The sequence below is a fragment of the Neofelis nebulosa genome, chromosome X (genome assembly GCF_028018385.1).
Source record: "Neofelis nebulosa isolate mNeoNeb1 chromosome X, mNeoNeb1.pri, whole genome shotgun sequence".
In the NCBI taxonomy this organism is placed as follows: Eukaryota; Metazoa; Chordata; class Mammalia; order Carnivora; family Felidae; genus Neofelis; species Neofelis nebulosa.
In genome coordinates this window covers 95,431,411-95,503,499 of record NC_080800.1, presented here as the reverse complement: position 1 = coordinate 95,503,499, position 72,089 = coordinate 95,431,411, and the positions used below count along the sequence as shown (strand labels likewise).

At 41.2% G+C, this 72,089-nt stretch overlaps 1 protein-coding gene across 1 annotated transcript; it reads right to left on the bottom strand.

The window, feature by feature from the left end:
* Positions 1-18,004: 18,004 nt before the first annotated feature.
* Positions 18,005-43,223, bottom strand: SLC6A14 (solute carrier family 6 member 14). The gene is made up of 14 exons (XM_058713012.1): positions 42,985-43,223; positions 41,853-42,018; positions 38,063-38,194; positions 36,364-36,525; positions 35,202-35,337; positions 33,604-33,736; positions 31,330-31,470; positions 27,615-27,843; positions 26,095-26,220; positions 24,783-24,901; positions 24,255-24,354; positions 23,884-23,993; positions 21,504-21,671; positions 18,005-20,310 (listed from the first exon to the last, which is right to left on the bottom strand). The coding sequence occupies exons 1-14, from the start codon at positions 43,030-43,032 to the stop codon at positions 20,164-20,166; spliced, it is 1,917 nt and encodes a 638-aa protein (XP_058568995.1). The 5' UTR covers positions 43,033-43,223; the 3' UTR covers positions 18,005-20,163.
* Between the last annotated feature and the right edge of the window lie 28,866 nt (positions 43,224-72,089).

The window sequence follows — 72,089 nt, the reverse complement described above, 5'->3', positions numbered from 1 at the left end:
TTAATATTTTAAGGCTTTTGATACATATTTTGCCATATTGCCTTTCAGAACATTTGGGTTAATTTGCATCCATGTCAGTAAAATGAGTAGCTACACTCATCACTGAGGATTGGTATCTTAAAAATATTGGTCAAACATATATACCTCATTTTAATTTTTGTTTCTTTGATTGCTAATTAGGTTGGGCATTACTATTATTACAAAATTTTGGTCAATTGTTTCTCTTCTTTTTTACGTCCTTATCAATTTTCTATCAAAATATTCATCTTTGTTCAGAGTTTCCCAGTTCTCTTTCCATGTCGACATCTTCCCATTCAAACATCACGTTGTTTTCAAAGTGTTTCTTTGATACATTTTTATGTAAGCAAATATCCTTTCTTTATTTTTGTTGTTCAAAACTTTCTTGGCTGTCTCATGTTTTAAAACTTCCAGACGAGTGTTAAAATCCTTTTCTCAAGTTTCAAAAATCCTATTGGGATTTTGATCTGAATTACAATAAACTTACATCTGAATTTTGGAAAACTTGGCCTGTTTATACTGTTTAGTCTTCCTATCCAGGAACATGTTATTCTTCCACGTTTACGTAAATCTTGTATCTTTCCCAGTGCAGTTTTGTAATTCTCTCCAGCCAATTTTTAATTGTTTGTTTCTGGTTATTTTGCATATGATGTTGCCATTTGAAGTGGTTTTCTGTCTCTACCATATTTTCTAACTAGTTATTAGCAATATGTGAGAAAGCTCTTCAGTCTGTTCATTTCCTTTGTATTCAAGCATTTGACTAAACTCTCTCATGAGTTTTAAGAGTTTTAATGCAGAATCTTCTAGATTTTCTCCGCAGATATTTCTAACTGCATTCACTGGAATATCTATGCCATTGCTAAACAATTGTAATGATGAAGCATACTTGTCTTGTTCTTAGTTTTTAGTATAAAGCCTCTAGTATGTCACTGTTACAGATGATGATGGTTATTGTTTTCATCTGAATATCATAATACTAAAACCTATTCTTACATGCATAGGCTTTTAAAAAAGTAATGCTTAGTTGTGTTACTCCAGAAATGGGCGTTGAAATTTAGCAAATGCCCCTTTGGGCCATATATTGAGATAGTTTAGTAACTTAGTTTTCTTTTGCCCGATGGATATGACATAGTAAGAGATTTCCTGATGTTGTCACCCTGACCTTCAGGAATAAATTGTACTTGATGATAGTATTTTCTTTTTAATACTGCCCATATTTTGTTGGCCTAGTGCTTTATGTTAGTTTTTTTTTTTTTTTAAGTAAATCGGTCTTTAATTTCTATGTGCTATATATCTGGTAAGATTTTGTATCAGGGTTAGATTAGCTTCAAAAAATGTGTTCAGGAGACTTCTCTCTTTTACCAGGATGTGATTTTTTTTTTTTTACAAAACGACTGGCTATTCCATAAAGATATGAAAAGAAAACATAAATAATGAGTCTGGGATTTGGAATATAGCTTCCCAATAGAATATAAGCTGCAAGAAGGATTTTTGTCTGTTTTGTTCATGACTGGATTTCTACTGTCTAGAATGGTCCCTGGCATAGAGTAGATATTCAGTAAATGTTTGTTGAATAAATGTAACAAACAGTATCCTCTTACCTATTATAGTATTGTTTGGAAAGTTTCTTTTTTTCTGATTTATTCTGTATTTTGCTCAATAAAGCTCTTCTAGAGTATCACTTAACACACACACACACACACACACACACACACCTCAAAAAACTGGTCTATTTTAGACAACTGAAGCATAGGTGTGACTAGAAAGATAGTGTGTTGTACTTAAATCCCCCACTGATATTAAGAACAATTATCAAAAATGTACACACTTTTCTAACACTACAAGTTATAACAAGGCTGTAAATTATATTTTAAGAAAACTTTCAAGTGGGCATTTCAAAGTTTCGGCGATAGACATAATGAATCGTTAGTCTCAATTCGAGATAGACGTGTAGCTCATTCTCTTAGTAAAAAAGCTAAAAGCAATTTCTCTTCCAAGTCCCTTAATACTTTCCAGAACATATTACAGATCTAAAGGTCACTCACAATAAGCTCTAAATGTCACTTAAAGTAAAACGATGTCACTGAAAATTAAATACCAAATTTCAGCATCGTCGCTCAGATTATGTAATCTTTTTATTTTGCCTATATTAGAACAACAGGGGTGGTCTAATACTTTTAACTCAAATATGATTAATTTTCACAACCATGACCTAGCAAAATATATTCTGGTAATTTTTATGTAGTGACTTCTGGATTACGGTGTCATAGATCAATGATCTGTGGGATATTTCGCAAATACCACATTCCACTTATTTATTTGACCCTGGATATTATGGTGCATTTCCAAATGAAAAGAAGCTGTGATTGAAAAGTATAGAGCAACCAAAAAATGAAATGAATCTACAATGCCCTCTGTTGATGAAATGTGTGATTAGAAAATGCATGATCAGAAAGGAAAAATTCAGCGTATGTTTCTTAGTTCATTTTTGTATCAGTTTAAATTAGTTTCTCTAAAGTATGTCTTAATTTCATCAAATGAATGTTCTGCTTTTATAGCAGTGAGCACGGAATTATATATATTAGTAAGGAAAAAAATCAGGGGCACCTGGGTGCTTCAGCTGGTTCAGCGTCCAACTCTTGATTTGGGCTCAGGTCACAGTCTCACAGGTCATGAGTTCGAGCCCCGAGTCAGGCCCTCTGCTGATGGTGCAGAGCCTGCTTGGGATTCTCTCTGCCTCTCTCTCTCTCTCTCGCAATAAAATAAATAACTTCAAAAAATCAAAATCAAAATAGTTAATGCAGTAGGTTCCAGTCACGTGGCCTTGAATAGGTCTGATCCAGACTGGCCTTGTTCCAGGCGAACAATGATAGAGAGGGAAGAGCCATTTCTAGACAATTAAGGCAAAGTGGATGGGTGGTATTCTGAAAAAGTCAGATTGCTATTCTCCCCTTCATTTTACCTGGTCTTCAAATGTCAGTCAAGTCCTCACATATGATGGAGTTCATTTGTGGCTCATGGGTACAAGGATGGGTTGGTACCTTGAAACAAAATCTAAATCCCCTCTTCTAGAAGGTTCTTCAGAGGGGCGCCTGGGTGGCGCAGTCGGTTAAGCGTCCGACTTCAGCCAGGTCACGATCTCGCGGTCCGTGAGTTCGAGCCCCGCGTCAGGCTCTGGGCTGACGGCTCGGAGCCTGGAGCCTGTTTCCGATTCTGTGTCTCCCTCTCTCTCTGCCCCTCCCCCGTTCATGCTCTGTCTCTCTCTGTCCCAAAATAAATAAAAAAAAAAACGTTGAAAAAAAAAATTTAAAAAGAAGGTTCTTCAGAGACTGAGAGGCATCCTTTGATAGCTCTTCTCCCTCTCTTTAGTAACATAATCATAAATTTTGGTTGAGTATATTGGTAGCCAACATAAAGACTATATTTTTTAGCCACCTTTGCAGCTAGATTTGGCCATGTATCCACATTCTGGCCAGTAAAATGAAAGTGGCAGTAACACGTGTAACTTCTGGGAAAATGTCTTTTTTTTTTTAGACGTTTATTTTTGAGAGAAGGAGAGAGACAGAGAGAGAGAGACAGAGAAAGAGAGAGAGTGAGAGCGCACGCATGAGCGGGGGAGGGGCAGAAAGGGGGGGGGGGCAGAGGATCCGAAGCAGGTTCCACGCTGACAGTAGCTTTAGCATGGCCAACCCAATGCGGGGCTCGAACTCACGAACCACAAAATCATGACCTGAGCCGAAGTTGGACTCTCAACGAACTGAGTCACCCAGGTGCCCCTGGGAAAATGTCTTTAAAAGAGAGGACGCATGTCTTGCCACACCTTTTCCACCAGCCTGGTAAATCAGAGCAGTTCGGCAGCCATCTTGGATCATAATGTAGAAAATATATGTTGAAGATGACAAATCAACAGAATATAAAAAACTTGGGTTCCCAAGACATTTATGAATCCCCAACTCATGCTGGACTGCCTGCCTCTTTTTTAAAATTTCTTTTTAATGTTTTCATTTCTTTTTGAGACAGAGAGAGACAGAGCATGAACGGGGAAGGGTCAGAGAGAGGGAGACACAGAATCCGAAACAGGCTCCAGGCTCTGAGCTGTCAGCACAGAGCCCGACGCGGGGCTCAAACTCACGGACAGTGAGATCATGACCCGAGCTGAAGGTGGACGCGTAACCGACTGAGCCACCCAGGCGCCCCTGGACTGCCTGCCTCTTAATCAACTGTTTTATTTTTGCTAAGTTATTATTTTGGATCTCAGCTACACCTGAATCTAAACCTAAATGAAGGGGCGCCCGGGGGGCTCAGTGGGTTAAGCCTCTGACTTCAGCTCAGATCATGATCTTGTGGTTGGTGAGTTCGAGCTCCTCATTGGACTCTGCTGACAACTTGGGGCCTGAAGCCTGTTTCAGATTCTGTGTCTCCCTCTCTCTGACCCTCCCCCGTTCATGCTCTGTCTCTCTCTGTCTCAAAAATAAATAAACGTTAAAAAAATTTTTTTTAGAGAGATGTAGGACATTGTTGGGGTGCCCAGGTGGCTCAGTCAGTTAAGCCTCCAACTCTTCACCGGCTCAGGTCATGATCTCACGGTCTGTGAGTTCAAGCCCCACGTGGGGCTCTGTGCTGACAGTGTGGGGCCTGCTTGGGATTCTCTCTCTCCCTCTCTCTGCTCCGTCCCTGCTCTCTTTGTCTCTGTCTCTCTTTCTCAAAAAAATAAAATGTATGACATTGTTACAGAGGTGGTTAAATATGGTAGCATACCCAAGAGAAACTCCTGAGCGATGACAGAATGTCCATAGTACAACTAAAAAGGGGCAAACACTTAAATTATATAAACAATGTCTTAGTATCATTTGATATTCCCTCTGTCATTTTCACAGCTAGAGAGATAATGAATTATCTGTCATTAGACCTGACATTATATATATTGTATAGATTTAACGTATATAGTAAACAGCTGCCAATATATCGCCATTTGTTAATCTTTTCGATGCAGGAACAGAAAATTCATACCATAGACTATCTAACTCGTGATTCTTCTCTATTTGGGGATAAGCAAATGAGAAGACCCCAAATCAGGAGACCTGGTTCCCAGCGAACCAATTCTGAGACCTTAAGCAAAGCAATTAAATGATACCAGCTTCCCCTGTCAATGATCGAACGAAAAATCGCATACATTCAAACACCGGCCGTGGAAACACTCACCAAGTTGCCCACAGATATTTCACAATAACGTCCGAGTGGCCGAGGAATCTGGTATTTTCAAGTTTAATGTTGTATGATGTATATGTCAAGACTTGGGGATAATTGTAATAAAATTTACACGTAATGTCCTCAGTATCCTTTTTTTCCCCCTCATTCTCTCCTACTCCTTTACCCTCACACAACTCTATTAAACCTATTTTCTCATTTTACCCCCTTCCACCTGCAGAACCCCATCAAGTAACTAACGTAATCCAGGTATTAAAAAATTGATGTCGAGTACATCTTAGCATAAAGTCAAGTCTCAGGAGGGAGAAGACTTTTAAGTCTTCTCTCTAAACTGCGGAGTGAACAAAAGTTTTCACAACCTCCTTCCCTACGGGTTTCAGCTCATTGGTCGGGGGATTAATCTTCTCCTATGTAAAAATGAAGTGGCAAAGGACCAGCCCATGGACTTTAAAACCACAATAAGTCAGTCAGAGAAAAATATCATATGATTTCACTCATATGTGGAATTTGAGAAACACAACAGATGAACACAGGGGAAGGGAAGGAAAAATAAGGTAAAAACAGAGAGGGAGGCAAACCAGAAGAGACTCTTAAAGACAGAAGACAAACTGAGGGTTGCTGGAGGGGAGGCGGGTGGGGAGATGAGCTAAATGAGTGATGGGCATCAAGGAGGACACTTTTCGGGATGAGCACTGAATTGCTGGGTTCTCCTCCTAAAGCCAAGACTACACTGTATGTTAGCTAACTTGAATATAAATAACATTAAAAATAAATAAATAAATAACCGCCTTCTGTAAGCATATGAGATAAGCCTCATTCTGATGGGAAATCAAGATCGAAACACACTTTTTTCCATCATATCCCAACAATAAGATAGTCCTCTGTAATTCCTATCTGAACCACGTAGCTTTACAAAATAGAACTTATAAGACTGCACCAGGTTAGCTTGTTAATAGTAATTAACTAAGAAGCAGAGTATTGTTGTTCATTTCCTATCTTTCCCTTATTTGGGACAATTTGAGCTGCCCCTCTCTCTCTCTCTCTCTCTCACACACACACACACAAAACCTCTCATCTCTCAACCATCCTTCTAAACCACACTTACTTGACTTGTTCCCTCCTAAAGGGTTTAAATTTTCCCATTACACCAAGAGGCAGTTATCCCATTATTGAAACCTTATATGTATAATGCATCTCTATCAATGCTAACAACCTGCCTGTGTCTAATGCCTACCATCACCCTTCATAATATCAAACGTATCCTTTCTGAGATATTTTCACAAGTACTAACAGGACTAAAATATCAGTAACCTTTCGTATTTCTTTTTTTTTTCTTTTTTTTTCTTTTTTTTTTTTAAACGTTTATTTATTTTTGAGACAGAGAGAGACAGAGCATGAACAGGGGAGGGGCAGAGAGAGAGGGAGACACAGAATCGGAAACAGGTTCCAGGCTCTGAGCCGTCAGCCCAGAGCCTGACGCGGGGCTCGAACTCACGGACCGTGAGATCATGACCTGAGCTGAAGTCGGACGCTTAACCGACTGAGCCACCCAGGCGCCCCAACCTTTCGTATTTCTTAAAATCCAGAAAATCAATAATATTTCACATTTCACCAAGTTTCTGGTAGTCACAGTACTTAAACAATAGCCAAAAGGATGAGATCTTCATTATAAAGGAATAGCTACTTGGAAACGCATATGTTCTACACAGTGTCAAACTGAACTCATGTTGTTAGGGACCCAGAGAAGGAATAGTCGTTAGCAAACAGAAAGACCTGGAAGGCACCTTTCTGTACTGTTTATAATACCCTTCTTGCATCTATAAATAGGAAAAGGCACAAACAGGCAAATACAAATTTTTATTTTCATCCACAATTGTTCTCAAAGATAACAGAATAGTCAGAAACATCATTTCATAGCACAAACCAAGATTTTTGGGGGGGGGAATTGGGGTGGATTTTCATTTATGCTAGCATAAAAAGTAAAATGCTTACAAGGAGAGAGAAGTCATCATATAGATATATGACCATTAAGTTAAATAAATTTGCAACAGAGACCGTTGCATAAGCACATTCCTGCCAATGGCCAAGATGTACAAATCTTGAAACGTTTGTAGCTAATATTTTGGAAACACAGTAATAATCAACAATAATTATTAGGAACTTAACTTTTTTCCCCAAATAAGGAACTTTTAAAAAGATGATATAGGGGCGCCTGGGTGGCTTGGTTGGTTAAGCGTCCGACTTCAGCTCAGGTCATGATCTCACGGTCCGTGAGTTCGAGCCCCACGTCAGGCTCTGTCCTGACAGCTCAGAGCCTGGAGCCTGTTTCAGATTCTGTGTCTCCCTCTCTCTCTGCCCCTCCCCTGTTCATGCTCTGTCTCTCTCTGTCTCAGAAATAAAAAATAAACGTTAAAAAAATTTTTTAAAAAAGATGATTTAGTTATTTAGTTATTATTATGATTTAGTTATTTTCTGTATATTTTAATGTAATAATTTCCAATAAAGGACTCATAAACCACCTTTATTTCTAATCCCAGCATAGCATTATACGAATGTGTTTATACCTATATAAATGTATAGTTACATGATCATGTGACACTTCTGATCTTATTTTTAAAATCTAATTAACTTTACAAGCATATTAAATAAAACACTGTGCAAGGAATGTTGAATTTATCATCTTAATAAAACTGTAATAATTTTTCTAATAAATAAATAAATTATATACATGATCTCATATGTGTTCATTCCTCTCTAACCACACTACCTAGTCTAAACTCAACCATTTATCTTTACTAGAATCAACCATTAAAACTTCTTTCTGGGGAGCCTGGGTGGCTCAGTCAGTCATGCGTCCAACTCTTGATCTGGACTCACGGCCATGAGATCAAGCCCCATGTCGGGCTCTGCTGGGTGCGGAGACTGCTTGAGATTCTCTCTCTCCCTTTGCCCCTCCCCATGTTCTCTCTCTCTTTATCTCTCTCTCTCTCTCTCTCTCTTTCTCAAAAACAAAAACAAAAACTTCTTTCCTTACAGAGAAAACTAGAAGGCAGGAAGTCAAGAACTGTCTAGCTCTTTTTATCACCATCATACATTTCATATTACTTATAAAATTTTAAAGTAACAATAAACATACATATTAATACTATCCAAAGACTTTCTTTATCCTATTAATTTATAGCTGTTATAGAAATAAGGAACAAGAGCAAATGAAAAATTCTGTTTACTGACCAATGCTTTATGCACTTTTCTTGCTTAGAAATTGTTCAGATAGCCAAAGAATATTTACTAATTAGCTCGATTTAATATGAATTTAAGGGCATAAAGTTCACTAAAGCCATGGAATTTATAATTTAAGCCAACACATTAAGTCTTTATAATTTGTGGCATCATAAAAATTCACAAGAATATGCTTTTTAAAATATACGCATCATTAGAAATTCATTTAGTTCACAAAATTTTATCTATTAGTAATTTAAAAGTATTTGTGGAGACAATAATAACAATTTATTTGATCTATAAAACAAAGCAGCAAATTTAAATATTTTAAACCTGCATAAATTACATTCTTGAACTATCTAGAATATCACATCTTTATTATTTTTACATAATGGTGAAATCAGGGAGAAGACAAAAAAAATGGTCATTAAACTGAAAGGAACTGACTGCGATTTGTCCAAAGTGTCATCTACTTATTTAGAATATAACATGAACTATTTTCTGATACAATTCATAAAACTCTTTACTCTTGAAGTCATCCCCAAAACTGAGTGTCTCATTTTTCAGCTTGTTTTGTTACCTACCAACCTATGCCAATGTCTGAAGTCACAGTTAATTTTTTTCATCTGGCTTACAGTTTTAGCGAGAAGAAAGGAAAACTCCAGAAGCCAACATACTCAATGGAACAAAAGACATACGCTTAAATTTACATTTTGTTTGGAGGTTCTTGATTGTTTATCTCACATATTTCTGTAGTGCTCACATAATGACAGAACAAATTTTTGATCAATTAAACATCAATATTTCCCAAAAGGGAAAAAGAGAAGAGGAAGAAAAAAAGAGAGAAGTGAGTGAACGCCCGCTCCAGATATGTATAAAATTACCACAGCAAAAATCTAACAGGGTTGGGAAATGGTAAAGAGTCAGGAAACCTCAATTTGACACATACATACAAAAAAATGACCATAGCTGATTGAAACAGTAAGTCAGATGAGTGACAATTCTAAGTTCATACCTTAGAAAAATAGTTATTTGCTGAAGTATGGAAACAAAGGAGGTGGTTCTTAAGTTACTAATGATGAATGGAAAAGGAAAGAAAAGAAAATTTGGCATGTCATGAATAGGAGGTAACAAAATTGGAAGTTAATAATACATGGCCACATGTATTCATTCATTCCATTATTTGAGTTTGTTTTTGTCAGTGTCTCACAGGTGGAGAGGCTCTATACTTTTAATTATTTCTACCGGTGGTCATATTTTAAAAATCAATTGTTGGGGCACCCGGGTGGCTCAGTCAGTTGGGCGTCTGACTTCGGCTCCGGTCATGATCTCACAGTCCGTGAGTTCGAGCCCCGCGTCGGGCTCTGTGCCGACAGCTCAGAGCCTGGAGCCTGCTTCGGATTCTGTGTCTCCTTCTCTCTCTGCCCCTCCCCTGCTCATGCTCTGTCTCTCTCTGTCTCAAAAAAAAAAAAAAAAAAAGAAAAACATTAAAAAAAAATTTAAAAAAAATCAATTGTTAGTGCGTGATATCAACAAGACAGCGGACTAGAAAATTCCAGACTTCTACCCTCTTTTCCACATGGAACTATCAAACAATGATAGCTTGACTAAAATAGCTTTATAGAAGCTCTATAAACCAGTGAAAGATCTATACCAACCAAGTAATTGTCCAATCAAGAAAAAAGCACAATAAAAACAGGGGGAAATTCTGCAGCCTTTTGCAGCCTTTTGGCTCACTCTTGCTTCACCCCTCCCTGATGGGGGCATGGTTGAAAAATAGCAGACCGATTCCTGTTACAACAGGAACAGTAGAAAATTTTGGATCTCAGTCTGGAAGTCATACAAGACAATGGAGAGTATCTATCTCGGCACGTGAACACCACAGGGGGACCGCAGACCCGACCGTGCCTGGGAGTAAGAGATTGTAAGTAGAGGAATACAGTGGAACTTCTAAGGCCTCAACGAGAAGCTAGAAGGAGACAGCTTGGAAAACTGAGACACTTAAAAGCAGCTGGGAAGGGGCGCCTGGGTAACATCCAACTCTTGGTTTTCGGCTCGGGTCATGATCTCACGATGATTCATGAGTTCGAGCCGTGTTAGGTTCTGCCCCTCCCCCCTCTTAAAATAAATAAATAAACTTTATAAATAAATAAACAAACTAAATGAATAAATAATAAAAGCAGTTGGGAAATAAAAACCAAAAATTAAAAAAGCACACACACAGACCCACAAAAGAACACATGCCCAGAAAAGACCCTGAGCTGATCCTAAGACTCGGGGAGGAGGAGGGCGGGGGGGCCTCTAAATGGTGAAGGTCCTCTATGTCGGTCTTTAAAGATGAGAAGCAGTGGGCATTTTTCTCAAACGCCGGATTTTCCACAAGGTATCAAAAAGCATACAAAGAAACAAGAAAACATGGCCAATTCACAGAAACAAAGTAAATCCACAGAAATCATTCCTGAAGGAGCATCTACACAAAGACTTTTAAAAACCTATCTTAACTATGTTCAAAGAGCTAAAGAGAAACATGGACAGAACCTACAGGAATGCGGGGAAAAGATATAAACAAAATGAGAATATCAACAAAGATAGAAATAATAAAGTATCAGGTTCTGAGACTGTAAAAGACAATAACTGAATTGAAAAACTTACTGGGGGGGGGGGGCGCCTGGGTGGCTCAGTCGGTTAAGCGTCCGACTTCAGCTCAGGTCACGATCTCGCGGTCCGTGAGTTCGAGCCCCGCGTCGGGCTCTGGGCCGATGGCTCGGAGCCTGGAGCCTGTTTCCGGTTCTGTGTCTCCCTCTCCCTCTGCCCCTCCCCCGTTCATGCTCTGTCTCTCTTTGTCTCAAAAATAAATAAGCTTAAAAAAAAAAAAAAACTTACTGGGGGGGGTTCAAAAAAAGACTCAATCTTTATATTTTCTGAAAGAAATCTTTATATTTTCTGAAAGAAATGAACTGTCAACTGAGATTTCCACATCCAGCAAAGATGTCTGTCAATAATAAGGGACAAAAACAAAAACAAAAACAAAAACAAAACAAAAAAAACAAAAAAAAACGGGGCACTTGGGTGGCTCAGTCGGTTAAGCATCCAACTTTGGCTCAGGTCCTGATCTCACGGTTCATGAGTTTGAGCCCCGACATCAGGCTTTCTGCTTTTAGCACAGAGCCCACTTCAGATTCTGTGCTCCCCGTCTCTCTGCCCCTCCCCCGGCCATGCTCTATCTCCCTCAAAAAACAAAATAAATGTGTTTTTTTTTTAATAAAGAATAAGGGAGAAGTGAAAACATATCCAAACAAAATCTGAAAGAGTTCATCACCAATAGTAACGTTAAAAAGAAATACTAAAAGGAATCCTTAGGTTGAAATAAAAGGACACTGGACGGTAACTCAAAGCCACGTGAAAACATAAAGATTTCTGGTAAAAGCAAATGCAGGGGCAAATGTAAACACACACACACACACACACACACACACACACACACCAAAACGGTATTATAGCAATTTTGGTTTGGAATTCTGCTTTGCTGTTTTCTACAGGATTTACACAGGCACAGTCGTGAAAAGTAATTATACACCTATGTAAGTGGGTATCCAACATCTAAAGATGTAATTTGTGGGGCGCCTGGGTGGCGCCGTCGGTGGAGCGTCCGACTTCGGCTCAGGTCACGATCTCGCGGTCCGCGAGTTCGAGCCCCGCGTCGGGCTCCGGGCCGACGGCTCGGAGCCCGGAGCCCGCTTCCGCTTCTGTGTCTCCCTCTCTCTCTGCCCCTCCCCCGCTCATGCTCTGTCTCTCTCTGTCCCAAAAATAAATAAAAAAATGTTGAAAAAAAAATTTTTTAAAAATAAAAAAAAATAAAAAAAAAGATGTAATTTGTGACATCGATAACATAGAGGGGAAGCAGGAAGCAAAGTCATGAAAGAGTGAAGCTTATGTATGCGACAGAATGAGAGTGGGTTGGGGGCAGAGAGAGAGGGAGACAGAATCGGAAGCAGGCTCCAGGCTCCGAGCCGTCAGCGCAGAGCCCGACGTGGGGCTCGAACTCACGGACCGCGAGATCACGACCTGAGCCGAAGTCGGAAGCTCGACCGACGGAGCCACCCAGGCGCCCCAAAGGGAGGAATTTTAGATATAAATAAGCACATGCAGAGATTGACAGTAAAAAGATGGAAAAAGGTATTTCATGCAGCTAGTAATCAAAAGGGAGTGTAAAGTTAAGTTGTTGATTTAAGTCTTTTGAAAATGTATTTGAAATCTGTTTTTCTTTTTTTTTTTTTTTTTAAATTTTTTTTTTCAACGCTTTTTATTTATTTTTGGGACAGAGAGAGACAGAGCATGAACGGGGGAGGGGCAGAGAGAGAGGGAGACACAGAATCGGAAACAGGCTCCAGGCTCCGAGCCATCAGCCCAGAGCCTGACGCGGGGCTCGAACTCACGGACCGCGAGATCGCGACCTGGCTGAAGTCGGACGCTCAACCGACTGCGCCACCCAGGCGCCCCATGAAATCTGTTTTTCTAATATTTATTTATTTTGGGGAGAGAGCAAGCGGGGAAGGGGCAGAGAGAAGGGAACAGAGGGTCTGGAGTGGGCTCTGCACTGACAGGCTGACAGCCGCGAGCCCGAGGTGGGGTTCGCATTCACGAGCCACAAGATCATGAACTGAGCCACCCAGGCGCCCCTAAGTCCTTTTTTAAAAAGAAAGCACTAAAGCCCATAAGTTTCCCGCTCAGCACTGATTTCGCCGCATCTCGCAAACTTTGGTATACTGTATTTTCATGTGCATTTGTGCCAAGATATTTCCTGATTTCCTTTCTAATTTCTTCTTTGACCCATTGGTTGTTTAACAGCCTGTCGTTTAATTGCCACGTGTTTGTGAATTTGCCGGTTTTCCTTCCGCTGTTAATTTCCGGTTTCACCCACTGTGATTAGAAAAGATACTTTGTATGATTCGTTGTTTTTACATTTATTAAGACGTGTTTTGTGACCTGACATATATGGCCTATCCGAAGAATGTTTCACGTGAACTTGAGAGAAACATGCCGTCACCTATTCTTAGGAACTATAACAGAGCTAGAAAAAGAACAGACTAAATTCAATGTTGGCAGAAAGATGAAAATAATAGATATTAGAGCAGAAATGAAGACACTAGAGAATATCAAAATAGGGGGGAAAAACCTAAACCAAGGATTGTGAATTTGAAGAGATCTAGATGACCCTGGATTCGGTGATGACTTTTTAGATTTAACCCCAAAGGCCCTACTCGTGAAAGAAAGAATTGATAAGCTGGATTTTCTTAATACTAAACATTTCTGTTCTGTGAAAGACCTTGTCAAAAAAAAGTGAAAATACAAGCCATTTGACCGGGGGCGGATATTTGCAAAAGCCGTATCTGATGAAGGACTGTTATCTAAAACATACAAATAACCCATGTTAACAGCAGCATTATTTACAAGGACCAAAAGGTGGAGGCGACATAGTGTCCATCAGTGGATAAATGGGTAAACAAACTGTGAAACATTCGCCAGCCTTAAATGGAAAGAAATTCTGACACATGCCCCAACGTGGATGGAACTTGAGGACATTATGTTAAGTGAAGTAAGCCAGGCACAACGTGACAAGTGTTGTGTCACTCTACTCGTCTACTCACTCTACTCCCATGTGGTAGCTATGCTACCTAAATTTGGAGGGACAGAAGGGAAAATGGTGGTTTCGAGGGGCTGGATGGAGGGGACAATAGGCAATTAGCGTTTAATGAGTATAGATTTTCAGTTGGGGAAGATGAAAAAGAGATGGTGGGGATCGAGTGTACTTAGAGCCACAGAAGTGCACGCTGAAAATTGTTTAAAATGTGAGGCACGTGGGTGGCTCAGTCGGTTGAGCGTCCGACTTCGGCTCAGGTCACGATCTCACGGTCCGTGAGTTCGAGCCCCGCGTCGGGCTCTGTGCTGACGGCTCGGAGCCTGGAGCCTGCTTCGGAGTCTGTGTCTCCCTGTCTCTCTCTGCCCCCCCCACCCCCCTTGCTCATGCTCTTGTCTTTCTGTCTCTCAAGAATAAGTAAACATTAAAAAAAAAAAAGAATTTAAAAAGTTCGTTAAAACGTGACATTCTCGGTTTTGTATATTTTACCGCAATACAAAATAAATGAAAAAAAAAATCAATGACCAGCAACAGGACTGTAATGTGCTTTATGAGAATATTTTGTAAGTGCTTCGAAGCGTTCCCTTGGATTCCAGTAGGATCAAAATTCAAAATGCTTTGGTCAGAGACAATGTTACTGGGCTACACTCCATTTTATTTGATGAAACGCAGGTGAACAGAGACCTTATTTTTGCTCATATTCGTTTCCCCAGAACACATCACGGTGCCCACCCTTGACATGGGCTTTGAAGAAGTAAAGCTTTGAAACCATAACTGGGAAATACGTTGAAGGTGAAAAGTGTATAGTTCCTCTCCTTCCTATCGATATGAAGATGCGAGTTATTCCCCAAGCAGTTAGGGGTTGGAGGGTGACACTCATCTTGAGACGACCCTGGCTATTGCCTTTAGCTCTGAGTGTTTCGTTTGTTGTCATCTTGTGTATCTACCCGAATTTCTTGTGCATCTCCTGTCAGGTAATTTCTCTCCCTATCGGCTCGCGCTAATATCAACCGGAATATACTGTTCAATTCCTTGAGTGGGAAATATGAAACACTTGATGCTCACAAGTCAGCAAGTACGGGCAGAGGTCCTGAGGATCCGGATGAGGGCGAGCGAATGGGGGTGGCTATCTCAGGACTCAGCTCTATGGATTCAAGTCCTGCTTTCGCTCCTGGTTCCCAATGAGTTTACTTCATGCCTGAACCTGCTTCTGCACTTCTGAAGTGGGCACAGTCTGAAAAAATTCCCATAGCACGAAGTTATTGTAAGGATTACATGGGAAGATGTCCCTGGAATTACTTTTTAGACGGTACGGTAACACAAGGGCACATAATTAGCCCAATGTGGCTAGGGTTGGAACGACTCCTAAAATAGCAATGGGAGTGTGGAGGCGGTTTCTGGCAAAGACTTAGACAGTTTGTGGGTAACTGCTTCTCACAGTACCTCCAAATCTTTCCGGACTTGCTTTTGAAATGAACGGAGTGGCTTGCAGCAGAGACAAACCTGTCTTAAGCGAGAAAGAAACGGAGGGACGAGCACTGTTTAAAACTCGTGTTTCATCAGTCAGTTTGGCGTCTTGTGTTTCTACCATGTTTCAGCTGCCCGGAAATCCCAAACGCCCCCGTTGCCTCTCGCGGCCCTCGCCAACAACCTGACGCCACCACCGGGTAGGCCATGGCAGGTGCCGTCTGCTCCCGGGTTTGACGTCATCAGATTGTGACGTAGCGCCCTCGCGGAAGTGCTCAATTGTGAGGGCGGCAGACTCACAATCGCCGGTTAGACTACGTGAAGCCAAAGGCTGAGGCGACTCCCAGTTGCACCGGGCAGTGCGGGACGCTTAGCATCGTGGGCCGCGGCTTCCGTACTCGGGGGGGACGACTGGGGTCCCCTGCTTCCCAACTGCCAGTCTTGTGCCTCCGTGGCCTAGAGGGGAGGAGAGGCTGAAGAGAAAACATGAGCATGCTGTTGCTTCTACTGAGCTTTATCGTGTTCGCTTTCCTGCTTGTCGTCTGGAAGAGCCGCTTTCGGGTAAAGTGTGTAAGAGGAATTGGAATTGGATGCAGTCAGGTGGTCCGTGGAGGGGGAGGGAGGTGTTTGTGACTAGAAAGATACTAAAACAGTGAACCAAGAGGAAGGGGAGGTCGCCTCATTCTTCTCTTCGAAGAGCCCCGGATGTGTACCCCCGCACTTCCCTCTTCTGGGCCAACCGTTGGACAGCCGTGGTCCGTTGGGAAAAAGCCCCAAGTCACTAAGTGACGTGCTCAGCGTTTCGTCCGCTTGAAAAGTAGAGCTGAAAGGGCCCATGCTCCGCCATGGCCTCCTATTTTAAGAATCTATTCCTTCTCTAGCTTCTACTACCCCTTAGGTTGGTTTGCCTCTTTCTCCCCTGGTTTCAGCCGTCTTTAGGACAGGTTTTTGGGCATCCGCAAATAATTCAGTTCAAACTGTGGGTTTCCTGGTGATATTTAAAGTTGCAAATGACTTTAGGGCTTTAGTGGTCCTCTGAGATAAGGATCAGGGTCCAAGTATAAACCTCCTGGACTGTCCAGGAAATGTAAGCCCAAAATACAACATTTTGATATTAACAGGCTACTTTATACACATTTTTTTTTTCCAGTCTTTGGGAAGAGCGTATTTCCAAATCGGTGTTGTTGTTCCACGGATTTTCAATCACTTAGGGGGGGGACAATCAGTTCGTTTTGGTACCCAAGACTAAGCATCTTATTTGATAGTTCAAGTTGACCCTTGAACAACATAGGTTTGAACTTCGTGGGTCTTTATACTCTGATTTTCTTTCGATACAGTACACTACTATAAATGTATTTCCCCTTCCTTACTATTTTCTTTTTTGTAAATTTTTTTTAAAGTTTTCTGTTTATTTTTGAGAGAGCAGATGCACACGAGCAAGCAGAGGAGGGGCAGAAAGAGAGGGGGACACAGGATCCATTGGGGGCTCTGCCCTGACAGCAGAGAGCCGGATGTGGGGCTCCAACTCACGGACCGTGAGATCATGACCTGAGCCGAAGGCAGATGCTTAACTGGCTGAGCCACCCAGGCGCCCCCCCCCTACAATTTCTTAATAACATTTTCTTTTCTCTAGCTTACTTCATTGTAAAAATACAGTATGTAATACAGACACAAAATACGTGTTAATCGACTATGTTGTCTGTAAGGCTTCTGGTCAACAATAGGCTATTAGTAGTTAAGTTTGGGGGGAGTCAAAAGTTCCATGTGGGTTTTTGACTGCCCAGGGAATCAATGTCTTTAACCTCCCACCGTGTTCAAACATCAGCTGTATTTGGAAATTGCTAGACTCAGTAACCTACATATGTATAATTTCCTTCCCTTACAGAGCAGCGTTGGTGAAGTGTCATCCAATTCGACTTCTCTTGCACTAGTAAGAGCAACCTCTTCTACTGGGTCAACTAAGAGCAATACTGATAAGAATGTTTTAGTCGACAGCATCTCTCACGGTATCTTAATTAATTCCCCACACACGATAGCCATGCAGAAGCGAATATTGATAAAGCTCAGGATCGTGGAATACAAGCTGGCTGAATTGGAACATTGCCTAATTATCAAGAGTTTAAATGGTACATTAGCTAACTGTAAATCCACTGACAGTCTTAGAGAATGTAATGAGAGTGAAGGCAGTCAGTAAAGGCACTTTGAGTGAATTCGTTTGATTATATGTATTCATACCAAATGAATTGTTGTTTAGAAGGGGAGGGGTTGCCAAGTCAGGTACAAAATCCAGACATTTATCAATTTGCTTTTACTGACATTTAAAGAATTGATTACATGTTTTATATATGTATACATTTATATATATATTATATATATGTAAATATGTTATTTAATATGTATAAATGTTTATTATATATTTATATAAAATATACAAATGTTGTACTGGGCAAGGAATGAGAGCACAATAGAGAATAACAGTTCCAAAGTTTGCTTTAAAAAAAATAAGCTACCGTAAAAATATAGTTAAGATATAGTGATTTTAATTGCATTCACATGAGAAAAAGAATTTTGGTGTACAATAAAATATTGCAAATGTCTTTTTGCACTAAAGAAAATGGGATCTTGGGGCGCCTGGGTGGCTCAGTTGGTTAAGCCTTGGACTTCAGCTCAGGTCATTACCTTGTGGTTCGTGAGTTCAAGCCCCGCATCGGGTTCTGTGCTGACAGCTCAGAGCCTGGAGCCTGCTTCGGATTCTGTCCCTCTCCCTCTGCCCCACCCCTGCTCGCACTCTGTCTCTCTCAAAAATAAACAAACATTAAAAAAAAAATTAAAACCAAAAAGGAAGTAGGATCTGATGGAACTCTATTCTATGGGATACTCCCTCACCACTGTTGAATCTGTGTTAACAGGAGCTGTCATTGAGCACCCTGAAATTTGCCAGGCACTGTTAAGATCTCGTTTTATACACTTGCAAAGATAGTCACACAAACTCTTTACTCCTTGCAGTCAGCTCTTGAAAGGGATTGCCTCCCCATCACCCTCTCCCCCACCAATTTGGTATCATTTCCTTAGAAATGTGCCTAACGCTTCCCTGAATTGCAAGATTCACCTATAGAAAATGGCACACGTTTTTCTATGTGGTGAAAAATTGACTCCTCCGATGGCACCAAAATATAATGATGGGATGCATGTAGTGTAATATGGACTAAGAATAAGAAAAAGTATTTCTAAACTCTCATCAGCCATCTATTTCCAATATTTTATAAAATCCAGTGTAACTGAGGAATTAACCTGTTGAAGTTCACTAACAGCACTTGACGTACCCTCAAAGAAAATCCTTAAAATACCGGACACAAGCTTATGTTATATATTTGTACATAGCTCCCTGAGACTTTTCAATCATAAGCCTATCTGTTTACCTACTTCCTGCCCCTTCCCCCCAAATAAGTTACCAGTCTAAATTTAATACCTTAATCTCTTCCTCCCTTAATCTTCAGTAGAAAAGAAGAGGAAAAGGAATTTAAAATGTATCCGAAATTAAGGCGTAAAATGATTCCTTTCCTTCTTCACTTGCCAACAACAAAAAGCCAGAAGAAATAGTGATGCGGTTCTTAAACTTTTTTGAACCACAGATCCCTTTGGTATTCTGTTGAAAGCTGTAGATTCTCTCCCCAGAAAAATGCATGTACACATACACCTAGAAAGATACTATGTATAATGTCAGTTTTAAATGTTCTCTGAAGCCCTAGTTAAGAACCTTTAAGAATAGCTGAAAAGTTTCTTGCATATTTCAGCAATGTTCATCATCCCAGGCTGTGAGGCTTAAACCAGTGGTCAGTAATACCTGATTGATGTATGAACCTGCCAGTGATCTGTTTTCATTATCTTCTGTAAGGAAACTGGGACATAGGACTTTCTAATTGCCTGCCTTCATTCTTGACAAGTTTGACAGATTTATCTCCTATAAGTATGTAAATAAGTTACCACGTGTACATAGTAACTTACTCAAATAAGACAAACATCATTTTGCTTCATCTCTTAACTATATATTACAATCGTAAGGTCTTAGATTTGATCGAAGCCATTGTATTAAACTACAGTGCTCATATACACAGTCCATTTTTCGCATATATGTATAGCATTTATAGTTAAATAAGGCCTTCAACTTTAATACTTTCTTTTAAATATACTGATTTTATTTTCCCCCGCTTTATGGAAAAGAAAGCTTGTATACTAAGAAAATACAGCAAACAATTTTTTAAAACTTGTATAATAGAAAATATAACAATTTTCTAAATAACCGGCTCAAAATAAAGTCTTCAGCATGTTAGAAAAATATTATGGTAATATTTACAAAAGTGTTATTGTGAAATAGAGACAGCTGCGTATGTGTTATACAGATAGATGATCTAAAAAGAAATATAATAATCACATTGTTAAGTATTAGTAGATTCACGTTATATCACATTCCTGCTTAAATGGGAAAACAAGTTTATACTATTATGGACATAGTATGTACATTTTTCTACTCAATTAACATACAAATAAATAAAATTTTCCTTGATTCTAAAGCTATCACTTTACATGACCACGTCTGTTTAAAAAATTAGATCTCATTCTGGTTTTCTACTGCCGCTGACAGTAGGTATTTCATGGCCAGTCTCTTTTTTAGGACCTATCATGTCCTTGTATCTCTCCCCACGATGTCGTTCCAGGTACGGACCCCAGTTAGAAGCTGGTCTACAACAGCTTACAATGCGCTGAAAAGAAAAAAAAAAAAAAGGCACGTTTTAGACCATATCAAATATCAAACCATATTTCCTTTGCAGAATATTAAGTTTCCTCGCTAAGCAAAATGACACGGGAACCGCAGAAAAGTCAAAAGCGATCATCAAAATTCTTAATATGGTGTGCTAAGAAAAAATGATACTCAAAGTTAACTAGTTGTGAATAGGATTACATTGACTACAAAACAAAAATAACCGAGCCTACAAATGATTTTAAAAGGAAGTGTATGAGCCCATTACTCCACGTCTTTTCACTGAATTCTCCGACATTGCTGTCCTTCCCTGAGAGTGAGAGTCAGGTGAGGAATTAATCCAGTGTATGCCTGCGAGGTTTCGAGAACCAAAGAAAGGGAACCCCGGGGTCAAACCGTTGATCTGGATGGGCTTGGGAAATTATTTAAAACCTGACTCCTGACATTTGTCCCAGTCATGGTCCTAGTGAGATGTCATAATCAACCCCATCCCCCTGGGCCTCCGTGCAAGAGGGATCACTCAGGGTCTAGATGGGGTTTGAGATCATTTACCAGGCTTTTTCAAGTCTGCACACGCTTTTAGGACATGCGTTATAACCAGACAATGCTTTTAAAGTGAAGATCGTAGATCTAAAGCAAAAAGGTCATGTGCCTTGTGTCATCTTCAGGGACAACTCAGCACAAGTATAAATGGCATAACTTGTATGTGCCGAACACTCTTCATAGGGCCTGAGGATACAGCAGCAAGCAACATATGACTCCTCCCTAAAGGAGCTTATAATCTAGTACAAGACACACAGATATATAAATATAAAGCAATGTTATGTACACAGTAGTCAGATGATTGTATCAGGCATAGAAGTAGCCTAAAGGCTCATAATCCCCTCTTACCACTGTATGAGTCATCTTCATGTGGATCATAAGTACTCTATTCAAAGAATAAATGAGGGCGCCTGGGTGGCTCAGTCGGTTAAGCGGCCGACTTCGGCTCAGGTCACGATCTCGCGGTCCGTGAGTTCGAGCCCCGCGTCAGGCTCTGGGCTGATGGCTCAGAGCCTGGAGCCTGCTTCGGATTCTGTGTCTCCCTCTCTCTCTGCCCCTCCCCCGTTCATGTTCTGTCTCTCTCTGTCTCAAAAATAAATAAAACGTTAAAAAAATTTTTAAAAAAAGAATAAATGATATAGATGTGCTTACTTGCAAGATAGTTCCTTCAGCTTGAATTATTTTTACGACGGCCATAATTGGAATCCAAATAATGCAGAAAATAATCATACACCAGCCTAGAGCAACTCCCCAGTCAGGGTATGGAATTTTGGCATAATTAGGCCTATGAAATTGCACCAATGACCAGATCAAAATTGCCTGTGAAAATAAAGTACGAGCAAACAATGCTAAAGATTAGACTTTATTGCACTAGTGATTTCTGTTGCACTAACTGTGAGGCATTTGATCCCCTTCCTTGGAAATAATCCATCAAAAGCAATCACAATGAAGATACACTCAAGCGACTAAAATAACCCAGTAACCAGCCAGAAGATAATTCTAAATGAACCAATCTAAGTAACTTGCATTTGACTTTGAATAGATTCTTCCAAAATGAGCACCTCCGTATCTGTGCAAAAGGTGCAAATACTTGTGCCACATGTTTTTCAATGCCCAGGAAATATATCAGGCTGAAAGTAAAATAATGCCTGAAAATTTCTGTCCTTGACCTTTTAACTTTAATTTATAATAGTATGGTTTTATTCTGTGCCATAAGCTAGCCAGCGTATAGGAGAATGTAAAGTACCCTTTAGTGAACAGGCTTTGCTCCCTTGCTTAGCAATTGTTTCTATTATCTCCCACTGCACAGGGCAGTCCTTGCTCCACACCTGAAACACACACGCATTCACACACATTTGGTACATATTTACCAAAGCACACGTCACCTCCAGCCTCTCTGGCAGAGAAGAACAAGCTCAATGTGTGTATGGGCAAAACAGTGAAATCGGAATCTTAACAGTGAAAAGACTGAAGCTGAGGTCAAGTTAAAAAAAAAAATCTTTAAAAAAATCTAGACATGTTGCCACATTAAATCTAACTCTTTAGAAATCTGTAAAGCAAACAAAACTAAATAAACAAAAGCCAGAGTCACCTCCTAGTTTCTCTAGATTTAGCTGTCTTTGTTTTACTAAAAGCAGTGGAGAAATAGAATGTAAGAATCTTTATCAAATAGATATTCAAGTTTCATATTAAAATTAAATAGATTAATTCCATTCATTTAAGTAATTTAAATGTATTTCCCAATTGCCATGATTTTTTACATAACTACAAGAGAATGGATGAGGGATCCTGGAGAGTATCCATGACCTCACATGACTTTATACAAAATAGATGGTAATGTATAACCCTTAATATTTAATACTTTTGCATTTGAAATTAAATCCCATTGTCAAAGCTGTGTAATCAATGAAAACTAGCTGGCTAAAAAGTATAGTGAGGTCTTCTAAATTGATAAAGGGCTTATTTGATTATGGAGACTTGTCAAATGAGGAAAACAATATTTAGTAGCACAGCCAAAATCGTTTAGCTAGAATATGGGGCGTCTGAAATATTTTGATTCAGTACATCCAGTCCCAAACTGCTCGCTACTTGAAACTGACCTTATGAAATGTAAATAAATTAAGTAAGTAAGTAAATAAATAAATCTTAACACCCTCTAAAACAAACATAATATTTCAGATGTGAAGCAAATTCTGGATCAAATTATTTAATGCATGAAGACAGTGAGAACCAACAGATGTCCCCTTATGAATTTTTGCCACCTCCCCATCTCTACCAAGACAGTAATCTTCCATCCTGTGAAATGTTTTTGTCAATCATTTACTGCGCTGAACTGTTCTTTAAAGGTTTCCTGTTTATATGCCGTGTCTGTCCAGTAAGATATCTTTTGCTTTCCCTCGGTTTCTTAAATAGTACCCATTGTTGAATTTAACGTGAACCATTGCCTCTGTTGACAGCGGTGAGTTTCTTTTAGCAATTTCAGATCGTAAATACCTTCCCATACAGAGAAAAATTATGCATTAAAATCTGAGTGTTGCTTCTTAGCAATTTGTATATTTAGATCGCATTCCTTGAAGACAAGAGCCTGCGTCTTAGCAGAGAGGTTAGGAACATTGTAGATGACTCGGCATATTTTTAGCGAACGAGCAAATGAACCATTTTTACTTATTCTATTGAGAATTTTTAAATATGTAAGATCTGTAAGTCTATAGGAGCCTGTTCTTTTTCTCAAATGGTAAATGTTTAAACCTATAGCCTCAAAAGCAATATTGCAAAGGCGTTTTAATTTAGGTCACTTGCAGGTGCCAGTCATAAAGCAAAAGTTGGAAGCCATTAATTTATGACATTAGTTTGCTTTATTGTCTCCGATATGAATTATTCTTCAAGTTTATATTAGAAATAAACTTGAAGAATAATTCATATTGTTATATATATGTTATATATATAATTCATGTTATATATATATATAACTTTTATATAGATAATAATATATATATTATTGATGCCAAATTCATGGCATATTAATACTTACAATCAGAAGAAGAGGTGTAATGACAAACCAGCAAGCTCTCCACCAAAGCCAGAATATCCACCTTTTTGCTCCAATCATCATTTCTATATCTTCAATGAATCTGTTCCCACCTTAAAAAAAATTTAAAAAAAAAAAGTGCGTTCAGCCTTTGCTCACATTTTCTTCCTTTAATCATTGTGGCCCCAAATTATCTTTCTATCTAAACATTTTCCTATACTGCAGCAATGGAGTATACGCTTTTAACTACAAGTTGCTTCATTATCAATTTTCCCAGTTATATTATACTCTACTATTACGGTAAACATAATGAAAAGGAACCAAACTAAATTACTGTAATGAAATGTGTAGGTAATTCTGTAGTTACTGTTTACCGTAAATCCAGATGATTCCTATTATTTCCAGTATAGCCGCAATCAAAATGCCCCATCCAGCACAGAAGTGGTCAATCAGATGAACCCAGTAAATTCCAGCCTACAAAAAGAATACCAAATCACCTCTAAGTATATTTTAATTATTTTTATGACTGACGAAGTCTTTAAAGTGAATCTATTCATTTGATTTTCACAAATGCTCCTTGGTTTCACCTGTGCTAAGATGTGAAACAAGAACATTTTCAAATGTAAAGACAAATGTGGCTTTAAATATCTCAAAAGGGATATGTGACTTCATTGTAATTGGGGAAGTTGTCCATTATTGGGTCTCCTCCCCTCTTCAAAATAGACTGACCATTGAAATTGTGCTATAATGGGGAAAAAAAACTGGGCTAAAACTCAGAAACCCTTGATCCAAGGCAGACTTAGACTTGTCACGGAACATCCTCTTAAACCTTTGTTTCCTCATGTAGATTATGAAGTACATTCCAACGAATGATTTGTCTGTGTAAAAATACTATAGTATACCTGAGTCACACAGACGAGACCAAGGAGAAACAGCACCAAGCAGCAACCCAAAGTTATAGGAACCCTCATTTTCTTCATCACTTTGGGAAATAAATCTTGGATCGTTGTTGTAATCGTTTCTTCAGAAGGGGAGAAAAATGGCGGGTTAATGTCAACTCACTTGCCGATAATTTTAATCCAAGAATCCCACTTCTATTAATCACATTTACAAATATATGAAGAGAATATACTCTGGGTCCTACTCCCGGCTTTTAAAAATCCATAGTGTCCTTTCTCTTTGCAGTCACCACTTGTTGGTTCTGATAAAAAACCGAACGCGGCCCTCTTCATTTGTTGGTTCTAGTCTGTTTTTTAAGGCTTTTCGTTGGTGGTAACTACAAGGTAACAGATCTCTGGGGCTGAAGTAGTTTGCAAGAGGGTTATGGGGAAGGAAGAATTCTAGAACTTTTAAATAAGGTGAATATTTGAATAAATACCATGGAGACAGAAAGGCCTTCCAGGTTTGAGAAATAAATGGGTTCGTGAAACAATCCTGGCTAAAAATAGAAGGTTGTATATGACCGAAAGGATTAAGATGCAGGTTTAAAATGTTCAAGGGCTTTGAAAGTCAACTAGAGAAAGCCAGACTTTATACTGTACAGAGTTAACTATTAAAATATTTTATGTAAGAGTGATACGATGAAGACTGTTCCAGAATTTCTAGCTGTGTACCCTAGGGAAAATCCCCATGTGTACGCAGAGCCATGTGCCAGAGTAATCACCGCAGTAGCGTGCGTGCGTTTTAAAAGTGGAAATAATCCAAATGGCCATCATTATGGGGACAGATTGTGAATTAACTAGATCTACATGAGCACGTGTCAACAAAGGTTCACAATACATGTAAAAAAAACAGCCGTCAGGGTGACACGTATGCTATGAGACTTCACGTTTATGTGACAAAATTTTATTTAGGTGTTATTTATGGATACATATGCAGCGTCTACAAACATGGACTGAGTGCCACACATAATCCGTGGTGACAGTTGCTTCTAGGAAGCTTCTGGGAAATGTGAATCGTATTCGGGACAGAAACACAGGGAGCTTCAATTTCATTTCTGAAGCAAATATAAGGTATTAAACGCCTGTTCCTTTCGGGTGTCTACGGCGTGAGTGCTTCGTATTTTTCTGTATTTAAAATTAAGTTAAAAAGAATTTGCAGACTCTAAGAGTAAAAGCTGACGAGGACAACAAGGATAGGAAAAGGATATTTTCAAGCAGGGGAAACATGAGTAAAATATAAGAGGGATATGTTAACCCTGGAAAGATTACTTACCAATGGATGCAAACTGAGAGTCGAGACCCAAAGTCAAAAGCATGAAGAAAAATAATATGGACCAAAATGGCCCACCTGGGAGTTGGGCTAGAGCTTCTGGATAAGCAATGAACGCCAGATCAAAACCTAAGAAAAATGTATGACATGGAATTTAAATTAGTTGCCAAACAGTTCACATATTTGGACATTTTCAACATAAGATACTAGAAAACTTTCATTTCAATTTGGCAACCCGATCCATGGTATACATTCTTGAGCAACTATTTCATTTCCACTTTTAAAAATATTTGACTTGGTCGTTGAGTCGATGCGATAACGCGAGCACGTGACAAGAATTACGCTAGTGAGAAAAATTTTCTAAGCGGCACATGTCTCACATAAGAAATCTTACCTATTTCAACGATTTTGTTTAGCCAAATTTCATGTTTTTAAAGATTCGTGAAGAATAACGACGGTCTTACACTCCAGGCATCTAAAGGAAGTCGCCTTAGCTTAGAAAGTCTGAAAGAATTATGCTATCGAGAAAGATATGTTTATGGAACTACCTTTCTAGTCTTCGGCCGTCTCTCCAAATCTTCACCCGGAATCACTATTTGTAGTGGCATTTTAATTAGTATACGGACACTTGCAAGATTGTATGTAACTAAACTAGAAACTGACTCTTATTTCATATTTGATGTATATTAATTTTAGAGGTGCTTTTAAATTTTTTCCAAGTAGGTGGTACTTAGTTTTAAGTATGTTGAGTTTCCCCAGACTCCCAGAGGACTGGCCTTGCATTCAGGAGAATTAGCTGTGAGCCTGTACTGTGTCACTGTCCGTCCCTCCTCTGGAAGTGAGGAGCTGGACATTAGATTATCCATAAGGTCCCTTCTAGTCCTAACATTCTATTCTCCTGCATTGGTCTCTCCATCGAATGCTAGCCATAAATAAAAATTTAAGGAGGAATTCCTACTACTAAGGACCCTAGAATTCTTTTCCTGAGAACCTCGGCCAGATAATTAAGCATCCCTAGCTAATGGCTTTAAAGTTAGGAAGTTCATTAATCAGGTTCCTTTAAAGCTGGACACTCAAAGTCACTTGGGTTTCTATCTATACGAGATCCGATGTGTCTTAAAAGTTCAGACACAATACTGTTCTTGCACTCATACGGTCATATATATATATGAACACACACATGTATATATACAGACACATACACGAAGATAACGCATGTAAAGGCACGCATGATGCCTGATACTTGTAATTGTACAATAAGTAGTTCATGTTAAGGACTAAACAGAATTCAATAAAAATATCTTCTTACACAACTGTTCCCTGATACAGTCCTGTTTTCTGAGATCATCCAAGAAGTACCACATCATTAAAACAATCAAATTACCTAAGATGAAATGAGAAAGAAAATGCAACGCCCTAAATCCTGCGTGAGTGCTTTCAGGAAATTGCTATACAATGTCTTAGTGTTTCCTAAATGAGCTGCACTGAGCTGATCAAAGTTATTGATATGTAGCGTTACATACCTGATTTTACAACCTGAGAGACCTCCTTTCCCGATATATGAGCCATGTGTCCCAATATAGAAAAAATAGCAAATCCGGCGAACACGCTGGTGAGGCAGTTTGTCAAACAAACTACAATAGCATCTGAGAAGCAGTTGTTGTTGAACTTATTGTAAGATGATAGAGCAACTAAGCCGCCCCAAGCCACCGAAAGGGAGTAAAATATTTGAGTGGCCGCGTCTTTCCAAACCTATAAGAAAAAGCAATTTAGTATTTCAAAACATGCACTTTAAATGTTACACTTCGGTAAAATATGTTCATATATACAAATGAGTGAATATGAGTCGTCAGGAAGTAAACGCCAACGACCCACTGCCCAGCTTAAAAAGGAAAAAGTTACCAGTGTTCGAAAGCCTCCAAGCACCCTTTTCTGACATCACCCTTCAACTTCCAGTGGTAACTGCTATCCTGACTTGTTCTCCTTTATATTTCTTAACTAGATAAATGTGTCTACCCAAACAACACGGTATTTAGCGGAGTTTACAGCAAAGTTTTCTTAATGCCTTGGAGACTTGCACAACTTGCCTTTCTTCATTCAGTGTTGTATGAGATTTCTCCGTTATCAATTTGAACCGAATGCAATTTCAATTTTGTGAGTCAAAACTGAAAACATGTTGACAGATTCATATGGTTTAGTTAAAGGTACATGGTTTTGAACACTTGTAAACATATTTTTAATGTTTATTTTTGAGAGAGAGAGAGAGAAAGAGAGACAGAGTGCAAGCGGGGGAGGGGCAGAGAGAGAGGGAGACACCGAATCCGAAGCAGGCTCCAGGCTCCGAGCGGTCAGCGCAGGGCCCGACGTGGGGCTCGAACTCACGGACCGCGAGATCGTGACCTGAGCCGAAGTCGGACGCTTAACCGACGGAGCCACCCAGGCGCCCCTATATAACGTTTTTAAGCCTGTTTGTTCATCAGTAAAATGGAGATGGTGATGAAGATGATGATGATGATGATAAAATAAATCAAAAGAACAAAATATATACAATTATTATTATTGATGTCCTAGGGATGATGTGTGAGAATGTACTAAGATAGTATCTGTAAAGCAATTAGGATGCTCAATGGTAGCTATTATTGTTATTAAGGAAAATAATCATAAATTGATACTTGGTTTCTTTTATGGAAATTAAAAACTCTAATTCCCCCCTTGAAAAGTATGTAATCTATTTCCAATAGGAATAAAAGTGGTTAGGGAGTAAAATATTACTAGGTCTTCAGAATAGAGCTTGATGTTAGATTATTATTATATTATAATTACTTTATAATGGCAGGAAGCCAGTAGAAAGCAAAATGGATGGATGGATGGATGGATGGACGGATGGATAGATGGATGGGTAGACGGGATAAGACAGATAGATGATAGATAGATACATACATAGATAGATAGATACATAGATACATAGATGGTATATAATGGTTATTTCACTTATTCTAACAAAATCATTAGAAACGAAATGCTCATTTCTTAGGCAGCTGTACATTTTAAGAGACGAACAACGTGGTTATGTTGATCTCTCAGCTGCTTTTACTTGACACATTTTGTATGCATATGTGAGTTAAGGGGATCTTAGAAATGAGTGTAGCAGGTCTGGGTTCTATAAAAAATGCCAGAGGATATACCATGATGTGTACCTAAGGTTGCAAATAAGAGTGAAGCAAAATTCCAAACATAGTTATAATCTCCATACCTATCAATCTCATAGCTATCTACAAAATTACTGATTTGGGGATTCGAAAACCTTAATTCAAGATGCACCAGCTGGCTGTGTAAACTTAAGTAAATGTGACTCTTTCTGGGTTTCAATTTCATCACTATAAAATGAAGGCGTTAGCAAAATCATCACTGAAGACCAGAAGAGTCTTCTAGCTATGAACATGTATGGTTCTCTGCTCTCCTAAAGACTGCAACAGAGTTCAGATAGCCAAAGAAAAGGAAAAAATATGCATATTTGTGATCCCAGGCTCAGAATACAGATTATGAGAAATAAAAAAAAAAAAAATCTAAGAAATAATTCTCGTTACCAGCAAGCCCAAAGAAAGAGTGAAGGTACTGTTTGTATGGGGGGGTGAGGAAGAAGGGGGGTTCAATTGTATGTTTCACAAGGAGCTTTAGGTTTAGGTCTGATATTTTATTTTATTTTTTTTATTTTTTTTTTAAATTTTTTTCAACGCTTTTTTACTTATTTTTGGGACAGAGAGAGACAGAGCATGAATGGGGGAGGGGCAGAGAGAGAGGGAGACACAGAATCGGAAACAGGCTCCGGGCTCCGAGCCATCAACCCAGAGCCTGACGCGGGGCTCGAACTCACGGACCGCGAGATCGTGACCTGGCTGAAGTCGGACGCTTAACCGACTGCGCCACCCAGGCGCCCCAGGTCTGATATTTTAAAGGTAATAGAGACAATGAAACACAGACCAATATGAAATAATCACATACATTTTTCAGGCTTGTAAACGTCTCTTAAAGAATATCAAAGGGGCTTTTCATCTGTGCTCAAAGTTACGAAGCTTAAGGAAAATGGAGGGTCCACTTCTTAGGGAAAATGTTGCCATCTGTAATAGCACAATGTAACCTAACAGCAGTGATTAAAATCATTGCCGATGTTTAGATAGCAGTTTACCATTTTGAAAGCGCATTAATTAATATTTTATCTTGTCTAACAACCTTAACAGAGAGAAAATGATGAGTACCAACTTCCATTTTATTTGTTTCTTATTCATCATCAAAAATGGCCCTTGAGTTGGGAAGATATTAACAAACAAGGTTAAAAGACGTGAGACTCAAGATAAATGAAGAGATAAACAAATGGCCTGCGGACACATCAAGCTACATCTCCAAGACTAAAACAATAAAAGTTCATAATTCTAAAAGCACGTAAGGCCGTTGTGGTTAATTATTGAGGGAAAATTATTTGGGCACAGGAAACCAAAGGCCAGAGACTGACATCTCAATTTTCGAAAAAGGCAAAGGATACATAGATTTCCATGACTAAAAACTGATAAATTTGACTGGATTATCAGAAAGATTCTACAACAAATAATTAAATATCCAGATTGGAAGTATTTAGAAAATAGCAAACTGCTGGTACACACAGCCACTCTCTGGCAATGGACGAGAGCTAAAAGAGGGTTTACCCAATTCACATTCATGGCACATGTTTAGGTTTATAACAGCCTTGTTTATGGAATGCTTCGTTCACTTCAAATTTGTGTTGTAACAGCATAATCCATTAGGTACACTTTGATTTTAATTTGGGGATATTAACTTGGAAGACAATTACAATGCACATTAGACCATTAAACTCGCGGCTGTAATCTTGAAATCTAGTGTATCCAAGAAGTCTCACGGTCCTACTCGGCAACTTGTAGGTAGGCATCTCGTGTGAAATGTTCCCTTTCAGATCAATAGGCCCCAGACCCTTCTGGTCGTACAGAATCAGCTATATGCATCAAATGGCTTTTAAAATCTTAACTCTAAAAATGATGATCTCACTTCCAATAACAAAGCACTGGTGTCATGTGAAAGGGCTACATCAGACTTCCTTATGGACGGAAACACTAATAACCTTAACTGCATACTCTTTTGCCAACCACTCCATTATGACACTCCTATTCAGTGTTTGCTTTTAAGGTTTACCTCCTCGGATAATTTGAAATCCAAGTGAAGTCTTACCTCAGCTTCCCGAAGTTTGGTAAAGTTTGACTGTGCTCCAATATAGTATGAAATGCCTTTCGACGCGCCCTCCAGAGTCGCACCTCGAATTAACAGGATGAGTAGGACGACATAGGGGAAAATGGCTGTAAAATATACCACCTACCAAGAAAAACAACCAGAGGTTAAGAAGTTAGATTTTTCAGCCGTGGTATTGAATTGTATGCAAACAAAGTTATTAGCCAGTCGAGATCACCAAAATACAGTATCAAAGACTTCGTAAGTTACTAATGAATCTGGTGATAGCCATACCAAAGTTGCCATTGTTTTGTCTTTCTGTTCTCCCCGCTCTCAAATGATCCATTTTCAAAACACTCCGATGTATGAAGCAATATTTCCTGGGTTCGCGTTGTGAATACACGAGACCTCAGCAGTAGCAACTTGGAATCTAGGTGGACTGCTTTCCTAAATATGTCTTTTTAAATGTCTGAGGAGACAGAGTATTGCTTCTTGGTAAATTACTACATTGAGATGGGAAGGGAAATGGTCTTCAACCCTGCGATGGGAGAAGGAGAAGGGTTCCCTTCTCCCTTGGGGGTTCCACTCCCCAAGGAGAAGGAACATAATCTCCCACGAGATGGCCAAATCTCATGAAGGCTGATTAGAGCGAATACTGAACCCTTGGTATTATTATCCTTAAAGCCGCCATTAAGAGATTTGATAGCACAGATACAAGTGCGCTGCTCGTAGCCTAGATAACACATGGTTCCAGATGAGCAGATTGCCTCTGAGGCTGGCTTTTCATCAATGTGGATGATTTCTTTGATCCATAGATGTCCTATGTTTGACAATAGGCCCAGGGAGACGATTTAAAGCCAGCCAGAGACCAATAAAAATGAACTGCCTAGGCAAATGGCCTTTCAGGGATTATTTCAATACTAATGTCAAAAAGGAGCCACAGGTTTCCAAAATGTGCAACTGAAACATTATTTTCGAAGGTTTCCACGGACTCTCTGAGGGGCACAGTATTTGTGTGATGTAGTGGCATCTCATTATAATTTTACGTTAACTGAATGTGCTAGATATTCTAGACATAGTCTAGATAGTCTAGATATTCTGGACTCTAGAGAGTCCACAGTTATGCCTGTCGTCCATCTTTAGGAGATTTCGGCCTAGCAGTTACAAACACATAAATATTCACTTCTCTGGGTGCTGCACAACTGTTCATGGAGAAAATTTCACGTTGTTCCCTGAAGTTGCCAAGATGCTCTCTGAAAGTTTAAAACATAAAACCATACAGAGGGACAACACTAATGGTTTTTCAGAAGAGGACAAAAAGAGGGTTCTGAGTCATTCTGGGGAAGCTGTAGAATTTCCTGATGCTAATCTTATCTAACAAGGATCTAGACTTTTCCAAACCCAACACTGCAATACATAATTCCATTCAAGATGCTTATTTATATAATAGGACAGACAATTTAAAAATATATGCCCAAGCCTCAGAATGCTGTCTTGACTAGCAGGGTCCAACTTCTGGGTACAGCTGACCCTTGAACAACACAGGTTTGAACTGCACGGGTCCACTTATATGAGGATTGTTTTCGATAAATCCAGTACCGTGAATAAAGTATTTTCTCTTGCAATTTTCTTAATAACATTTTCTTTTCTCTAGCTTACTTTATTGTAAGAATACAGTATTTAGTATATGTAACAGGGCGCCCGGGTGGCTCAGTCGGTTAAGGGTCCAACTTTAGCTCAGGTCATGATCTTGCCGTTGGTGAGTTCGAGCCCCGCGTCGGGCTCTGTGCCGACCGCTCAGAGCCTGGAGCCTGTTTCAGATTCTGTGTCTCCCTCTCTCTGCCCCTCCCCTGCTCACGCTCTGTCTCTCTCTCTCTCTCTCTCTCTCTCTCTCTCTCAAAAATAAATGAACATTAAAAATATACACATAACGTACAAAAATAGGTGTTAATTGGCTACGCTATCAGTAAGGCTTCTGGTCAACAATAGTAGGATTTTCAACTGCACGGGGTGGGGGTGTTGGCGCCCCCCACCCCAGACTTGTTCAAGGGTCAGCTGTCATTGTCAGACTCTAGTACTAGTTTTTGCTTGTTTTATTTATACCAATAGCGGGGATCTTATGTATTTTCTTACAGCCAGGCCGCCTCCTTAGAAAGCTTTTCACGCATTTGAATTGTTCCCGTTATAGAAAAAACATGCATTTGATTATGCTTGCCACTGAACTTCAACGAAGTTGGAAAAGAGCTACATCACTATCTAATGTGTTTTCCGAATTACCTTGCCAGAAGACTTGATTCCTTTAAATAGCGCTGCTCCAACTATGAGCCAAGCCAGAAGAAGACAAAGTGCTAAATACCACACAATTACCCCAGTCTCGTCCATTCCACTTGACCGCTGGAGCGCCACTTTGCTGAAAGCACACAAGTCCTTCTTATGAACACAGAATCGCTGGTCCTACTACATCGAATTCTGCCACATCCGTCACCCAGGAGGATGTTCCATGAGTATTCTATCTCAATACATCAAAGTCATGGGACGTTTTTATCGATACCATTGTAAAGAGGGGCAAACGTAGTTCAATGAAAAGCTAGGCTATGCATGTGAGCGTTAACTGTGGCCAGTGCAGAGTTCCAAACCCTCAAATAAAACATCTACTAGTTCCTGTAGCTGTGGTTTCCCCCCTCGTATTTCAAAGCTCCTTTATGTAAAAATAATAATAATAATAATAATAATAACCTTACATCAGGTTATTTCTTTCATTCGTCACCGTATTTTTTCTCCAAGTAAAATGATGAAGAAAACCCCGAAAATTATATTCAATTATTCATCGCGCTTTTAGTTAGCATCAAACCTAGACTGGTCCCCATTTGTATGCCTTTTTCAAAGGCTTTCTGTAACATTCAATGATTTCTGTTAGAGACGTGCGTGGATCTAGGATTTTAATTCTTTGCTTTATGTTTGGGAACATTTTAAGATCCAAATTTTAAAAGGGCCACAGAGCATTAACACATCGGTGAGGAACAACTCATTACAGCGTTATTCAAGGAAGTTTGGTAAGGGTCAAAGGTAGGTAGAAGTAAGGAGAGTAAGAAGAGATCATTTAAAATTAATACAAGTAAATATATATATATATATATATATTTCTCTATAATATATACATAACATATATATAATAATATATATAATCTCACATATCTATTTTTACCATGTAATGACAATTATAAGTAAAATAGACAATGAAGAATTTCAGCCTTAAATAAATAGCAATTTTACTCCAAATATTACTCATCACCCAGCTGTTTATTATTAGAATTTGCTCATTGTAGTCCAAAATGTGAGTATTTTTTTCTTCAAAGCAATGCCCTAACTTAGACCTAAAAAGCAATGAATAAACCATTGCTGACAGTATTCTGCTCATTTAATAAGGAATTTTTAAATGACCATTTATTGACTATGAGCTGATTTTGCAGGTTACTACTACTCACACAGGCTGGGTAAGCATTTGAGTCAAATGCAGCATAATTTGTTCTGATTCCCCTTTTTGTCCTCCTAACATGAGGTAAGGAAAGAGCTGATCACTATTTTACTGTTATTTACAAACATTTTACGTCACCTCTGTTTAAGAAGCAGATCATCTGGGGCACCTGGGTGACCCAGTTGGTTAAGCGTCTGGCCTTTGGTTTTGGCTCAGGTCACCGTCTCACGGTTTGCAAGTTCAAGCCCCGCGTCGGTCTCTAAGCTGGCGGCACGGAGCCTGCTTGGGATTCTCTCTCCCTCTCTCTCCGCCCCTCCCCTGCTCATGCTCACTCTCTCTCTCTCTCAAAATATATCAACACTGAAAAAAAAAAAAAAAGTAGATCGTCTAACATACTTACTCCCAATATTGTTCACTGGGAAGCTGTCCTGGCTGATAAGCCTCACTTCCATTGATGCAGGTCAAATTGTGGGTGCTTAACCAGCTTTTATTTACTCGGATGATGTCCCCCATCGTACTCACATTACAATGAGTAACTAAAAATTATAAAGAAGAGCACACACAGACACACGTACTTAGTTTTAGAAAAGTATTTTCCTGGAAAAAAAAAAGTATGAATGGTAAAATAAACTGTTTAGATTGTTACTTGGTGAGGGCAGAGGAGAAATCTTACAAATGGAATAAACCCTGAGTGCTCGGCATCTTAAGTCTTCTCTAATACTAAGCTTGGGGTGAGTATGAAAATGTCTGCCCCTTTACTAGGATTGTGTTTATAGTAATAACTGCCATAAAGTAACAATCATTTCAGATGGGATTTAGTGCTCTATGGAATTTTTAGGATGTAGACTTATTGAACCTATATAGATAAGTGATACCTTTAAATGGCTAAGAAGCATGAAAGCTTTATCACTTTATTCTTTGATAGACATAGGCAATCCCAGTAGTAATAGCCTACAGTCTCAATATCACGTGATCCCAAAGACCAGCAACATACGATGGAGACTACGGACATTCTCCAGCTGCTGAAACACAATACAAATCTTGGTTTGCGAGCAGCACTCGTTCCGGAAACATGCTTGTAATCCCAAGCACTCGTATATCAGAGCGAATTTCGAGAACCGTTGGCTCAGCTGTGATCACGTGACACTCGGTGCCACGTACAACTCATATGGCAAGACGTCGCTCGTTTATCAAGTTAAAACTTATCGGAAATGTTTGCTCGTCTTGTGGAAGGCCCACAGGACAAGTTACTCGCAATCCAAGGCTTCACTATAGTGCTATCATGGGTAGAGCTTTTCTCTCCCACTTTCCCATTTTCTTCCTTCTCTCCTGCCTACTCCAAATGATGGCTTAGTTTTTACTGGCTGCCCTCAGAAATGAACGGATTGCACTAATCAATTTTCAAGTTATCCAGGCTTTATTCTGCTTTCATCAATAACTCATGGCTCACTTTGAATTGCACCTAAATTGGTTAGAAAATAATGTAACCCTTTAAGCTTATTAGAAAATATAGAAGAACAACGCTCAGTTCACAAATTTTTAAAAAAATAAATGTAGCTTACCTATAGGCGACCTGCTACAGTTATCATCTGCCCAAACCGAACAATTTTTCCATGGTAGCTCACTTTGAAAAGAAGCAAACATGTAGAAAAGACTATAGGCAATGATGACATTGTAATAGATTGTCACAAAAATGGATATCAGGACCATCGTAATTCCCACACCTGGAAAAGACAACAATTAAAATTTTTTAAAAAAGTGAAATTTCTTTTGCTAATTCGTTAAGAAAACTGCATCTCAATGTCCCCAAATCTATTTTATTTATTTTATTTTATATATTTTTTTAACGTTTATTCATTTTTGAGAGACAGAGAGAGACAGAGCATGAACGGGGGAGGGGCAGAGAGAGAGGGAGACACAGAATCTGAAACAGGCTCCAGCCTCTGAGCTGTCAGCACAGAGCCCGATGCGGGACTCGAACTCACAGACCGCGAGATCATGACCTGAGCTGAAGTCAGACACTCAACCGACTGAGCCACCCAGGCGCCCCTCCCCAAATCTATTTTAAAATGAGAAGGCTGGTTCAGACATTTTCTTTGCCTTTCCTTGTTTTGAGCAGGAGGGGGGAGGCAGTCTAACTACTGTCTAAATAGCTTTCTTCTCAAATTTAAAATTATGTTGGTGATTGGCTTTCTCAGACCGGTTTTTCAGTTAATTAGAAAATGGTACTAAGATCAAGGGCAGAACCTCTATTCATCCATCAAGTTCACATGAGCAATCACCCATGGCCATGACTCTCTTATTCAGTCAGAAAATTCTTGTCACGGTGGGTCCTATTCTTAAAAACAAACAGAGGCACCTGGGCGGCTGGGTTAAGCATCTGACTATTGATTTCAGCTCAGGTCATGATCTCACGGTTCGTGGGTTCAAGCCCCACATCGGGCTCTGGGCTGACAGCGCGGAGCCTGCTTGGGATTCTGTCTCCCTGTCTCTCCACCCCTCCCCTGCTCATTCTCTTTCTCTCAAAAATAAATAAATAAATAAACATTCAAAACCAACCAACAAACACTATTTTAACAAGTGGAAGACAAAGCCTCCGAACCAATGCACAGGATTTCTCCAAGTACATGTAAAGAACATTCAACAACTCCGTACCCATCTGAATTTAAACTTCCGAAGTTTCTTGAACTCTCCGGTGTTAAACTGCCGTGTAACATTGAATAGAACTCGAACGCTCAAGACTAGCTTCTGCGGTGGCTTCCTCAATATTCCAGCACAACTGTTCTATCCACCTCACTATCAATTTATTTTTGACGCTGCATTGAGGCTTTTGCAAATAGTTTGCAGCAATTGAAACTAATCTTCAGGCAGGAGGGCTGTTTGATGCTAAATGACAATCAAGGCACTTTGAAAAACTTCCCGGGAAGTTAATACGCAACACGACTACAATTGTGTGCCAGAGGAATTTAAAAGGTGAAAATAGGAGAATAATGACACCCTTAAACACCCTCTAGCATCCTCCCCCCCCCCCCCCCCCCCCGCCCGGTCCCTTCCATACCGTCAGCCCGAGAGAAACAGAACTCCAAATTAACATTTGGTCTGTAAATTCTATGCTGGCAAACGTTCAGAGGAAAAAAAAACGGATGCCTCTTTTGCCTTTCCCATGTCCAGATTGGAAACATTTTAACGCCACATAGTGGGGACAGCTCTATACGCCAAATAGGCCTATAAGCACCATAGGGAAAACGTTGTGATACCAACCTTGAAACAATGGAAGAATCCTCCAAACTGAAACTGGACCTAAGCTAGCAAATTGTCCCAGTGAACACTCCAGAAAGAACAAGGGTAAACCAGCCAGCGCGAGCATGATCGCATAAGGTATCAAGAAGGCACCTGAAACATGCAAAATAGAACCAAAGCGCCATTATGTCACGAAAACCTCGATGACCGTTTGACAACCAACATAACACTCTGAAAGCATTCTGATACAGTGGGTCCTGTATCGGTCCTGACGGGGTTTAGTCCCCAGATTTACTACTCTCTGTGAGAGAGTAGTTGATGCTCTAAACCTTGACCTCCTCATCTGCGAAATGGGAGTCTAGTGTTACCTAAAGACGCTGCTGGGGTCATTAAAAACAATAGCCTAAAGGGGCGCCTGGGTGGCTCAGGGGGTTGAGCATCCGCACCTCTTGATTTCTGCTCAGGTCATGATGTCACTGCTGGGGATCGAGCCCCTCTGCCCCTCCCCCACCTCCCCCAGCTTGCTCTCTCTCTCTTTCTCCCCGTCTCTAAAAATAAAAATAAATAAAAATAAAAAACTATAGCCTATAAAAAGCGATCCAGAGGAGGTGAATGATCACAGGCTTTGGAGCCAGATACACCTTGGTTTATACCCTGACTCCACCACGTGGAGTCCGGACCTTGGATGGCACACACATCGTAGATGTTCAAAGTTAGTTCCCCTCCTTTGTCCTTTCTAAATAAGTAGTCTATTTTTTTTTTTTAAGACTTCGGGTGCAAATGCTAAATGTGTTTTAGAGCAGAAGTGTTTGCAACTAAGGATATTATTCCCCAGAGAGTCGTAAGAGTCTTTCCTCAATAAGAAATGTCCTGTTTTTGGTAAAAGATTCTGAAGGTTTGAGGTCTACTCATAGTTAACTTTTCTATTTTATTCTTATTTCTTTTAATGTTCGTTCATTTTCGAGGGAGGGAGAGAGAGAGAGAGAAAATGAGCAGGGGAGGGCCAGAGAGAGGGGGACAGAGGATCAGAAGCAGGCTCAGAACTGTCAGCACGGAGCCCGACGTGGGGCTCGAACAGACAAACTGTGGGATCATGAACTGAGCCAAAGTTGGATGCTCAACCGACTGGGCCACCCAGACGCCCCAACTTTTTTATTTCATACAGACTAAATCTCCTACCGTTAGAGTATCCAGATCCTTTTTGGCACTGTAAGTTAAAACTTTTATTATTTTAGGGGCACCTGGGTGGCTCAGTCGGTTGAGCGTCCGACTTCGGCTCGGGTCCTGATCTCACGGTTCGTGGGTTCAAGCCCCGCGTCGGGCTCTGTGCGGACAGCTCAGAGCCTGGAGCCTGCTTCGGATTCTGTGTCTCCCTCTCTCTCTGACCCTCCCCCGTCCATGCTCTGTCTCTCTGTCTCAAAAATAAATAAACATTAAAAAAATTTTTTTTAAATAAATAAAATAAAACTTTTATTATTTTACTTTTATTCTGCCCACACCTGGGTCATAATATTGCTCATTTGAACGTTTGCCAGATTGCAGGCTGAAGCAGGGACAAAGTATTAAATTTATTGATCAAGGACTCTAGAAGTCTTAACAAAGTTTAATAAGAAAACATGGGGATCAGTGAATAAAAAAATGGGTTTTTGAATTATGTACGTTTCATGCACCCATGTTACACTGTTTTCCTCATGTATCTTTCATATTACGATATTGTAACATCATACCTGGGGATTACATTTTCCCAACCCTCAAAATTTATTCTATTAAAAATAATGAGACAATAAAATACTTGTTATGTACAAGTCACTAGTCACTAGAACATAGAGACAAATATGTTTTTATAGATGTTGCAATGCACGTGGCATCATTACTATGACTAATAGAAGTTTAAGTCCCACCAATGATAAATATAAAGAGAAGTAATACAAAATATCCCTGTCCAAATACAATAATAAGGTAAATTTTACTAGCCCATTATATTTTTTTCCAAAAAAAAAAGGATTATTTTCCTCAGTGGTATATATAGCTTTTTACTTATTATATTATTTTTTTTATTAATAACAACCACAACTGGTAGATTATGAATAAAATACAGTGGCCACAAATTGTTAACTCTGCTGACCTAGACCCTAAGGTCGTATGATACCTCTTTTTCATAAACTGGTAAAAAGAATCTACAGATGACAATGAGTCGAGATTTCAGCAATGGTTTTCCAAACCTGACCATATGTAAAACTCTGATCATTAATCCTTGACAAATCTGAATTTCCTGTTCCTCTCCTACCCTTGGACAGAAGAGCAAAAAAGCAGTCGAAAGAGCCTAGATCCTCGTTACCCAAATGATACGATCTTTAAAAACTGAGAGCTGATGTGATATATTAATATTTGGAGGAAATGAGGGCGAAGAAGATAGCATATACACTAATAGCATTTGGGGGCCTACGTTTAAAACTCTCTATTTGACCTTGTTTAACATAGTTCCTGGAAATGCATGGCAACTACTGGGCCTATGTATGATGTCAAGTCACGGGGAATTTCTGAACCTGAACACCAGAGGCTAGACAGGAGTCTGTATGCTCTTCACTACACGTGACCTGAGGACTTAGATGCCAAAATGATTGTATTCCTAACTCATTTTCAAGTTCAAACTTAGACCAAGCCCGTGACTCAACAACGTAGGCTCTGGAGAGGGGAGTTTATGCCACCAACACTTGAAGTGTTTGATAAACAGACCTTGCTTCTTGAGGCTCCAAAGGCCCATATGAATGTTGTAATGCAACCAATTAACAAGGAATATGAGATTGAAACATCACCACACAAAATCCTATTATACCAAGAAAAATAATTATAGTGGCACAGTTTCACTGGTTCCCAATTATGAAATCTAAGGGCATGGAACCTCTACACTTCTAATAGAACCTGTAATTACAAGTAAATAAAATATGGTGTAAGTGAAAAGTTGTTTCGACATTACTAGAGAATTGTGCAATTCATTTTGTTTCCCTCTGTGTGTCACCTCAGAGTTATTTTATTCTCTCGGTTCTAATTGAGTCTTCCCTAATGATCTATAGGTATAAACAGTATCATTTGGCAGAAATTGAACATCTGGTCTTGAACTAAATTCTCATCGCATTTTGGAAGGATCTTCTACATGGCCCATCCAGTCTGGAATACATGTAACTGAATATTGCAGCTTAAAATACTAAACCTTTATTTTATTTTATTTTTTTAATTTTTTTTAACGTTTTATTTTATTTTTGAGACAGAGAGAGAGACAGAGCATGAACGGGGGAGGGTCAGAGAGAGGGAGACACAGAATCTGAAACAGGCTCCAGGCTCCGAGCTGTCAGCACAGAGCCCGACGCGGGGCTCGAACTCACGGACCGCGAGATCATGACCTGAGCTGAAGTCGGCCGCTTCACCGACTGAGCCACCCAGGCGCCCCTAAACCTTTATTTTTTAACCAACTCCTTCCACACTCGTGTTTCCAGAACGGAATGCCTTACGCTATTCCAGCAAACAGTGTATTTGAACTTCGCTTTAGAATGAGAATTCCCCGCCTTTCGTCTAGATTCAGCCTTACATTAAGCCAAACACATTTAAATCAGAAACTCAGAAGTTGCCATCTGCCCAACTTGAGCTAGCAACTCGTAGTCTGATGATGAATGAAGTATGCTTATTCCCCATCTTCCCACTAACTCAAACTATCTCACCTGCCTTTCCTCAGTTCTCAAAATAGCCTCAGAGGCCACACAGCACCCCATTTAAACTAGAAGGGAAAGAAGTTGGGGGTGGGGGTGAGAAATACCTCCGCCATTGTTGTAGGTCAAATAGGGGAATCTCCACACATTTCCCAGGCCCACTGCATATCCAACCATAGATAGAAGATAATCCGATTTTTTGGACCAGTTACCACGGTCCTGATTCTCATCATTTTCACCAACATGGAAATTCTCAGATGAAGCTGTCACTTTCTGGTAGAAGAGACGATATCAAGAGTTTGTCTTTATGCTATTAAAAGTCCACAGAAGCATAATTACATATACACACACACACACACACACACACACACACTCAAAGACAGACAGACAGACAGACAGACAGGATGAACCCAGAAAGCCATAGCCGAGGGAAACACTTTTCAAAGGTTGAGGACATTTCTGCTAATGGCTGTTTTTACTTTACAACATTTACCTCTTAAAATGAAAAAAAAAAAAACCCTCTTTAGGTGGAGATGTTTACTCCTTTTGGGGGTAAGATCATCCAAATGTTGATGGAAAGGTTACACGGGGTACCCAGCATGAAGGGCAAAAGAAGGTGGACGAATGAATAAGGTTTCAAATACAAAAGCCTTAAAGATGAATTAGGTAAAATGAACACCCTGGAGATTGTATGGGATCTTTGAGAAGAAGGATCCAATTTAGCTTCCACTAAAACAGACAAACGAAAAGAATTTACAGACTCTCTTTCCCATGAGCTGATAGTTTGGGATGTTTGGAGTTAAGGGAAGTTTAACTTCTCTCCTTGTCTTGGAGAGTAAAATCAGTGCTTTTCTGAAAGCCACAGTATAATATTCCTAGACAAATTCTCCCAACCTGTTAGCTGCTCTAGGGTATAGAAGTTTCCTCAGGTCAGATAAGGACAGTGCATTTCCTCATTTCCCTCCAGCATATGGACACAGTCCCGAGAGGGACAGAAAACAGGATTCTGTGGGCGTGCCCAAAGCACAGGTTGAGGTGATCCTAAGTCTTCTGGCGACCCCAGTAAGACCTGTTCTATTTTTCCCGTACTCTATGGGGACATCTCAGGCACACTTGAAGGCAGTTGAAGAGAAACGTGGAGAATAAGGAACAGCCACAGACGGCAAATACAGGGACTGCTTCCCCTGAAGTTTTTCCTTCCCCGGCCCCCCACACCTCCCGCCGCTTCCAGACTCCTACCTCCTTCCCTCTGCACTTGAAGAAGCTCGGGCACTTCAACTTGTCCATGGTTGACTCACTCCCTCTGCTCGCTCCACCTCGTCTCGCAGTGCGGCTGAGCTTGACTGCTGACAGGTGCACACTCCCCCGTTGCTACCTGCCTGAGCGAGCCACCTTGCCCAGGGGTGGGACCATTTATGGAGGGAGCTCTCCCCTCCCCTTTCAGGGCGCCCTGTCGTGTCAATTACCGGAAGGGACCAAAGTGAGGCTCTGGTTTTTCCCCAGGTAAGCTGGCGTGTAGCAATCCCCTGCCCTGGCCCGGGGAAAGGGCTGGGCTGTGAGCGAGCGGCGGAGCAGGGAGCAGCCTGAGCCCAAGTGACTGACAGCCTTTGACTCAGAGCCCAGCAGGTGCCTTCGCAATCTCACCTCTTTTCCCGGGTTCCCTGCTTCCTCCTAGCCTCCTCTCTTAGTCTGGTCTCTGTCCCAATGCCACATGCTGATCTCCACTGGCGTGCGGGGGTGGGGGTAGAGAAGGGGAAGAAGGACACCGTCTGGGGGCCCATTCTGTTCCCCAAGATTCTTCTGAACAGACCATATCGTCCTGGGCCCTGGGATTTCTTAAAGTTTTCCCCTCACTAGAAAGCACTTGATCTCCTGGGGCAAACGCTGCTCCCGGAGGCAAAGGCTCCTGAATCGGGCACCTTGAAAAGCAGCCACCTGAGATAAGATTACTCAGCTGGCTCTGCCTGAAAAGAGCAACCTGGAGCCGAAGTCTCGGGGACCTTTCTCAGCCTTCGGGACAGCGTTGCCCTTTACAGGGATGGCTTTGTGTAGTATTTCAAAGAGGCCAAACAAAAACAAATTATCGAGCGGGTTTCTGGGAAATTCTAGCCCCAACAAAGGACTCCACTCTGCAAGAGTAGGGCCTTAGAGAGTAAACTATGAGAAAGCATCCCAGCTTGACCAGGGAGGAAAAGAATTATCACAGTGCTGTTTACCAGCGTGGCACCTCGTCATCAAAACGCGTAGAGTATTTAATCGGACTCGGGTTACAAGATGGTGGCAGTTGCATGGAACAGTGTGAATCGGTGCCCTCAGAGGAACCAGCAGAGGGTCAGATTCTGTACGGTGTGTGCGGCTCCTTTGTTCCTTGTCCTCCGTTGACCGACATGAATTTCCCATTTGCAGCAGAAATATACCCTGAGGAATCTGGGCAGGTAAAGCAGAGGAAAGTTCACGAGGGAAGCGAGAAGGTAGTAATGAGAAGCCATCAATGAATTCCACCTGACTTTGTCTTGAACGTGGCACAGGCTGGTGTGTGTGTGTGTGTGTGTGCACGCGCGTGTGCGCACACCTATTAGTATTATATACTACCTATTATATGCACGCTACTAGGTGTGACCTAAAGGCTAAAATGAAGGGATTATTCTCCTATCTCAGATATAGAAGAGAGGAGAGGAAAAGGGACATATAACCCTCTCTGTAAAAGGATGAACTGAAAGGCAAATCTAATAGCATTTCCCAAATGATCAACATCTCGTAGAAATTAGAGGCACCCAGCAAGGGACAATGAAACAGATGGCGATTGTGGGAAGAGAAGGAGAATAGGAGTCTTAAGGATAGATACATTATGGGGATATCGAGGCAGGAGTGGGGGGGATGCAGAGGAAGTAGCCCCCAATTCTCCCTGCCTCTTATGCAGTAGAGGAGCTTCTAACGACAGTTTAGAGCATCAAGGCATAAACTTTAAAATAGAAGGTATTTAAAAAAAGGGGGGGGGCGACTGGGTGGCTCAGATTCTGTCTCGATCTCTCTCTCTGTCCCTCCCCCACTTGCTCTCTCTCTCTCTCTCAAAAATAAATAAAAATTACAATAAAATAAAATAAAATAAAATATTTTAGGGGCGCCTAGGGGCTCAATTGGTTAAGCGGCCGACTTCGGCTCAGGTCATGATCTCGAGGTTCGTGAGTTCAAGCCCTGCGTGGGCTTTGTGCTGACAGCTCAGAGCCTGGAACCTGCTTCAGCTTCTGTGTCTCCCTCTCTCTCTGCCCCTAACCCACTCATGTTCTCTCTCTCTCTCTCTCTCTGTCTCTCTCTCTCTCTCTCTCTCTCTCACACACACACACACACACACAAATAAATAAAACAAACATTACAAAAATAAAACAGAAGGTATTTTGGAGAATGTATCGTTTGTTTTTTGTTTGTTTGTTTGGGGGAAATGTTTCCATTGTCGTGCAACTCTTGCCACCCACCGCCCCAGACTCTTAAGCTTGTGTGTCCTTTCCTGTGCGTGCGCATACATGTTGTTTCACACCTCTGTGCCTTTGCTCATGCTACTTCTCCTTCTGGAAATTCCCGCCCTCCTCATTTGGCTAACTACTACTCATCCTTTGAGACTCTGCTTAGATGTCACTTCCTCCAGATCTTTCCACAATGGTTGCACCTCTGTTACGGCGGACCGGGTTTGGGTGCCTCTCGGTAGGCCTACGCTACCTACCGTATACTCTATTTACGCTGTGTGGAATTATTTGCCTACAGCCTTTGCGACTGCCACTTCTCTGAGGAAGGTCAAAGAACCTGTCTTAATCATCCCTGTATTCCCAACACCTGGCACAAAACCTGACACAGACAGGCAACTCAGTAAGTGCTTATTAGAACATTTGACTCAGGGAGGCCACGGAATAACTCCGTGGCCAAAAAAAAAAGGGAAAGGACAACTGGTCCACGACCCATCCCCGAGAGAGTGTGAAATATCGGGACTGCATTTCCTTTTCTTTGGGTTCTGCTTTATGAACTGATAAATTGTGTTTATGATTTTTTTTATTCGAGCATTCACGGGAGAACATGGAAAGACTCTGTTCATTGATAGGATAATAAGAAAGAGGGTTGGAGAGAGAAAGTGTGGCCATTTATGTGCCTTGAGATCTAGGCCAAAGCCATGATCTAGTAGGCAATAGTAAAGTGATTGTTAACTTGCAAATGACACATAGTACACTCTACTTTAGTTGTGCAAAACACCTCAAAATTATACTTAACTATCTCCATGCACCGAGGTGTGCGATGCTGGACTTCTGACTGTGGGTCATCTCTTCCAAGGATACCCACACTGCGGCCACGAATCCGCTTAGCTTTAAAAAAAGACAAACAGCATTGACAGCAATTTTTTTTAAATTTTTTTTAACTTTCATTTATTTTTGGGAGACAGAGACAGACAGAGCACAAGCAGGGGAGGGCCAGACAGAGGGGGAAACACTGAATCCGAAGCAGGCTCCAGGCTCCGAGCTGTCATCACAGAGCCCGACACGGGGCTTGAACCCACGAACCCTGAGATCATGACCTGAGCTGAAGTCAGGCGCTCAACTGACTGAACTGCCCAGGCGCCCCGAGAGCAATGTAAAGATTTATTTAGTAAGTCACCAGCAACTAAAGATCATCTTATAACTGATTTGTCCACATTCTTTTCCCTTATGACTAAGATTCAATTTATGTCATTATTCATGGAAGTCCCTTCAATATTGTTTTTAGTCACGAAGAACAAAGGAGACTCATTACCTAAAGCCTTCTTCTAGCTCTCTGGATGTGAAAAATTCGCATGGTTCACAAGGCCTTTGAACGATCTCACAAACCCAATGCCTTATTGAGCAACCACACATTGAACTTCACCAGCTGAAAGTCGAAGAAAAGGAACCCTACTAGTCTATTGACAGCCTCTCTCTCTCTCTCTCTGCTCCTCCCCTGCTCTCTCTCTCTCAAAAATAAATGAAGATTGAAAAAAAGAAGGTCCTTGTCAAAGTTACACAGCTACTAAGTGACAGGTCTGATATTTGAACCCAGACTCTCCGACTCTGATGTCTGTGCTCCCAAACGACCTTACCACAGGAGCACGACCACTAGATGTTAGACGATGCTTTATCCGTGGGGCTCCTGCCACGTCGGACGACGTACTGCATTACCATGAATGATGATGTTGTACAATCAGGCATCATTTGACCCTGGTAGAGCGGTCCACAGAGAAGGAAACTCTTTAACGCCATCTTCTGTAAGATTGAATGAGCTTTTCCCGTATGGCCTCCTTGAAAGAGAAGTCTGACTTAGACATTGGTGACGCCTTCCCAAGTGAGTCTCACATTGTCAATTTGCACGAGTCACCATCGGGACACTTGCATTCAACTGACTCACAGTGAGGCTAATCAGTTCTGAGTGTGCAGGGCTGAGGGCTGGATTTCAGTAGCTAGAACTTCGAGACAAAGAAAGACATTCAATGCTCTCGCTGTCACAAACACACAGGATTTGGAGCCTAGGGAACCAATGCCGCTTTTTAAAAAGATGTATCTTTAGGGGCGCATGGGTGGCTCAGTCGGTTGAGCGTCCGACTTCGGCTCAGGTCATGATCTCGCGGTCCGTGAGTTCGAGCCCCACATCAGGCTCTCTGCTGACAGCTCAGAGCCCCGAGCCTGTTTCGGATTCTGTGTCTCCCTCTCTCTCTGACCCTCCCCCGTTCATGCTCTGTCTCTCTCTGTCTCAAAAATAAATCAACATTAAAAAAAAAAAAAAGATGTATCTTTACCCAAACCAATCCTTAATGTAAGAGATACGTGAATCAAACTAGGCAATAGAGCTAATGTGAATTGTTTTAACATTCTTATTTTATACGATGTATTCATTCTCTCTATCGCCCTGAAACATTGACTGTAGCCGCCAGAAGTACTCTTTAAATTGTTAGCAACCGTGAACAAACATTTTAATTTGAGCCACTTCTCTGATACTATTGTAATGAAGCGTTAAAGGAGAGAAATATTTAGGCTTGCTCTCAGTTTGCATTTACAAGGATAAACTGTATTATTACAATAATAAACTGTGCTATAACTCTTACACATGAAGGCCCTTTCTAAAAAGATCCAGGTGCCCGATCTTTTGCTTTCCCACGTAAGGAAATCGTTCCCTTCATTTAAGCCACAGAACAATTGCTCTTGTTAACTTCTTAAATAAAAGCAAGCCTTAAAAAAAAAAAATCACTTCACGGGGCGCCTGGGTGGCTCAGCCTGTTAAGCGTCCGACCTGGGCTCAGGTCACCATCTCGTCGTTCCCAAGTTCGAGCCCAGACTCGGGCTCTGTGCTAACAGCTCAGAAGCTGGAGCCTGCTTCGGATTCTGTGTCTCCCTCTCTGCTCCTCCCCCCCTCGCACTCCGTCTCTGTCTCTTAAAAATAAACGTTAAAAACAAAAATTAAAAATAAATAAAAAACATTAAAAAATCATTTTAAAAAGCGACATGCGATAGAATGTCTCATATGTGAACAACATAATGCCATTCTCTCCCTCCCTCGCCAACACAGTGACGTTCTAGCTTCTTTTGCTAAAACTGACATCTGGAGAGCCAGCTGAGGTCCTCTTCCTCTCTGCACTCTCTTTTATTTTTGTAAATGTGTATGTATTTATTTTTCGAGCGAGACAGAGAGCAAGCCGCTGAGGGGCAGAGAGAGAGAGAGAGAGAGGGAGAGAGCAATCCCAAGCAGGCTCGGAGTTTTTAGCGCAGAGCCCGATGCGGGGCTCGAGCTCACGGACTGTGAGATCGTGACCGGAGCCCCAAACCCAGAGTCAGCCGCTGAACTGACTGAGCCACGCAGGCGCCCCTGTGCACTCTCTTTTACTGATGAATAGCATGGCAACTGATCTGTTTGTGTTGTATTACCGTCCGATAATACCGCCACTAACAACGTCACCGCCTCTAAGAATAACAACAATAACCACCTACAACGGTAATAATATCAGCTACCCGGTGTTTGAGCAGCTGCCATACGCCACGCACTTTGCGAACGCGCTTTTCAATCTTTGTAACAACTCTACCCAATAGGTGCTATTCTTATCCCCACTTTTATTATAGATTCATAAACGGGCACAGAGGGGTGAAATCACTTGTCCAGGGTCGCGGAGCCGGGAAACGCCAGTTCTGTTAACCAAATCCGAGCTGTCCCCCACCGATCCTTCTTTGAGGCTTCTCCTTCCCACCGCAGCCTTTCTTGATTGTTCACCAACTTCTTTCTCTCTTCCCAGCGTTCCACCCTTTTGCTGTTTATTTCTGTGACTGCGTCCTTCACCCTTTCTCACGCCTAACCCAGTCCTTCATATAAATCGTATTCTCACTCTTGGCAGTCTCCCTCCCTGGACCCCTCCCTTCTCAGGCAGTCTCTCTTTAAAACACAAAAAAAGGTTAATCAGTATTCATCACTGAGAGGAGGGGTGACTCAGTGCATAAGCCAATTGGATCAGTTCCCCGGGCTTACCTACATTCAGAGACCAGTGTATGCAACCAGGCCCCTGCCGATACCAAGGGAGGAAGGGCTTATAGATAAAATGGAGGCCGGCTCTATCGTCAGTTTTCTTACAGTTATTAACATCGGGGCGCAGCAACCAGCCCCTGGTGGTCAGGATTTCAGGTCGCCCACGACCCCGTGTTTTGGGATGCGGTTGTTTTGGGGCTTCGGAGTGGTGATACACCTGTTTCGTAATTACCCAACACCAGCTAGTGCCTCCGTGTGGGTTACGGACTGACTCACTTGTTTAGATCTTTTGTGTCTAGAAATGAAGAGAGCTATATGATTAAGACTTACTGGGAAATAGCATTGAAAAGTGCAGGAAAAATGAAAACACAACCTCTTACGTCATGCTTTTCCCTTAAATCATTTTCCCAATTTGAGCTGCTCATGCCAGTGAGGTGTATCAGGTGAAGTAGGTACTATGCGTATTAGCCTTCTTTTTCTTTTTCTTTTTTGTCTTATTTTTCTATACGGTTAACCGAAAAACTCTCGCATTGTAGTTTCAGAACATCGTGCTGAAAAAAAAAAAAAAATCTGTGGGGCTAGAAACAATGGCAACATCTCCTGATAGAGATATTAAATCCTATTACCCGTTCTGACTAACATATCCTTTAAGACATAGAACACATAATCATATTGCTATCCAGTTTATTGAACTGTGTTGTGTACACACGTAGCTTTTTTTCCCCCCCGATTACTCCCTTGAACCACGGTGTGTTGAATCTCCATTTCCTGAACCTTAGAAACACCTCAGGAGTAAAACCGTCCCTATTTACAGGTGACATGGTACCATATATAAAAAACCCTAAAGACTCCCCCTCAGAATTGTTAGAACTAATAAAACACTTCAGTGCAGTTGCAGGATAAACGAATCAATATCCAAAACTCTGTTGCTTTCCTGTATGCTAATGACATCCTACCAGAAAGAGAAGCCAAGAAAAAGTTCCCAGGTACAATTGCCTCCAAGAGAATAAAATACCTAGGGATAAATGCAATCAAGGATGGACAAGTTCTGTACACTGAAAACTATAAGACGTTGATTAAAAAAAAAAAAATTGAAGAAGATACAAACAAACGGAAAGATATTTCCCGGTTATGGATGAGAAGAATGAATATTGCCAAAATCTCCATGCTACCCGAAATCATCTACAGATTCAGTGCAATCCTTGTCAAAATTCCAATGGCATTTTTTCACAGAAAGAGAACAAAAAATCCTAGAATTTGTGGGGAACCGCACAAGACCCTGAAGAGCCAAAGTCATCTTGAGAATGAAAAACAAAGCTAGAGGCACCATAACCCCTGATTTCAACTATATAAGAAAGCTATAGTAATCAAAATAGTATGGTATTGATATAAAAATAAACACATAGATCGATGCAACAGAATAGAAAGTCCAGAAATAAACCCGTGCATAAGTGGTCAACTGATTTATGACAAAGGAGGCAAGAATATGCGATGGGGGAAAAAAAACAGTCCCTCCAGTAAGCGGTGCTGGGAAAACTGGGCAACCACATGCAAAAGAATGAAACTGGACCACTAACTTATATCCTACACGAAAATTAACTCAAAATAGATTGAAGACTTGAATATAAGACCCCAAACCAGAAAACTCCAAGGAAAAAACATAAGTGGTAAGCTGCTTGACATCAGTCTTGGTGATGACAGTTTAGACCTCACATCAAAAGCAAACAAAAGAGGGGCACCTGGGTGGCTCAGTCGGTTGAGCGTCCAACTTCAGCTCAGGTCATGATCTCACGGTTCTTGGGTTTGAGCCTCCTTGTCAGGCTGTCTGCTGACAGCTTGCTCAGAACCTGAAGCCTGCTCCGGATTCTGTGTCTTCTTCTCTCTCTGCCCCTCTCCCACTCGCTCGCGCTCTCTCTGTCTCTCAAAAATAAATAAATGTTTAGAAAAAATTTTTTGAAAAAGCAAAGAAAACCAAAATAAACAAGTGGGACTACATCAGACTAAAATGCCTCTGCACAGCAAAGGAACCCATCAACAAAGCAAAAACACACCATACTGACAGGGAGAAGATACCTGCAAATCATCTGTTAAGGGGTTAATATCCAACATATATAAAGAGCTCCTACAACTCAATAACCAACCAACCAACAATCAAACAATCCAATTTACAAATGGACAGAAAACCTAAATAGGCATTTTTCCACAGAAGACATACAGATGACTAACACCTGATTAGATGCTCAACATCCTTAATCATCAGGGAAACGCAAATCACAACCGAAGTGAGATGTCACCTCACACCTATTCGAATGGCTATTGTCAAAAAGGCAAGAAATAAGTGTTGGCAAAGATGTGGAGACAAGAGAAGCTATTTGGTGGAAATGTAAAGTGATGCCACTTTGGAAAGCAGTGTGGAGTTTATTCAAAAAATAAAGATAAAAACAAAACTATCAATTTCACTTTTGGATCTCTATCCACAGAAATCAAAAACTAACTCAAAAAGATATCTGTACCCTCATGTTCACTGTGGCACTATTTATAGTCACCAAGATTTGGCAACAATCTTGTGAACAAATGGATAATGAAAGTCTGGTATATATATATATATATGCAATGGAATATTATTCATCCATAAAAAGAATGAGACTGTGGGGTCAATGGGTGGCCCAGTCAGTGAGGCACCTGCCTCTTGGTTTCAGCCCAGGTCATGATCTCAGGTTCAGGAGTTCAAGCCCCACATCGGGCTCTGCGCTGACAGCACGGAGCCTGCTTGGGATTCTCTGTCTCCCTCTCTCTCTGCCGCTCCCCTCATCGCTCTGTACCTCTCTCGAAAAAAAATAAAGAAAACCAAAGAAACATTTCAAAAAAATACAATTGTGCCATTTGCCGCAAATGGACACGGATAGGCCTCGAAGACATTATGCTAAGTGAAATAAGTCAGACAGAGAAAAAGAAATGCTGTATGACATCATGACGTTACTTTATGTGGAACCTACGAAGCAAGCTCCTAGATTCAGAGAACAGATTGGAGGCCGCTAGAAGTTGGGAGGTGGAAGGGGTAGACAAAAAGGGTGAAGGGAGTCCAAAGGTACAAATGTCCAGGTATAAAATTAATAATTCATGGAATATAATATATAGCATGGTGACTATGGTTAATAATACAGAATTGCATGTTTGAAAGTTGCGCCGAGAATAAATCTTAAAAGTTCCTGGCACAGAAAATTTTAACTATGTGTGGTGACCGACATTAACTAGACTTACAACGGTCATCACTTGGGAATATATACAAATATCGAAGCGTTATATTGTACACCTGAAACTAACATGCTGTGTGTCCATTATGGCTCAAAACAAAACAAAACAAAACAAGCAAAGGACACACGAGGAAAAAATCCCCGACTCCTCAGGCATATATCACAGCTCTTTGGTCACTTTAATACTTTGGTATTAAAAATTCCACCTAGTCCAACCCATTTTAATGCTCCAACTCATAGGGCATCTGGGTGGCTCAGTCGGTTAAGCGACCGACTTCGGCTCAGGTCACGATCCCGCAGTCTGTGAGTTCGAGCCCCGCGTCGGGCTCTGTGCTGACAGCTCGGAGGCTGGAGCCTGCTTTGGATTCTGGGTCTCCCTCTCTCTGCTCCTTCCCTGCGCATGGCTCTGTCTCTCCAAAATAAATAAATGTTAACTTTTTTTTTTTTTTTTACTGCAATTCACTGCCAATTTCTCCTTCATCTTCTTTCTCCCCTCAGGAACAGCCAGACTTCAGCTTCAGGGACTTAGAGCAGTAAGGAAATACAACTGGCTCTTATTCCTCCCCTCTCTTTTCAGAGTCCCTTTCTCCCCTGCAGGGTTGGAGATGGGAAGAGCTCCTGGTATACTCTGTATTTAGCTGCCACCGCTTCCTTCACTATGAACGGCTGGCCATCAATGCCCTCTACGAGGCAGGTATCCAAATCGCAGGCGTGCGCGAGCCCTTCTGGAACTGTATGGATGTGTGGCCCCTCCTTGCACTCTCCTCTTGCAATCTCTTCCAAGCCAGCGTCTGTAGCATACTTCGGAGCCTCTGACTGCTGGGAAAACCTTCATCCGCCAGCAGCCCTCTTGGGTAGCGTCCTGGCAAGATGACTCCAGCCTGGCTGCCTTTGGTGGCATCCATTAGACCAATGGGAAACACATACACACTTTCCATGCCAAACTGGGAGTTCAGGCCGTTCCACTGACATGTCCTCTCTTTGCCCTGCCATGTCTCTTCTGTTATCTTCTCCTGCTGCTCAAAGCATCATAAGGGACAGATGAGACGGTCCACTAGATACGCAGAGGTTGAAAGAAAAGACAACATGGCGAGGTCTTCCTTTTGCCAAACCTGCAATTTCTGGCAAGCAGTTATCTCGGAGTCTTCTCCACCCTACCTTGCCGTTGGAACACTCCTCCTCTTCTTCTTTTTTTTGAAAAAGTATTTTATTTATTTTTGAGAGGGTGGGGGGAGAGGGGCAGAGAGAGAGGGAGAGAAAGCATCCCAAGCAGGCTCTGGGCTGTCAGCGTGGAGCCCGACGCAGGGCCTGAACTCACAAACTGTGGGATCATGACCAGAGTTGAAACCAAGAGTTGGAAGCTCAACCGACTGAGCCACCCAGGTGCCTCCCCTCCTCTTCCTCTTTAAGAAGAAAGAGGTCTTGGGGTGCCACCTGGGTGGCTCAGGCAGTTAAGCCTCCGACTTCGGCTCAGGTCGTGATCTCGCAGTTCGTGAGTTCGAGCCCTGCGTCGGGCTCTGTGCTGACAGCTCGGAGCCTGGGGTCTGCTTCGGATTCTATGTGTCCCCCTCTCTCTGCCCCTCCCGTGATCATGCTCTGTCTCTCTCTCTCTCTCTCTCTCTCTCTCTCAATAGTAAACCAACATTAAAAACTTTTTTTAAAAAAAAGAAGAAAGGGGTCTTATTGTGGTGATCACTTCACAATATATGCAAATATTAAATCATTACATTGGACACATGAAACAAACCTGCTATATGTCAATTACATCTGAATTAAAAAAAAAAAAGAAATCCAAAGAAAAGGGGAAAACTATACCACTTCATACATACAGCTTTATACACATAATTTCTCAAAGGTCCCCTATGCGAGGGGCAGATCCAGGAACCGGCTCTGGTTCCCTGATTCCCAGGCCCCTGCCAGTTGGTGGAGCCCCCACCCCCACCCCCATCCCCCCACTCTAACACTGACTTCAGAGGCTCTGCCTTATTCTTGCAGCCAGACTGACACGAAGACTCTCGGGCAGAGTTGGTCCAAGATAGAGCAGCCTTACTCAGGATTTCATCTTGCTGACGAAAGCCAAGTTCTGGTAAAGAAAGGGTTACCGACTGCATCCACTACCCTGGGTGCTGTGGGCAAGCTTGCATAATTGAGCTTGGGGTCTTTTCTCACGGGGGTACTAGGGAGTTGAAGGAGACAATGAGCCGTCAATTGTGAACACAGATTTAAGGGCTCAGATGATAGGAATAGCTGGGGAGAGTTTCACGGTGGGGACTAAGGATAAGGCTTGACGGCCAGGATTAGTGCTTATGGGACAAGAGAACTGTCATCAGGCAAGAAGGGGCATAAAGAAGGTCTGACTAGGGCACAAGATTTTGTGTTGGGGAGGGAGAGTGGAAGAAGTGGTTGGTTCAATTCAGTAGAATTTCCAGACCGCAAAATTCGTGGAGGCACCTTGTCTTGTCCACCCGTGTGTCGGGAGGCCTGGAGCGTAACAGGCTCAATGAATATTTAGTGCTTGCTGAGCCAGTAAAGATCCTTGAATCTGGATTCCATCCTGTAGGTAAGAGGGAGCCTTCAGCGTTATCATCAAGAACGGAACCACTTGAGCATTTTCCAAAGTGCTTTGAGAATTAATTCAAGTTTCATTTTGTATCCAATCTTCACCATCCTGCACCTCTAGCCTACGGAAGGATATCTCCAAGTGAAGAAGGGCAAACCGGCAGTCCCCGCCCACGAAATAAGGCTGAGGAGTGACCAAAGTAGGGTTCCGTTTTTATTTCCTTGGCTGTCATCAGAATAGAAGGTCTGATGGTATTTGTGTCACTTCCTGTGGTTTGAAAACGCAGATTCACATTCATTTGCGTACTTGATAGGACTGTAAATTTGCGCAAACTTCTGAAAGGCAGTTTGGCAACACGTATCAAACGTTTGAAGAATGTTCCTATACTTTGACTCGGTATTTCTTAATTCTAGAAATGGAGCCCAAGGAAACAAAGACGTAAACAAAAATTTAGCATAATTGAGAAAAACTAATAACACACTGAGTACCTAAACGTTTGTGAATGTTCAAGTAAATTTCATACTATTCAACCAAGAAAATGTCTGTCGTAGAATAATGACATACAAAAACGTAAACATATCCACCAAATAGATTGGAATAAGTCTGGAAAAAATAATGCTAAAATATTGGAGGGTGTTTGCTCCAGGCGGCGAGATTATTAATAACTTATATTCCAAGTTATCATGTGTATTTTTTATAATCAGAGAAAAACTACGCTTGCTGAGTTTATTTCATAATCTATCTTTGATTTTGTCTTCTCGTACCTACTGCAGAGGCAAATCGAAAAATGGAAAGGGACGGAGAAATGGAAGGAACAATAAATTCAGTGCAGTTTAGTTCTGAACATACCAGTGGGTCTTTAGGGACTTTGCCTGACTACCCTAAACCCATTCCCAGAGTAAACCTGCAAATTCCTCCCTTACCTTCGCGTTCTTGCCCCAATATGGCTGCCCATGCAAATAACCAAAAAAAAAAAAAAAAAAAAATTCTTTTAAAGAAAAACAAAAAAACACAGTTCAATTCAGATGGTTCTCTGCTCTGTGAGGTCGCAGGGAGGAAAGAGAGTGGTGTGTGTAGCTCTAAGCCTGGGATTCTCTTTGAACTGTAGCCTAAACCTCCATTCTTCTGCTGCCGGTCCTTAAAGTTGGTCTAAAATTTGGGGTTTTTGAAAGTTTATTTATTTATTTTTGAGAGAGAGAGAGAGAGAGAGAAAGCATGAGCATGAGCAGGGGAGGGGCAGAGAGAGAGGGAGACACAGAATCCGAAGCAGGCTCCAAGCTCCGAGCTGTCAGCACAGGGTCCAACGCGGGGCTCGAACTCAGGAACGGTGAGATCATGACCTGAGCCGAAGTCGGATGCTTAACTGACTGAGCCACCAGGCGCCCCTAAAATTTGCTTTAAAAAATGAAGGAAATAGAATATAGAAGTCTTGACACTGTTTACTATACTCCACCCCCCTCCCCCCCAACTTTGCAGTAATTATGAATCTCAGGAAATAGGGCTACAAGTCTCTCACGGGCAGTTCCCTGCTTGGGGACTTTCTGCCGCCATCATCCAAAGCAATGCCTGCGTAGCAGCCGGAGAGGGTGGTTCTTTTCTGAACTCCGTGCCCTGTGGCCCACAGTCTTTCCTCTTTCTTTCCCCCTTATCTCCACCCTCGGGGCCACATCTACTGCTCACACATGCTCAGTCAGCCCCCTGAACTGCACAACCACGTACAGAGCTTGGCAATTTGAAGCTATCAACTATACGCAGCTTAGGTCAATTGAAGGTATACAGGCCTATTATTTAAATTAGCTAGACACAGCTTACTTGTTAATTAGGCCCTTAAAGAGGCTGTTGCTCCAGATTTTTCTCCAAGGCTGGACAGCTCACACATTTGGCCCTCTTCTTTCCTGACGGACCAGCAGGCCCACCCCTCAGGGTTGAGGTAAAATTGCCCCATCGTTAAATACACCAAAACTGTACCGCAGATAGTATTTAGTGTACCTACTGATTGTAAAAGGGATATTTTTGTTTAAGAAAATCACGAAATAAGAAAAGTATAGAGTAAAACAAAAATTATCTGTAATACCTCCACCCAGATTAAACCACTGTTGTTCGATCGTACGCTTTATATATCTGTAAATGTCCATACGTCTATATGTATGTATATACAACAAAATCAGTTTGCTATTATTTAAAAAAGTTTTAGAGCCAGTTTTGGCACCTCGTATTTTATTTTGAGCATTTTTTTTCTTAACATCTTTTTTTTTAAATTTTTTTTAATGTTTACCCATTTTTGAGACACAGAGAGAGAGAGAGAGAGAGAGAGAGATCATGAGCAGGGGAGGGGCAGAGAGAGAGGGAGACACTGAATCCAAAGCAGTTTCCAGGCTCTGAGCTGTCAGCACAGAGCCCGACCTGGGGCTCAAACCCACGAACCGTGAGATCATGGCCTGAGCCGCAGTCAGACGCTTAACCCACCGAGCCACCCAGGCGCCCCTGTTAACATCTTTTAAAAAGGCTCCATCAACTGACGAATGGATAAAGAAATTGTGGTTTATATACACAATGGAGTACTATGTGGCAATGAGAAAGAATGAAATCTGGCCTTTTGTAGCAACGTGGATGGAACTGGAGAGTGTGATGCTAAGTGAAATAAGTCATAGAGAGAAAGACAGATACCATGTGTTTTCACTCTTATGTGGATCCTGAGAAACTTAACAGAAGTCCATGGGGAAGGGGAAGAAAACAAAAAGAGGTTAGAGAGGGAGGGAGCCAAAGCATAAGAGACTCTTAAAAACTGAGAACAAACTGAGGGTGGATGGGGGGTGGGAGGAAGGGGAGGGTGGGTGATGGGCATGGAGGAGGGCACCTGTTGGGATGAGCACTGGGTGTTGTATGGAAACCAAGATGACAATAAATTTCATATTAAAAAAAAATAATAATAAAAAGTAAAATGGCTCCATAGCCTCCCATCGCATGGGTTCGGCAATTTATTTGACCTATTCTCGGTGATTTATAATTTTTCAAGTTTTCATTGCTATAAATGATGTTTGGGTAAGCACCTGTGTCTAAATACATCGTTAAGGATTATTTCCTCAGGATAGATTCCTAGAAGGGTGATTTGAAATCAATGGAATGGTTGTTTCCAGGTTTAAAGCCGTCTCCACTTCACCACTACTCTTCATCCTCCCCCTAGTACCCCATACTACATTCGGTTCCATTTCCAGCCCAAACGTCCTACCATGGGCTGTTACAACCACAGGAACATTCTGAAGACGAATCAATAAGTGATTGCGGAGCACATTAGAAGTCTAAATACAGCCACCTAATAGCACAGCACAGCCATGTAAAGTACATGACCTTGAAACCACTGTAAGATGGAATGACTTAAACCCAGTGGCTACAACTGTAATGTCATCTATTAGTCTATCCGGAGATGTTCACTTACTTATTTTATGTTACTTGGAAAGAAGATTTATCCTCAGACACCCTTACTGTAACTCTTGCTGATGTCTTAAGAGTTCCACATAAATATCTGGGGGCAGAATTTGAGTATCTGTACATCATGGATTAAGTTACTAAATATGAGGTCAGAACTAGTCTGATGTATGAATCAACTTCTTTCAGAGCATCTCCGTCTTTCCACTTCCCGTAAAAGGCGCGGTTGGCTTTTCATGTGTCTGTTTCTTGCTTCTTTGAATAAATTGTTAACCACTTGTATGAGAATCCTATAAACGTTTGGGAAACAGTCTTTGAGACGATTCTTTCTGTCCACAGGAGCCATGTTGAATACATTCAAGTTGTTGGAATTTACGAGATAGCAGCCTAGTCACAGAACAGGTATTGTCCTAGATCACCTCATGCAACAAGCCTTGTAAGGCGATTTGTGATTATCTCTGCCTAGTAGATGCCACAGGGAAGCCCTCACCCAAGTCATGACCATCAAAAATGTCTTCAGATGCTGGCAAATGTGCCTGGTGGGGGAGTAGTGCACAAAAGCTCCCCGAGTTGAGAACTACCGCTCTCAGGAATGTTTCATAGCTTCTTTGTAGTGAGGTTTCCACTTCAAGCTTGAGGTTAAGGGTGAAGAAGGGAGAAATGGCTTTTGAGAGGAAAAACCTTCGAGTTGGACAGAGGCTGCTAAGAGCGGTAGGGTATATGTAAATTGATACAATCTTAACCTCTCCCCTACTGCATTGTTTTAACCATTGTTGTAGGTATTTTAGATTTTATTTTGTAGGGTTTTTTTTTGGGGGGGGGGGTATTTGTTTGTTTGTTTAAGTGGGCTCCACACCAAGCATGGGGCTTGAACGCACAACCCTGAGATCAAGAGTCGCATGCTCTACAGACTGAGCCAGCCAGGTGCCCTCCCCTAGCGGATTGTTTTAAAGAAGAATCAAGAAAGGTGTATTTGTACTATGAGATAGCACACACTTAGGGGAAATATATCAGAAAGGTTGAGAATTTCCTGTGTATAACAAAATGGATCTTTATGTGAATTCTAGGTCTGCCACATACTGGCTGAGTGACTTTGGACAAATTTCTTAAGCATTCTGTCTGCCAGTTTCCTCATTTGTAAAAGGGGAACAATGCTATAGTACTTGTTTCACTGACTTATTGTGATGATTCAATAATATAATGTAAATAACGTGCTCATCAGGGCAAAAAAAAAAAAAAAAAAGAAAAGCACTTCAAAAAGGTAACGCCCTTTACGTAAACGACAAAGGAAAACTCTTGGAAGGCTGTTTGGCTAGGTTTTTTTTCCACCTTGACGTTATGATTTGGGAAACTCAAAAACAACAGCAGCAGCAGCAGCAGCAGCAGCAACAACAACAACAACAACAAAGTGGTACTGTGTCTATTTTTATGAGCTAATCCATAGAAATTTCCCTGAGCAATCTTTCTAATAATCTTCCTGTCTAGATGGAATTCAACCTTCTGATTTGTGACAGGGAAGCGAGTCCTTGAATTTTAAATCCATGCATGGTTATCAGAAACTAGGCCAGGACCATTGGTGGAGACCAGTGAAGCTGCCCACAGGACCCGTAATTCACATGCACCCATGCACCCGGAACTAGAGAGTTCCAGCTGCGATGGAACCACTACAAGGATTATCCAAAACTTGTAAAGTGAGAGACAGTGGACTGGGGGTGGCTGGATTTGGGCCAATAAAATCATGTTAAACCTGTTTGGTTCACGTGTGACTGAATTGGCCTGTGACAAAACATACAATTATGAGGCCAAAAGTTTGATCTTTTCTGTATCGCTCAGAAAAACCCACCAGTTGAACGGAAAGCACGGAAAGTTCAAGCTCATGTACCTCCCTGCTTAAATCACAACAAATTTAACACGGAAGCTTCAACTACAGAGTAGCTTGAACGGTAAAGAAAGACATTGGTTTCCATGCACGTAGAGATTGAGCCGTCAAAAGCTCTGTTAAAAACATCTCCTGTATTGTTCAGCCCCTCCCTTTTTGTTCTCTTTCTTCGAGGCACAAAGTCTAAGATCCCTGGAGGGCCATGAGAAAAATGAGGAAAATGTTCCGGTTTTGTCTCAGCCTCCTTAAATCGCCCTTACGTTGCAGTGTCAATGTTAACTCAGCCAAATAACTCAGTGCTTCAAGAAAGAAAAGTGTTGTTTGTACTGGCGGAGAAGATCTCTACTGAGCTCTTGTTGATTGAGGTGATGATTACACCTAACGGGAATCTGAGAGATTTCTCTAGCATTTGCCTCTCTTGCCAGCCTGACTTAAATCTGTCCCATTTCAATGTGTAGTATAGATTCCCTTGGTTTACTCAAGATCTGAACTAAGCCTTCAGGAAGTCCATATGTTTCTTTCTACATTACTCCCACCTCCGAGAAATAAAAGTCCAAAGCATGAAATCAAATTCATCAATGATCCCACCCACCAAAATGTAATATTTTGGCACATCCATAAGATTTAAATCTTTTTTCTGCGGAGATGTGTACAGTAAAACCTTGGTTTGTGAGCATAGCTCGTTCCGGAAACACGCTTGTGATCCAAAGCACTCGTACATCAAAGCGAATTTCCAAAACCATTGGCTCGGTTGTGATCGTGTGACGTTCGGCGTTACGTACGACTCGTGTCGCAAGACATCATTCGTTTATCAAGTTAAAATTGATTAGAAATGTTTGCTCGTCTTGAGGAACACTCGCAGAACAAGTTACTCACAATCCAAGGTCTACTGTATTTTAAACAAATGATTGCTTGGTATATTTTTTAGCAGGTGTTTTTCCTTACTTATTATCTTACACGTGAATATGTGTATACATATATGTGTACATACAATAGAAGTGCTATGTATGTACACACAACATACTGATAAAGAAACGAACAAATTGTAAGTATATGTTTGGACGGTTTTTCACAGAGTGAACATGCCCCATGTAATCATCACCCAAGTCAAGAAATATTACTGGCTTCCCTGTGCTTTGAGCTTCCTTCCAACCACAGTACCCATGCCAAAAGTAAAACACTACCCTTACTTCTCTCACCATCCAGCTACTTTTGTTTCTGAACTTTGTACAAATGGAATTGTAGCTATGTACTTATTGTTGTGTCTAGATTCCTCTGTGTCCCATTATATTTATAAGATTCACCCCAGTGGTTGCGTATGGCAGTAATGAGTCTCCCTTACAATTGTACAGAAGCCCATTGTGTGAATATACAACAAGTTGTTTATTCCTTCTAGACTTGATGAACATTTGGAATGTTTCCAATCCTTGGCTCTTATGAAGAGAACTGCTAAGAAGATTCTTGTACATATCTTTGGTGCACTTCTGTCCACATTTCTCTTGTATCTAATTAAAAGCGGAACTGCTGGGTTGTAGGCTATGTTAGCTTTAGTATAGAATGTCCGTTCTGCAAAGTGGGGGTGTAAGTTTACATTCTCACCAGCAGTTCATGGCCATCTGGCTGCGTTACATCCTGGCCAAACCTTGTTATTACCTATCTTTTTCATTTTAGCCATTCAAGCAGATGTGCATTTACGTCTCAATCTGTCTAACCCTTTTGACTATTGGGTTGCCTATCTTTATTGACGTGTTAGGAATTCTTTAGGTATCCTGGCTACACCGACTTGGCTGGATATATGTACTGTAAACATCTTCTCCCAATTTTTCACTCTCTTTTAATGATGGTTTAAAGAACACAAGTTCTTCATTTAATTATCCAATTTTATAGCACGGTCTTGATTAATAGTGTTTTTTGTGTTCTATTCAAGAAATCTTTGCCCAAAGTCAGTAAGATATTCTCCTGTGTGTTTTTTCGGGAAGCTTTACCATTTTATCTTTCACATTTAGATCTATTATCTATCTGGAATTGACTTGTGTATGGTGTAATAGGAAGGGGAGATTTCCTTTTTTTCTATCTGCTACCGATTGACCATGAGTCCAACGCCATTTATTGAAGAGGTCCCTGCCGCCCTACAGGGAAACCAAATACTCATATATGTATAGACTGGTTTCTGAACTCTCTTTTCTGCCCTCATTGCTCTATTTCTCTCATTTTGTGCCCATATCATCATGCTATGTTAATTATTGCAAGTTCTATTGTAAGTCTTGTTATCAGGCATGTAGGTCTTCTATCTTTACTCTTTTTTTCTTGATTATTCTTGGCCCTTGCCATTTCCATAAAACCTTTAGAATAAGCATGTCAGTCTCCACGAAACCACCTGCTACGGTTTTAATTGAGACTCTTGTGGAACTTACAGATCAATCATAAACATTGATATTTTTATAATAGTTTGCAGTGCTATACATGCATGGTATATGTCTCCATGTATTTAGGTCTTTTTAATATCTCTCAGTAGTTTTTTATAGTTCACTATGTATTGACCTGGCATATATTTCATTGGATATTTCCTACATATTTAAGATTTTTATGGTATTTGAAATGTGCTCTTTTAAAACTTCATCTTCTATGATTGTTTCTGGAATATAAACACAATTTTACATTTGATTTTGTGGTTAATAACCTTAATAATTCACTTATTAATTGCAAAACTTGCTTAGACATTCTTTTAGGTTTTCTTTTTTTTTATTTTTTTTTTATTTTATTTTTTTTTAATTTATTTATTTATTTATTTATTTATTTTAATATATGAAATTTACTGTCAAATTGGTTTCCATACAACACCCAGTGCTCATCCCAAAAGGTGCCCTCCTCAATACCCATCACCCACCCTGCCCTCCCTCCCACCCCCCATCAACCCTCAGTTTGTTCTCAGTTTTTAACAGTCTCTTATGCTTTGGCTCTCTCCCACTCTAACCTCTTTTTTTTTTTTTTTTCCCTTCCCCTCCCCCATGGGTTTCTGTTACGTTTCTCAGGATCCACATAAGAGTGAAACCATATGGTATCTGTCTTTCTCTGTATGGCTTATTTCACTTAGCATCACACTCTCCAGTTCCATCCACGTTGCTACAAAAGGCCATATTTCATTTTTTCTCATTGCCACGTAGTATTCCATTGTGTATATAAACCACAATTTCTTTATCCATTCATCAGTTTCCACACCCGAAAAACAAATAACCCAGTGAAAAAATGGGCAGAAAACATGAATAGACACTTCTCTAAAGAAGACATCCGGATGGCCAATAGGCACATGAAAAGATGTTCAACGTCGCTCCTCATCAGGGAAATACAAATCAAAACCACACTCAGATACCACCTCACGCCGGTCAGAGTGGCCAAAATGAAGAAATCAGGAGACTATAGATGCTGGAGAGGATGTGGAGAAATGGGAACCCTCTTGCACTGTTGGTGGGAATGCAAATTGGTGCAGCCGCTCTGGAAAGCAGTGTGGAGGTTCCTCAGAAAATTAAAAATAGACCTACCCTATGACCCAGCAATAGCACTGCTAGGAATTTATCCAAGGGATACAGGAGTACTGATGCATAGGGGCACTTGTACCCCAATGTTTATAGCAGCACTCTCAACAATAGCCAAATTATGGAAAGAGCCTAAATGTCTTTTAGGTTTTCTACGTACACAGTCTCTCGTCTGTGAATAATAACAGTTTTATTTTTTCCTTTCTAATCCTTACACCATTTTTTTCCTTGTCTTGCATTGACTAGGACTTCTGGTACAATAATAAATGGGCATTTTTGGTCTCATCCCCAATTTTGTTTCATCTTAGGGTGTATTGAGGGGGAGAGCCTTTCATATTTTGTCATTAGACAGGCTTCCTGTAAGCTTTTGATATATACTTATCAATCTTTAAAAAAATTGTATCTCTTTCTAGTTTGCTACAAGTTTTATTTTTTTAAGTTTTAAATGGATTTGGGGCACCCGGGTGGCCCAGTCGGTTGAGCGTCCAACTTCAGCTCAGGTCGTGATCTCGCGGTCTGTGAGTTCCAGCCCCGCGTCGGGCTCTGTGCTGACAGCTCGGAGCCTGGAGCCTGCTTCGGATTCTGTGTCTCCCTCTCTCTCTGCCCCTGCCCTGCTCATGCTCTCTCTCACTCTGTCAAAAATAAATAAACATTTAAAAAAATTTTAAATTTTGAATGGATTTTATCGAATGTGTTTTTCTGCATCTGGTGAAATAAAATACGAATTTCTCCTTGATTCTATTAATGTGAATTACAGTCTCTGAAATAAGCCTAACTTATTTGGGATTTTTTCCTCTTTTTTAATATAGCACTGCACTTTATTTGATAATACGTGAGGATTTTCCATTATACAAAATTTAACATGTTACAAGTATCTGACCATGTCAGTAAGTATGGGTCTATTTTATCATGTGTAATGATTGAATTCATTCCCATATTGATGCACTATGATGTAAGTTGTTTTCAAAATTTTGCCATCATAAACAGCATTGCACTGAACACCTTTGGGCATACATATTTAGTTTATGCTTGTTTTCCAAAGTGCTAAGTACACAGTCTTCTTTGTTTCGCTTGAATTCAGCAATAGCTTTATAAGTATCAACTGTCAAGAATAGAATCCAGATTTCCTGGTTGCTCTCTGTAGGTTTCCCGGAGAGCAGAAGCTCCCTAATACTCTCTTGAGTTTTCTCCTATTGGCCCTGGCTGAACACTGATATCTATTCAAAGGACACAGGAACTAGGAAGTGAAAAATCGAAATACCTTAGTGCTAAAATTAAAAATAACCTCAGGGGCACCTGGGTGGCTCAGTTGGTTGAGCATCCAACTCTTGATTCTGACTCAGGTCATGATCCCAGGGTCTTAGGATCAAGCCCCACTTGGGGTTCCATGCTCAGTGTGGAGATGCTCAAGATTCTCTCTCTCTCTCCCTCTGCCCCTCTCTCCTGCTCACATGCATGTGCTCCCTCTCTTCTCTCTCTAAAATAAAAAATAACAATAAAAATAAAATTTAAAAAAATTTAATAACCTGGGAAAATACTTCACGAAACAATTGAATGTGGCTTCAGGAAAACCCCAACTGATCATCACGAGAGCAAGGTAAATGAAATCAGAAACACTGAATTCACGTACCAGTTACCAGCTGTGTAATCTTAGGCAAATCCATGCTTGCTGAAACCTTGAGTTTCTTCACCAATAAAATAGGAACATATTAATATTAAAAGATTGTTAAGAAGATAAAATGAGTAGCCCTTACTACTGTATTTTTATAGAGCTGACAGTCAGTGAATGACTTTTCTTTTAGTCTGATTTAAGAGGCTGTGACACAAAAAAGAAAAGGAAGGAGAAGGGGAAGAAGAAGAAGAAGAAGAAGAAGAAGAAGAAGAAGAAGAAGAAAGAAAGAAGAAAGAAAGAAAGAAAGAAAGAAAGAAAAAGAGGGAGGAAGGAAGGAAAGAAAGAAAGAAAGAAAGAAAGAAAGAAGAGGAAGGAAGAAAAGAAAGAAAGAAAGAAAGAAAGAAAGAAAGAAAGAAAGAAAGAAAGAGGGAGGAAGGAAGGAAGGAAGGAAGGAAGGAAAAGAATCTGGAAAGGATAATCTAGTTTTTCTTTGAGGATGCTCAGCAAAACAAAATATGTCTTTTCCTCCATCAAGATCTTCCTTTCGCTTTAGTACATGTCAACAAATTAAACTTCTCAGGCTTGAAAACTGCCTGGAGAGAAAAAAAAGGTGTATATTATTAATGACATCATTTATTTTGCATGGTCACCGGAATGTCCATGTAAATATCTTCTCCAGATGACTTTTTAACATGTCATGTAAGGCTAAAAAGCCAGGGTAAAGTCCTACTTTAGAGATGACTAATTGGGATCAGAGTAGGTACGTTTAGTTATGAAATAATTGAGTCACACTCTCAGGGTACACCTTTTGATCTGAGGGTGGTGACATAAAATGAACAGAAAGCACTCAGGGTATGATGCATTGGTTAGTTATTTCAACTTACTGGCACATATGCCAGAGATAGCTTACCCTTAATGGCAACCCTGAGTCTGTGGGCCAATGTCATCTCTTTGTGCTTCCACTGTTGGCCTTAGTTTTACCCTCTGGGGCTACAAGAGTTATAGTGTAAATCTTGTTTATGTGACAGTCTTTCAACTATGTAAAGTCAGTGTTCAGGGCGCCTGGGTGGCTCAGTTGGTTAAGGGTCGGGGTCTTGATTTCGGCTCAGGTCATGATCTCACGGTTTGTGAGTTCGAGACCCGCGTCAGGCTCTATGCCGACAGTGTGGCCCTGCTTGGGATTCTCTTCCTCTCTCTCTGCCCCTCCCTCGCTTGTGCTCTTTCTCTCAACGGAATACTACTTGGCAATGAGAAAGAATGAAATCCTCCCATTTGCGGCAATGTGGATGGAACTGGAAGGTATTATGCTGAGTGAAATAAATCAGTCAGAGGACAGATATCCTATGTTTTCACTCATATGCGGATCTTGAGAAACTGAGCAGAAGACCATGGGGGAAGGGGAGGGGGAAAAATAGTTACAAACAGAGAGGGAGGGAGGCAAAGCATAAGAGACTCTTAAATACAGACAACAAACTGTGGGTGGATGGGGGGTGGGGGAGAGGGGAAAGGGGGTGATGGGCAATGAGGAGGGCACCTGTTGGGGTGAGCACTGGGTGTTGTATGGAAGCCATTTTGACAATAAATTACATTAAACTTTTTTAATTAAAAAATTAAAAAACAAAATAAAATAAATAAACTTAAAAAAATAGTCAGTGCTCATTTCTCAATGTACTTTTCAGTAAATATTATTATGTAAATCCAGCTTACAGAAGAACAATAATCTTCTAAAAGCACAGGTATAGCCTATTTTCAAGTAATAAGTCATGACATCTGGTCCTATAGGATGAAGCTATTCCCATCTTTATCAAACCATCCAAATCAATACTCCTGTAAAATAAGTAGCCAGTTAAAAAAAAAAAAAAGGCATGAGAAAGTTGACCCTTCATGAATATCTGTCTGTATAGCACCAACATTTGAATATCTGTACAACTTTTAAATTTCTTAATAAATCCTGACTTATCGAATTGTTGGATGGATGATTGAAAGAAAGGAAAGGAGGTGTTAGAACTATCTTCCCCCTTCCTTTTTATTGACTTTTGCTACGGAGTAAAGAGCAGTCCAAGCTGCAGGAAAACTGCATCCACTGACGCTGGAAATTAGTTCTCTCGAAGCCAAAACTGTTAGAGCTCTAAGAGACCTTTAAGATCGCTGGTCCAACCTCCCTATTCTGCAGATGAGGAAACCGAATGAACAGAGGAGGAAGAGGATTTGTTTTAAGGTCATTCAACCAATCCGAAGTGGGACTGACCTTCCAATCCCAATTTACGGCTGTTTTCATCATTCTTGTTGTTTTTATTGTTAATGAAATTCCAGTCAGTGAACATACAGTGTAATATTAGTTTCAGGTGGACGATACAGTGATTCAGCATTTCCATGCATCACCCACTGCTCATCACAGCAAGCGCCCTCCCTAATCTCCATCACAGATGTCCCGCGTCCCCCTCCCACCCTTCCTCCAATGGCAATCATGCGTCTCCCCTCTATAGACAAGGGTCTGTTTCTTGGCCTGCCCCCCTCTCTCTTCTCCCCACCCCCTGGCTCACCTGTTTTGTTTCTTAAATTCGACACATGAGTGAAGTCAGATGGCACCTGTTTCCCTCCAACTGACCCGCTTCGCCCAGCGCGACACTCCCCAGCTCCATCCGCGTCACCACAAGGGCACGACGACGTCCTTCCGTTCCCCGGCCAAGCGATATTCCAAAGAATATATACACCACATCTTCTCCATCCGTTCACGAGTCAATGAACACCTGGACTGCCTCCACCTTCTGGCCGCTGTAGATGATGCTTCCAGAAACATCGGGGTGCACATATCCCCCTGCACTAGTATTTTTGTCTTCTTTGGGGAAATACCCAGCGGTGCAACTGCTGGAGCAGAGAGCAGTTCCATTTTTTAACTTTCCGAGGACCCTCCACACCGTTCTCCAGAGTGGCTGCACCAACCAACGCTCCCGCCAACAGTGCAAGAGGGTCCCCCCACCGCATCCTGGCCGACACCGGCAGTCTCCTGCGTTGCTCACATCACCAGGTAAGTCTGACTACAATGTTGACTCACACGTACTTCTCACTGCAAGGCTGTCTGGGGTATGGTTTTGAAAACCGTTTGGCCAAAGAAGGAGCAATTTACAAACGTATTGCTTGTTCTTCTGCGCCTACCTTCCCAAATCGATTCAAACCCCTTCTCTGCCCAGTGGGGTTGCATCGGCAGTGACCGTGCTCCTTTGTGACCCCAGCTCCTGCTCATGGCTGCCCCCCCCCACAGATCCCAGCTCTCCTTGGCCTGAGGGTAAGAACTTCCCACGCTTGCTAGTCCCATTTCTTCCTGGTTCCCTTAAACTTTGCCTACACCCCTGTGAAGAGCCCCCTCATTAAATTTCATTCAGATTCCTACTTGAGCGCATGCTCCATTTCTTTCTTTCTTTCTTTCTTTCTTTCTTTCTTTCTTTTTTTAAATTTTTGAGAAAGAGAGAGAGAGACAGAGAGTGCATGAGCAGGGGAGGGGCAGAGAGAGAGAGGGAGACACAGAATCCAAAGCAGGCTCCAAGCTCCGAGCTGTCAGCACAGAGCTGGACGCGGGGCTTGAACCCACGGACCGTGAGATCATGACCTGGGCTGAAGTCTGCGCTTAACCAACTGAGCTTAACCCCGGGCGTCCCAGAGCATATGCCCCATTTCTTGCTGAAATCCTGGCTGATACACAAGCAGCCCTACATCTTTCCCATATAATGCCTCGACTTGCGCTGAGGTTTTACGTTGCGTCCCTGGGGAAGGGAAACAAACAAACAAAACGAAAAACAAAACAAACCACAGGCACACCGTAGCCCCAAACGGAGAGTTGGCTTCTCCAGACTCCTTCTTTGGAAACCCTCAGATATCCCTACTTGTGTATTTTTACCTTTGGTCTATTGCTGTTGGCAGAAATTAAACATCAGCTATCTGCTTTCTGTAAATAGACAGGAAATGTTACAACTGACCGACAGCACCAGTTCTACACATTGTAACAACATTTTAAGAAAGCTTCAGTGCAGCGCAACGATTTCAACTTCTTGTCAAAACTCATTCAAAGAGAGTGCGTTTGTGCAACCACCTCCTTGCAGGACCGTTTTTCGTTTTTTCGACAGTAGCTGGCAAAACGGCCCCGGTGAAACATGTCCATCGTCTTCCCTAAAGGTGGTCTTGCTCCTTGGGGAACGTTGCAGTATCTCTGTGGCGCTTCAGTATCATGGAGAGATGGGAACTGACCTGAATATGAGCCCAAGGTTAACCAAGGCCAAGGAGAAGATAATTTGATCCTCTCTGGGCATTAGGGACTTAATATAGTAATTTTGCCATGAGAACTAAGGCAACTGCTCCACGCGCATACAAACACGCACATCCACAGAGTTCTATTAAGGATCCTCTGCACTTTCCTTGCCTAATTTGAAGCACATTGTTCTTTCTTTTCTTTTTCTTTCTTTCTTTCTTTCTTTCTTTCTTTCTTTCTTTCTTTCTTTCTTCTTTCCTTCCACGTAGTCAATGTATGCTCCAAATGGTCCCCCTGGATCTTTTTTCTAAACCACTGTAACAGATACCTAACTCGTAAAGTCACTTTCTTATGTTTAAAAACAAAACAGGGGCCTCTAGGTGGCTCAGTCGGTTAAGCGTCTGACTTCGGCTCAGGTCAGGATCTTGAGGTTTGTGAGTTTGAGCCCTGCATTGGGCTCTGTGCTGATGGTGCGGAGCCTGCTTGGGATTTTCTCTCTCTCCCTCTCTCTCTCTCTCTCTGCCCCTCCTCCACTTGCACTCACTCTCTCTCTCCTCCGTCTCTCTCTCTCTCTCTCTAAAAATAAATAAGTAAACTTAAAAAAATTAAAAACAAAGCAAAACAACTTTCACTGATTTTCCATTACTTTCAAAACTGAATTCAAACTCATTTACATGGCATACACGGTCCCTCATTATCTAGCCCCTTCTAACCTCTCTAGAATCTTCTCACACTCCTCCCATTTCAATTCTGGGATCCAGCCAAACACAGTGCTCTCACACTTCTGGGCTTTGGTTCATACTATGCTCTCCCTCCCACCCTGCCACCTCCCTCCCTCCCCTTTGACTTAATTGCCACGTTCAGGTGTAAGCTTAGATCTCACCTCCTCCAGGAAGCCTTCCCGAATACCCCAAGTTTAAGTTAGGTGACTGTTTAATATGCTTCCCTAATATCCTACAATTTTTCTTTTCCAGTGCTTGTCATTGCCTAATGTAAATATCTATGTATTTGTCTCCCCCACTAAACCAAAATTCCTCAGGGCTGAGAATTACATCTTACTGGGTTATGATGAGATCCCAAGCACCTAACGCAATTCGTGGTACGTGAAAAGCGCGTCATATGTGTTTATGAAATGAAAGAAAGAACATCCACTTTCCTGTGGCTTTTTACCTGTAAGTCCTCCCTCTGGAACCACATAGTTACATTCTTAGATCAACAGGTGGTAAGTTACGGGAAATCTTCTTTGAAAGGAAGTCTTACCCTGGTTCTAAGTCATCTCTGATCCCTCTAAATGTCAGGCAGTTTTGAACCACTGTATAGTGGGCTCTTGATGACTTCAGACTAAACTAATGTGACAGATACATTCATAGTGCAGGGAATTAATTCCTTCATTCATGCAATAAATATTTATTTCTTATTTTACATGTATGGAACCATCCTAGGCATTGAACATATAATACAGTTAATAAAACAGACAATAATCCTTATCCTCATGGAGTTTACATTCTAAGTGGGATGAGACTGGAATAAAACAAAGCAAGTAAACTATATCAGTCACTAGAATGTGATAAGTGCTAGGGAGATAAATAGAGCAAGAGAGAGGGTGAGAGATAGTCAAGAGGGGATGAAATTTAAGGTTTTTTGTTGTTTTTTTTTATTTTACAGAGAGTGACCACACGAGCGGCGGGGGAAGAGGGAGAGAGAGAGAATCTTAAGCACGCTCCACACTGAGCGTGGAGCCCGACGTGGGCTCCATCCCACGACCCGGGATCATGACCTGAGCTGAAATCAAGAGTCGGATGCTCAACCGACTGAGCCTCCCTGGGCGCCCCAAGAGGCGATGAAATGTTAAAAGACCGGATGAGCTGGGCAGATACCACAGTGTTCCAAGCAGAGAGAAAAACAAGTGTAAATGTCCTCAAGCAGAACTGTTCCCGGAGGATTCAGAGAACGGCATGAAGACCAACAGGGCTGGGGCCAAGCGAGCAAGGAAGGGAGTAGAGGAGGTGCAATCAAGTAAGTAATGAAGTTGGAAGTGGGACCAGGCATGCAAGGCATTGTAAACCATCATCACGGTTTTGAAGTTTACTCTAAGTGAGACAGGGAGCCCCTAGAGGGCTGCGAGAAGTGACACAGCCTGATTTAATGTTGTAAACAGATCACTCCAGAAGCTGTAGGTAGAACAGACTACCGTGGAACAGACCAGTTGAGAGGCAATTACGATACTTCGGCCAAGAGATGGCAAAGCTAGGAGGAGGCAGGAGGTAGCAGCACAGGCAGTGGGAAGTAGTCAGATTCTGGGTCTATTTCAAGGGAAAGAGCCAACACAATGTCCAA

Excerpts from the sequence above, each read along its gene's own strand:
- SLC6A14 (XM_058713012.1), bottom strand. The coding sequence starts at position 43,032 with ATGGACAAGTTGAAGTGCCCGAGCTTCTTCAAGTGCAGAGGGAAGGAG. Across the intron at positions 42,019-42,984 it reads TCAAGTGCAGAGGGAAGGAG|AAAGTGACAGCTTCATCTGA; the intron begins GTAGGAGTCTGG and ends CTCTTCTACCAG. Across the intron at positions 20,311-21,503 it reads CTGAAGGAACTATCTTGCAA|CGCATTGTAAGCTGTTGTAG; the intron begins GTAAGCACATCT and ends TTTTCTTTTCAG.